General features: G+C 35.0%; 2 protein-coding genes across 2 annotated transcripts; both read left to right on the top strand.

The window, feature by feature from the left end:
• Nucleotides 1-43,487: 43,487 nt before the first annotated feature.
• On the top strand, nucleotides 43,488-47,938 carry LOC132049766 (putative serine/threonine-protein kinase). Its single transcript, XM_059440690.1, has 6 exons — nucleotides 43,488-43,597; nucleotides 44,886-45,004; nucleotides 45,138-45,348; nucleotides 45,534-45,771; nucleotides 46,059-46,209; nucleotides 46,982-47,938. Exons 1-6 carry the CDS (start codon nucleotides 43,534-43,536, stop codon nucleotides 47,342-47,344), a joined length of 1,146 nt encoding a protein of 381 aa, XP_059296673.1. The 5' UTR covers nucleotides 43,488-43,533; the 3' UTR covers nucleotides 47,345-47,938.
• A 9,612-nt stretch (nucleotides 47,939-57,550) lies between these two features.
• On the top strand, nucleotides 57,551-59,263 carry LOC132049765 (uncharacterized). Its single transcript, XM_059440689.1, has one exon. It carries the CDS (start codon nucleotides 57,805-57,807, stop codon nucleotides 59,065-59,067), a length of 1,263 nt encoding a protein of 420 aa, XP_059296672.1. The 5' UTR covers nucleotides 57,551-57,804; the 3' UTR covers nucleotides 59,068-59,263.
• The last annotated feature ends 7,408 nt before the right edge of the window (nucleotides 59,264-66,671 follow it).

Raw genomic sequence — 66,671 nt, 5'->3', positions numbered from 1 at the left:
CATATTTTTTTGATTATGATTAAGTACATTTTAAATTGTATAAAAATATAATCAAAGTATTTATAGAATTTTGAGAAAATATGTATAATAAATCTCTAATTGTTCTAGTGGGATTTAACATAAAGTTCATGCACGTAAAAAATAAATATGTATAAATTTTTTTGCAATATGTACTGAATCGTATAAATTAGATTATAAGTTGGTGTATAAGAAATAGGTAAAGTTGTATGTATATTTTGATTATGATAAAGACATATAAATTGTATAAAATCGATCAAAGTATGTATAGATTGAGAAAAGTATATATGTATAATAAGTTTTTGATTGATACAAATCGATTCATTACATTTCATACATTAATTCATATAGAATTTATTCGCATTTCATACACATTGTCGCATATATCTAAATGATATATAGCGTATTTCATACACATTCATACATATATTAGTTTTCCACGTTTTTGAAATCTACGGACTTTATATAATAAATAAAGGTTTTTAACAGCATGATGATCCTTGTAATATCTGAAACGATACAAACCAATTTTTATATACAATTAATACATCATTAATAAAAAATACTTGTAATATTGGTTTGAAAATTTATTCTAGGAGAGAAGATGAATTTTAGGTCCGGAACGATGTCTGTATAGAAGAATGTATATAGAGAAATCTTTTTAAAAAGAAGAAAGAAGTTGATTGGTAAACTCATCACTAAAATTAAATCCACATTTAAAATCGAGATTCTTTTCCTCAAAAAAGACTAAAATCATGGGATTTCATTAAACTCAAATCTGTATAATTTGTAATTTTGTTGGTATGTTTTGTAAGTAAGGAAAAAGTATCCTTATGTTTTGTAATATATAGAGTCTTAAGTAGTATTATTAGGTCATTTTCCCTTAATATAAAAGCGATAAGATTATAATCAAAAATCCTAATATTGTTTTATCTCTAGACACAATATTCAAATCTGAAAATACACAAACTACACCAAATATTTCAATACAAATGCCCAAATATTTCAATACAAATGCAAGGAATCAAAGAAATTAAAGGAGTAAGAAATTTCCATAAACTTTGCTCTAATCTTCGATCCATGATGGTTGGATGATGACTTCTTGCTCCCTAAACTTTGGAAATGGCCAAAGATGACAATAAAATCTCCCATGTGCTGCTTTTATAGTGTCAAAATTTCCCCATAAAAAATAACAAAACTAGCCTTCAGAGTTTCAAATCCGCGTTCTTAGCCGCTTTTTGCTCTTCTAGCCAATTTTCTTGTTTTCTTTAATTTGATCTCTTTTTGACTAATTTTTCATTTGCTTTCTTCCCATCACTTCTCAATCACATAAACCTGTAAAATTAAACCATAGTAAATGCACTATTTGCTCAATCAAACATAACAAAAATCTAAGCATAACGAAGAGACAAATTGATAAAATACCAGCTTTATTCAATTTTGTATAAATTTTGGGTGAAAAACTCTAACGTAGAACTATTTGATCCTTCGGCGATAATGAATTTCGATTTCTGTCTGGAGCATGGGTCTAACGGGTTGGGTTCACAATCAGATTTTGAATTTGCTTTCAATGATAGCAATTTCTCGGACCGGGTCATGAGGATTGAGATTGTAACCGACTTGCCGTAATTCAAAACTGAAGGTGAAGATTTTAGCGACATTATTGATTGAGCCCGAAAACGCAGGCATAGGAGAGAAGAGATCAAGAGAGGAATTGTTCGCTTTTCTTGAATTTTAACAAACCCTAATTTTAAAATCAGAAAAGCAAACCATTTTCTCTGTTGATTTCTTCTCTCTAGTGCGTGTGTTTCTAGGCTCAATAAAAAATGCCACTGAAACCTTCGCTGTCGATTTTGAATTCAGGCAAGTTGGTTCAATCTCAATCCGCAAGACCGGATTCGAGAAATTGCTATCATGGAAAGCAAACCTAAAATTTGATTGGAATCCATCTCGTTAGACACACACCCCGAAGAGAAATCGGAATCCATTGAATGAAGTAATAAATTTAAGAGAAACCCAATTGGGAAATGAAGGAGCAGGGGGCTTTTATAAAAATAAAAAATAAAAAAATAAAAATAAAATAAAATAAATTACAATGAAGCAATAAATTTTACAAATAGGAAGAGAACCCCAATTTGAAAACCAAATAAAAATTGAGATTACTTTCTAGATTTTGTAACGGAAAATCTTATTTAAAACAGAATAAAAATTAATTCAATTGTTTTGCTGATTTGTTTTTATCTTAATTAGTTACAATTAGTTGCCTTTGTTTTGTAATATTCAGTCGGTCTAGTTTTCATGACAATTCTTGTGAAGGAGATAATCTGATTAAAAAAGAATCATCAATATATAATATAAAGCTATATATAGACAATTCTATGTGGCACCTCTCTATGGCCTCCATTGGCATTTATCTTTTTTCTCCTTTTTTTGCCTTTCTCACCTATTTTTATTCATTTTATTATAAAAAAAAATCTGAATTATTACTCTCCAACCTTTCCCATTCCATATAATAACAAGCTTAATAAGAGATTCAACTTTTATTAGGGCTTTTATTACTACTGCAGTCCGTTAGCCTTCCCAAAAGAAGCCCAGCAAGCAAATTTTAACAAAAACACTAACGTTGGTATTCCCACTAATGCTTTGTTAATGCTAATAATTACCAGTATAGTTAATATGCAATTAAACTTTAGAAATGAAACTTCCATATATAAGGAGGTATAACTTAGGTGACATGATCCATTTTCCCTTCATTGTTTCAACTTCCCTTACGAAAGCCAAAATAACAGCAAATTTTGTAAATGCAATAAATTATTTTAGAGTATTTTTCATACCAACTATCAGCTGCCTCCATTTTAAGTTTCTAAAACTTTTCATTTACAAAGCCTCTCTTTTTTTGTACTAAATGAAAAAAATTAATAATGATCTTGCAAATTATATATATTATGATATGGTGAAGAAATGAGTATGGTGGAGCAAACAATAGTCAGTAATATGAAGAAAGGAGTTGTAGAAAGATAACAATAGCTATGAAGGGACCAGAAACAGCCAAGAATCCAGGATAAGAACCTTAACGTCCTTAATCTCTATTTTCTTGTATTCTCAATTTCTCACTTTTCCGTCTTTTTTCTATGGTTGATTTGTAACACATGTTTTTAATATTTTGTTTGTAGGTTTTATTCGAAAGAAAATAATAGCAATCTTGCAAAGTATATATATTATGATATGGTGAAGAAATGAGTATGATGGGGCAACCAATAGTCAGTGAGATGAAGAAAGGAGTTGTAGGAAGATAAAAATAGTTATGAAGGGACCAGAAGCAGCCAAGGATTCAGGATAAGAACCTTAATATCCTTAATCTCCATTATCTTGTATTCTCATTTTCTCACCTTTTCGTCTTTTTTGCTATGTTTGATTTGTAACACATATTTTTAATATTTTGTTTGTAGTTTTTATTCGAGACAAAATAATAGTAATCTTGCGAACTATATATATTATGATACGGTGAAGAAATAAGTATGATGGAGCAACCAAATAGTCAGTGATATGAAGAAAGGAGTTGCAGGAAGATAACAATAGCTATGAAGGGAGCAGAAGATCGAGGATAAGAACCTTAACGTTTTTAATCTCCATTCTCTTGTATTCTCAATTTCACACTTTTTCGTCGTTTTTGCTATGGCTGATTTGTAATATTCGAGAGAAATGAAACAATGTTTACATACTAATGCCTTGGAATGTGGTGCAAACTTGATTTTGAAATATTAACTTATTCATATTTACTACAACTTCTAAAAATCAAGGTAGTAGATCAAAACATTCTGAATTTTATCTCATGAAATAACTTTAGTTATCACAAGTGTAAGCGTTTTATGGTTTTAAGAATGATTTACATGCCAATTGTTGTTAGGGTAATTTATTTGTAATGGTGTTTTAATATTTTAATATGCATTTATTAAATTTCATTTTTATTTTCCAATTCAACTCTCTGCATACCTAAGGCCATCTAGCATTCATATTGAGTATTAATCACTTTTTTTAAAGAAACTAGAGAATTTTTTATCCCTTGAAAATAAATTGATTGTCCAATTGAATATTTGATCGACAACGAGAAAAGATCGAATTTCTATTATTTTTAATACTATAAAACTAGACATTTCTGTCAATAAGGAATATATTGTGCTCTTCGCCATAAATTTCGTCTTTAAGATAGATGAGAGAGAAATTTGAGTAAAATTTGGCTCAAGTAACAAATTAAAGTAGGTTAATTTTTACTTTTTTTTTTTTTTAAATTTCTCCTAAACGTAAAAGGAATGTATATTGAAGTCTAATTTATAATTCAAAGTGAAAAAAAAAAAAGAGAGAGAGAATAATTGAAATTAGTAAAACATTGATCAAGGTTACATGATTCTTTTTTATTTTTTCTTTCTTAAAAAAAATATCATTTAAAAAAAATTAAATGATGAAGTTTTTTATGTCTGCGCGAAGCGCGGACAACTTCACTAATAAATAAAGAAAAGGGGACTGAGAAATTAAGAAGAAGGGGGAGAACTGAGGGATTTAAAAGGAACTAAGTCACCTCAATTAGCAGTTGTATATGCCACGTGGACGAATTCTTATAGAAAAAATAAGCACCCACACACCGATTGAAGATTGTTTTCACATATTTGGCCTAGTCAATTTCAAGGCGTGTTTTAATACATAGATAGTGATAGTTCAGATAGATAAAAGGAACAGTTGATGGTTGGGGTGTGAAACTCATTAAAAAGTGATATTTTTTGTGTGTTCTTGACCATTATCTCTTTCATTTTTTGTTAGATTTTTTTTGTTTTGTTAGGAAGAAATCACGAAAATTGTTTGATTTTCAGAATTTCTGCATAGGTGAAAATATGTATCTACATGGAGTGTCACTTGACACCTTTTTTAAATAAATATGGATAGTGTACACTACGTACCATCAGCTACTCAACTAATAAGTGTATTTTTTTAATACATATATTGTGATAGTTCACATAAGAAAAGAGAATAGTTGATAACTGAAGTGTGAAATTCGTTAAAAGTGATAATTTAGGTGTGTATTTGACCATTATTTATTAAAAAAAAATAAAAAAATTAATGAAACTAACCGGCACTGTACCCGACCAGATATATTGTTGTCTGGTGACTCTTTTTAAATTTGTTACAACAAAAAGAACCAAGAAAAAAAAAGGCTTTCTACGATGTTTGAAAAACTACCTATTTGGTATTTTTCAATGGTACCAACTAGGGGTGTACAAAGTAAACCGACAAATCGCACCAAACCGATAAATCGAATCAAACCGAGAAAAAAATCCGACTAGTGGTTTGGTTTGACTTGATTTGGTGTTGAAAAAAAAAATCCGACCATAATTGGTTTGGTTTGGTTTTAGCTAAAAAAAGTCAAACCGAACCGAACCAAACCAACCCGACATTACATGTATTCAATTTTTCAAATATTTTATACATAAAAATATTTATTTGTAATGTAATTTATAAATATTTCTTAAATTTTTTCATAGTTTTTTTATCTATTATCATTTTATTCATGCTTGAACTTAGAATTTTGAATGTCAATAAGTTTTATATCCTATGGATATTAGTAACTCATATAAAGTTCAAACCAAAACCAACTCAACACTAATACTAACAAAAGAAATTCAATTTACCACTAGGAATGACAATAATGTTGGATATCTATTCTTTAGTTTTGCATAATTGGTTTAGAGAGTGAAAATACATAACTTAATTTTTTTTTTCTTGTCATATAATTAATACTTATTAGCCGTACTTATTTTAGCATGACTTAGTATTTTTAGATTATGGTCATTTTCTTTATGGTTTATTAATTAGCAATATTTGTTTTAACCGAGTTTATTATCTTTTGTTGAATATTTTAATACAATGTCATCACTCTTCTCACATTTTGTGTTATTTTCTTATGAAACACCTTAATTGTATAGTTGTATCTTAGTAGGACTAAAGAAATATTTGAACTAAATGTTATATGTTTTGTATCAAGACTATTCCGAAAAAAATCCGAAAAACCCGAAAAAACCGAATAACCCGAGAAAACCCGAGGTTGAAAAACCCAAATTTTATTGGTTTGGTTTGGTGTATAAATTTAAAAACCCGACGCAATTGGTTTGGTTTGGTGTTTCAAAATCCGAACCAACCCGATCCATGTACACCCCTAGACTACCAACCTTAGGTAAATACACTAAGTCATATAAACTTATTCACTACTAAAAATCTATTTTCCTACTAAATTTCACACTGAAAAATGTTCAGTGGGTATTTCCCACTTAATGTCGGTGGAAAATATCGAAATAGTAGTGTTTTCACACGGAAAAATTAGAAAATTTTCTAGCGTTTCAGTGGGGACCTATTTCCCACCATGCATGCGTTTTCCCCGTGATCTGATTCGGTAATCATATTTTCTAGTACAAATTTCCCACCAAATTTCAGTGGGAAAAACTTCTAATTCTAGTAGTGATCGTGTCATGCATCTATTGGTTTGATATAACCACCCCACAAGTAAATTTTACTAATTATACTACTATATCTAACAATTGCATGCAATTTCATATAAGCGAATTCATGATCTAGTTTTAATAAGTTCAAATTAGTGTGCGATTATACGTCAGTATTTTAATAATTCTATTTGCGTATGCATATAACGTTTGAAATGAAAGCAATTAGTTATTTATTGAATTTACAATATTCATCCTAAGTCGCCTTATGCAAATTCACCAATTCTTTTCTCTCTTAATTTATTTATCTCTGATAATCAACAAGGGGTTGTGCTATACTCTGACGGTAGCAATTCACCAAGCTTCTCTCATCATTTATTTTTCCTTCTCACTATTTACAGGCTTATTGTCCAATAGGAAAAAAAAAGAAGAAGAAGGGAATATTAGTCAATAAAATAATAGTAGTAGCCAGCTTTTTCAACTTAAAAGTGTCACAGAAACAGGTGAAGTTCTCCCCCGTGATGCCATCCTTACATAGTTACTCCTTTCAGTTCGAAAAAAGTGTGCACTTAGCCTTATTTTTTGATGAAAAAATAGTGTCTGCTTATCAAATAAAAAAAAAAAATTAACCTTATTTTCCAGATTTTAGCTATAAAACATAAATACAAAGTAATTAACCTTATTAGATGTCAATTGAGCAACAGTGATCACGTGACATGCCATTCATAACCTCTTGATTATTAGACTAAAAAAAGGACTCCGTTACGTTAAGGGAATCAAGGTTGACTGCTTGTCTATCTATGTGAGGATCGAACATGGTCTCTTTCTACTGCTTATGAAAGCATTCCTTCCAAATCAAATGTTTCGAAGCCCAATCGTTGGCCTGAAAACAAGACAGTCCGAAAAAAGAACCTTCTGTCTACACGCTTTTGAGAATAGAATAGACGACATAGCTGTGATTGACAAATTAGGGCGACGTGAGGCTTGACTCCTTTCACTTTGTCGTACTTGGAGGAGTTAATCCGTCTTTATTCATCGGTTAATCAAATGACCTAACTTTGGATTCATAAACATACATTTACTCAAATTTATTTGTGTACTTATTTCAAGTATTATTTACGAAAGGCATAATATATAGATAGACATTTAAACTTGGTATCTCTACTGGCAACTAAATACTCTAACTTTGAGAATATACATCTAGACACATCAACTCGTCCCCTGTAATGATTTAGGATTATATTCAACTGATAAGGGAGAAATTAAAAGATAGCAATTCTCAACTTAGGGAAAACATAGGAAATGATAGATAAAAAAAGAGAAAACAGAAAAGGGAGATTCGAGAGTGCTAAAACTTTAGCTAAGAAAAATAAGATGCAAGTTCTTTCATGCCCTATTCTAGAGTTCCTCTGTTGTTTATATAGGAGGGTCTTGATCTGATATTCCTTGACGGCCGGTGCACTATCCGCAATGGTCTTTGGCAGGGGTAGTGGTCCTTTCTTGGCCTTAGGGACCACATACTCATCCAGGTATTTTGGGGACTGTTTGTCCTTGTTACTGCGCCTCAGTGTACCCGAGTGGTCCTGCGGGTTTGTTACATTGCCGCCGCCATGAAGACGAACCTTGTCCTCAAGGTTCAAATCGGGAAAACGATGAGTGAGTGCAAGAAGGTCCTCCCAAGTGGCCTCAGTAAAAGGCAAGCCATGCCATTTGATCAAGAACTGAGTGATCTGATGTCCCCCCTTTGTGATAACGCGTTGCTCCAAAATTTCTTCAGGTGTGAGCATCAGAGAGGAGTCTTGGTCTATAAGATCAATGGGAGTAACCTGTTGATCAGGGGTCCCTAAACATTTTCGTAGAACCGAAACGTGAAAGACTGGGTGTATTTTGGAGGAAGACGGAAGGTCCAGTTTGTAGGCAACCTCACCCACACGATGGAGCACCTTAAATGGCCCAAAAAACCTTCGACTGAGTTTGGTATGGCGCTGAAGGCACATAGAGAGCTGCCTATAGGGACATAATCGAACATACACCCAATCTCCAATCTGAAAGTTTGCATCTTTGCGACCCTTGTCAGCATTCCGCTTCATACGTTCCTGGGCAGATCGCAAATTGGACTTCAAGAGGGCCAATGTTTCATCTCGGCGACAAAGGGAATCAGCCACATCTGGATTGGACGTGCTGTCCATGATGTATCTAGCTACTATTGGTGGAGGGCGACCATAAACAACCTCAAAGGGAGTAAGCTTAGAGCTATGTTGGTATGATGTGTTGTACCAAAATTCGGCCTACGGAAGTAGGCGAAACCAAGTGGCAGGTGTATCTGCAGTAAAACATCGAAGATACATTTCAAGACACTTATTAAGAGCCTCTGTTTGTCCATCCGATTGCGGATGATAAGTGGAGCTCTTAGCCAATTGGGTTCCCTGCAAGCGATTGATCTCAGCCCAAAAATCAGACAAGAAAATAGGATCACGGTCTGAAACAATTAAGGAGGGAAATCCATGTGGTCGAATGTATTCTTGGACAAACACCTCTGCGACCTTATGACTGGTGAATTTAGGGGGCAAGGCAATGAAATGGCCATATTTGGACAATCTATCCACTATTACTAGAATGACGGTGCGGCCATGAGAAAGTGGGAGACCCGTGACGAAATCCATAGAAATATCCTCAAAAATTGCAGCAGGTATAGGAAGTGGAAGGAGAAGTCCGGCAGGTTTGGAACATGTATCCTTCATTTGTTGGCATACCTGGCAATTTAGGACGAACTGCTTGACATCCTTGCTCATATCCGGCCAAAAAAATTGGAGGAGAGGCGGTGAAAAGACCTCGCAATACCAAAGATGACCTCCTATTTTAGAAGAATGAAATTCTTCTAAGAGCAAATGTTTTAGTGCCGGATCCGGGGGAATTATCAGACCCTTACGAAAGAGAAGTAGGCCATCTCGAAAGGTGAAGTGAGGCAGGGAATCAGGATCATCGTGCAATTGTTGCTGGAGTTGTAGTAAATAATCATCAGTTTTGTTCAATTGCTTGAGTTTGTCAATCAAAGCTATTTTTGTGACAGCCACAGTAAGGGCCATCAGTGCGGGCACTCGAGATAAGGCATCAGCAGCTAAATTTAATTTGCCAGGGCGATAGACAATCTCAAAGTCATAACCAATCAGCTTGCATAGCCACCTTTGTTGTTCAGGTGTTTGAATGACTTGACTCGTAAGGGACTTCAGCGGTTGTTGGTCAGTGATAATGATGAATTTATGACCCAAAAGGTATTGATGCCACTTTGGGACAGCTTCGGTTACAGCAAACATTTCCCTGGTGTAAGTGGAAGCCGCTTGCATCCTTGGTGATAACTTTTTACTAAAGAAAGCAATGGGATGCCCTTTCTGAGATAGTACCGCTCCAATGCCCGTACCAGAAGCATCAGTTTCGATAGAGAACATTTTAGAGAAGTCTGGCAAGGTAAGAACCAGAATAGAGCTAAGGGCTCGTTTGAGGTCAAAAAATGCTGTAGAGGCTCTGTCAGACCAAACAAAAGAATCCTTCTTTAGAAGGTCTGTGAGTGGTGAAGTAAGTTGGGCATATCCCTTTACAAATCATCAATAATACCCTGTTAAGCCCAAAAAACTGCGAACTTCTTTGAGAGAGGAAGGCAGCGGCCAAGATTCAATAGACTGAATTTTTTCGGGGTCAACTTGCAAGACGCATGAAGAAATAATATGGCCTAAATATGTAATAGAAGTCTATCCAAATTGGCATTTGGACCGTTTAACCACCAAGGAATTCTGCTTGAGTAGCTCAAAAATACTGCGCAAGTGAGCTAGATGATCCTGTCAGGTATGACTATAGATTAGTATATCATCGAAGAACACGAGGACAAACTGGCCAAGGAAAGGCTTGAAGATTGAGTTCATTGTCGCCTGAATGGTTGATGGGGCGTTTGAGAGGCCAAATGGCATGACAAGAAACTCAAAGTGACCGTCATGGGTCCTGAAGGCTGTTTTTTCTATATCATCTTCATGGACATGAATCTGATGGTATCCAGCCAACAAGTCCAACTTAGAGAAGAAACACGCACTGTGGAGCTCATCAAATAGTTCATCAACTGTGGGAATAGGAACCGGTCCTTAACAGTGATGGAGTTCAATGTCCTGTAGTCAATGCAAAAGCGCCAAGTGCCATCCTTTTTTTTACCAAAAGGAAGGGCGAGGAATAAGGGCTAGAGCTGTGGCGCATAATACCAGATTGAAGCATCTCAGAGACCATACGTTCGATCTCACTCTTCTGAAAATGTGGATACCTGTATGGGCGAACATTAATGCGGAGAAGAGCCGGAAAATAGTGAAATACGATGATCGTGTGGCCTTGATGGTGGCAGGGAATTTGGGGCCTAAAATACATCTTCATAGGATGATAACATGCTTTGAAGATCAGGAGGATTATTTTGTACTATAGATGTGTCCGGGGAAAGTAGCTCGAGCCGGAACAAACAGACAATAGAGTCCGTCGCCGCGAAGCGTCAAAAAGCTGAAGGTTGAACTTGCTCCAGTGAGGTTGGAGGATTTCCGAACCAAGTAACACGTTTTCCAGTGCTCTCGAACTCAAATTGGAGTTTGGAATAATCTGAAACAGTCCGGCCAAGTGTCGCGAGCCACACCACACCTAATACCAAGTTAGCACCATTGAAATCCAGAATAAAAAAATTTGTAGTAAATGAATGGCCCTGGATAGTGACCAAAAGATTGTGAATAACTCCCAAACATGGCAATCGACCGCCATTACCCACAACAACAGAGAATTTGGGTGAAGACTCTACTGTGAGTTTGAGAGCCTTAGCAACACGAGGGTGTATTAAATTATCGGTGCTGCCCCCATCAATTAAAATATGAGCCGACAAGCCCTTAATATTACATGTAAAACGAAGAGTAGTGGGGTGAGAACCACCGTTAAGGGCTTGGGAACTGATGGCGAGGAAAGATGATTTCTCGGAGGAAGCGGATAAATTGGTGTCCGGAGGAGGTGAATCAATATCCAACGGAGGGGGTTCCTCCACTGGTTCATCATCAGTGATGAGGAGAAGAAGTTGTGGAGAAGCAACACAACAATGGCCCTTTTGAAACTTCTCATTGCAGTTAAAGCACAAATTAAGGTCGCGTTTGCATTGTAGTTCTGCTGGAGAAAGTTTCTTGAATGGAATGCGGCCAATACCGGGAAGTGAAGCTGTCGGAGCAGATGTCGAAGACGTGCGGAAAGAGGTGGGGTTGATTTGTGGTGCGATGTCTGGTGGGGTGAGTAAGAGAGAGATAGATTTTTTGTGTTAGCGGTGGGCTGGGCCGGTGCTTGAGCTTGGGCCAAGAATTTTTTCTCCTGTACCAAGGCCAAACTAATATCCTCATGAATGTCTTTGGGCCTAAATGATAAAACATCACTTTTAATATCTCGAGTCAGCCCAGATACAAAAAAATGACGCATCATCTCTGGAGAAGCATCTGTAGTGCGATTTGCAAGCTGCTCAAACCGAGAGAGGTACTTAGTGACGGTGGATGTCATCTGTAACTTCCCCAAAAGTCCCTCCGGTGCTTCAATGGATTTCGAACCAAAACGAATTACCAAAGCTTTGGTAAAGTGTTCCCAGCCAACCAGTTGATGGTTCTTATACATCCATTAATACCAATCTCTAGCCATACCCTCAAGATAGAATGAGACAAGGTTTAAACGCTGTTCATCTTGGACATTATAGGCGTCAAAGTATTAGTTTGCTTGGAAAATCCAGCTTTCAGCAAACTTGCCGTCAAAACGGGCTAGATCTATGGGTGTTGGTTTATCTCTGCGAAAAGGGCCAAAAGGGTTTTTGGGAGTGGTACCTGTTGACACCCAATTTTGTCCCGCCTTCCCTAAATATTTATTTACATTTCTAGTATTTTTGACATTTAAAAATTAATTACATTTTACTATAATTATTAGCCTTTATTAATATCGGCGTTTCACTACTCCATTTTTCACCAGTTGTTATTATTATTATTATTATTATTATTATTATTATTATTATTATTATTATTATTATTATTATTATTATCATCATCATCATCATCATCATCATCATCATCATCATCATCATCATCATCATCATCATCATCATCATCATCATCATTATCATTATTACTATTATTATTATTCTGTCATTATTATTATTACCGGTATTATCGCAACCCGCATTATAATCATTTCAAAGATTTTTGCCAGTTTATGCACACGCATCGCATTTATTTTCACATAATTAAATAATAGCGTTTATTTATTTTTAAAATATTATTGCACGACTATTACAACGTCATATAATTTTATTATCTGAGCACTAATAATTACGTACTTTTATATTAAATAATATTTTGGCACCCGTTAATATATAATTAATTAAAATGGGTCTTTATTTAAATTTAAAAAAGCGCAAATTGTTTCTTGCATCAGCTAAATTATTAGTCCAAATACAAGTCCAATTCACCACCAATATTTTGGGCGAATTCATAAAATCAGCCCACATTTTTAACCCAACCCAGCCCCCTTATTTTTCTACCCGACCAGCCCACCACCCTTTTAAAAAAAAAAAAACCCGGTCCATTAAATTTTGGTCCGACCCGATCGTCTCAAAAGGAGAGGGAACCCCTAGGGTTCCCATTTTCTCTTTCACTCTCCGCCGCACTTCTCCCCTTTCTCTCTCCCTTGCCCTTCTTTCTGCTCTCTCCTCTCTCGTCACTATCTCCCCTTCGACCAAAATGGCGAGTCTGCCGATCCTTTTGCTCCTACAGGCCTTGCATGGCCAATTCGGGAACATTAATTAATGCTCTGTCAGGGGGAGGTCAGTATTGAAGAGGCGTTTCATTTTTTTCGGTTTTGTTTCGATCCGAAGCATTAATGGTTCTTTGTCCGTTGTAAGTGCGAATCTTGCTTTATCACCCCTTTTGATCTTTCGAGTACAAAACCTTTATGAATATTGTCTTTTTCTTCTGGGTTTCTGATCGATGACAGAGGAATTTTAACACTTTGCGTTTGAAAAGTTGACTGAGAATCCCGCCTAATTTTCGTTTTGAACCCTAGAAAAACCCTAGTTAAAACCCCTATAAATAGTTGCTAGTTTAGTGGATTGAGGGGGGGGGGGGGGTTTAGCGGCGGAAGTCCCCTAAAAAGATTAAGTCTTTTAACCACAGAAATCCCTTGAGATTATAGCTCTCGAATCACCAAGTTTCCTTTGAAAATACAAGTTGCTTTTTTTTAAAAATCTCTCCAGTTCCTTTGTTTAAAATATCTGCTTTTAATTTTCTCTATATCGTCACAAAATATTAAAACATGTTCTGTTCTTGTTTTGGGTGTTCGTTTGAATCCGAGCATAGCAAGTTCGAATTCCGTAGTGTTTCGAGGTAGATCGAAGACTCGAGGCCCCACATTCACAGCCTTGAAGGTAATCCTATTCCTTTCGAGTTATTTTCAGCATTTCTTGCTTATTTTCCGCCTATATGTTAAATGTTAGTATAGTCATGTTAATCACTAACTTAAGATTATTGGTTAAGCACATTTACATGAGTTCAATTCTATCTAAACATGTTCATATGAATTAGTTGTTAATCGGTCTCGATTAGTTAGGTTCGATGTCGGTATGCGGGGAGTTAGATAAGTATATGCCTGTGTTAAATCATGTTTAGTTTGTATGGGTTAACTACTGATCTCAAAATCCAGCTTAGTTACTTTTCTTGGTAACCTGGTCTCTGTTGTGTTTTTGTAATTAGCTGAAGATATTCTTGGTATTCGAAAATGTTGAATGAGGTTCAAAAATGCAATCTATACTTTCAATATTGGCTTAATGCTGCTTGATAAAGTTGAACAAATATATGTCTATGTTTTCGGTTAATTAATCTTGATGCTTGTTTATGTTCGCATTATACGAAGATCACCTTAGTATAAATCGGCATCTTGTTTATTGGCTCGTTTAATCAAATGGTATGATTAATAATCCTTAACTAACATATAGTATTTCCTAGCCTAAAACGATAACAAATATGTCCCCATGCCGATTCATAAGTTAGAAATAGCAAGTTTGGTGTTAACATAAGGTGTTTGGTTCACTTAGTCCTCAACATAATAAAAACAATGGTTTATGCGATTCTTGATTTAACCAGAATATGTATCTAAAGTTGGTTTTTTAGCAGCTTTGAATAGTTGGGATCTTGGCGGTTTGCTTCATAAACAGACCACATGAAGGCCACATCTTAATCCCTGTTTGATTGTTTGGAAATGAATTGTTGCTTGAATGTCTTGCATCCCGTACAGTGCTTTCATTTTGAGTTGAGTCCTTAACTTCTAAAATATGCAATAAAAATTCTTTACACGTTAACTAGCACATCCAATCCATGTTTCCATGTTAGTTAAATATAAAAGGATATGCTATACATAGTAGTTCAGGAGTGACATGCCAAGCCCTATAAGTGAACTTTTAAAACTCTGTGGTGATTACCTAAAAATTTGAACGTGTATTGGTGTAGTATTCTTCATCCCCTTCATGTTTGAGACGAGCAAATTCAATAGGTTAAGTGTGCATTGGTTTAGGTTCAGTAATCTGTTCTTTCAAATTTAAAATAGAAGTTCATCTTAGCTTTTAATTGAAGAGGCATATTTCAGTTCCTTTCCTCTTTTATTCTAGCATGGGATGGTTATAGTTGTGAATTCTGTGTGTGTTCCTCTCTAGCACATTATTTTTGGCGGGGTGATGTTTTGCTCTAGTCATTTTGCCTTGTTAACATAAAGAATATGAACTAAAAAATGTGAATTGAAGCACGATGATATTTTTGCTATAGCTTTTGGTATTATAAGATGCTGGCAGTGATGATATTTTGTTATAAGTATTAGTATATTGCTTTGCCAATATGGAAATGGAACTGGTCAGTATGCCTGCATACCATAAATATCCTCCATGAATTCAATAGGTGTCTTGTAATATGCCATGCTTAAGTTTGGTAGGTGTTGTAGGGAACGTACACTTAGTCTATGTTATGTGTATCTTCATATGAGTAAACAGATATTAGCAAGTCACGTGCAAAGTTCATTATCGAGTTTGGTTTGTTTTAAATTTTGTGCGTTGTTGTGAGAATATCATAGTTGAATGTATACACGGTGTATGCTCGAACATACATCGTATGTATATAAGTCATTTGGGTTGTTTCGAATTCTACATTATATATATAGTCTTATTTATTGATTATACACTAATCCTTATCTTCTTTTTTCGTGACCATCGCATACGAGTCCGAGAGACTCGTCCTTCCTTCGCATTCGGTGTTGGGCTGAAATCCCAACGCAATCTTCTCGGGTCATCCCATCAGTTAAATGTCCGCAACGGAGGAAAATAGAAAATAAATTAAGGGCCAAAGCCCAATAGACGGAAAGGTTGCGGCCCAAAAATGACCCGGGTCAAAGCCCAACATTAGCACGCCATGGCGATCCATTTAATCTTATTTCAGTCCTCATTTTATTTTGTGCATTTAATCTCATGCTGTTGACTAACATTTTATCTCATGGTCGTATTACTTAGCTAAGATGATTTATAAAGGGGATTAGTATGGGAATTAGTTTTAATAACGGGTAGTTAACCTAAGGAAAATTAACGATTAATTCCATAAGTTTTATTCTTGTCTTTTCATGTTAAAACTATTTATAAAGTCTAATATTCATTTTATTTGGAACAATTGATTTGCAAAATAGCATGACTACATGTTTTAAATAAAGGGAATCATATTTTATCATAAACATTTCAAAACGTCATTAATACGCAAGTATAAATTCAAGTATATTTTATAAAGGGAAAAGTGTTCAAAACACACTCTAACTTTGGCCGAAATTGCTATAACACACTCCAACTTTGCGGGAGTCCTATGACCCCCCTGGACTATTTTTTTGTGTATTATTGAGGGTATTATTGGTGACGTGGACTCAATAATACCCAATATTGAGGACTCACTTTTTTGTCCACGTCACCCAATAATACCCTCAATAATACACAAAAAAATAGTCCGGGGGTCATAGGACTCCCGCAAAGTTGGAGTGTGTTATAGCAATTTTGGCCAAAGTTGGAGTGTGTTTTGAATACTTCTCCCTTTTATAAATAATTCTTCAAGTTCGAATCAATCACACATATATTTAACTAAGAGTTGTTAATAAGAAATAATAAAAAGGAAAAAGAAAACTCACATTGGCTATTTTTTTATATATTCCTAAACTGAAAGATTAGTTAATATTTTATCATTTGAGTTGTTTTAAATATTTATCAAAGTATTGCTTAAATCGGCATCTTTCTCCTGCTTATATACAAACTACTATGTTTTGCAAATCTCATTTTATATAGCATTATTATCTATTCTCATTTAAAGTCTTAACAACCTTTATAAATCTTATTTTAAATAGTATTTGAAGACATCTTTTATGCAAATTATTATTTTCTGTAAGTTCTGTTTTTAAACAACATCATTACATGTTTTCTTTAAAACTTTAGCAATATTTTGTAAGTCATTTTTAGCTTTAATTAATTAACCTAAGTTTGGCCGGATAACCGTAAGTTAACGGATCCTATAGGATGCCTAACCCCTTCCCTTTAGGATAATATAGAACCCTTACCTAGAATCACACTGGTTAAGCAGACTATTAACGGAGGTTAGTTTTACCTTAAGTTAATAATTAGGTGCCCTAATTCACCTTAAAATCAATTAGGTGGCGACTCCTTAAAATCAATTAATAGGAATCACCAATATGTTATACTCTAATTCTGACTCCGGTTAAAATGGGGTATAACAGTACCCAAGAAGAACAAGGGTAAGAGGTTTGGTTCTGGTTCTAGGTCTGGGTGTTTTGATTCGGGTGGAGAGTGGAAATCTGGGAAATAATTTCTTGTAGTGTGGAGTTAATGGAGTCAAAAGCCTTACCGTGAGAATCAACTGTTTCTTGTAGCTGCTTGACGGCCTCGTCCATTGTGCGCAAACGTGTGTTGGGAGCACCATCACCCATTGGTATATGAGGGTCAATGAAAGCACCAATTGTAATGATTTGTGATTATATTCAACTGATAAGGGAGAAATTACAAGATAGCAATTCTCAACTTAGGGAAAACATAGGAAATGATAGATAAAAAAAGAGAAAAAAGAAAAGGGAGATTCCAGAGTGCTAAAACTTTAGCTAAGAAAAATAAGATGCAAGTTCTTTCATGCCCTATTCTAGAGTTCCTTTGTTGTTTATATAGGAGGGTCTTGATCTGGATATTCCTTGACAGCTGGTGCACTATCTGCAATGGTCTTTGGCAGGGGTAGTGGTCCTTTCTTGGCCTTAGGGACCACATACTCATCCAGGTATTTTGAGGATTGTTTGTCCCTGTTGCTGCGCCTCAGTGTACCCGAGTGGTCCTGCGGGTTTGTTACATCCCCACTATGTTAGTATCGGGTGTCCACTAGATACAAAACGAGTTGAGGTGTCTATATGTGCATTTTCAAAATTAGAGTGCTCAGGTTCCAGTTGAGGTAAGTTAAGGTGTGCAATTATGTATTATGCCTTTACAAAATGAATAGATAATCCGAGACATTACACAGGACACTGGGCAGTAAAATTGCTTTATGTGGCATAATGCAAACCATTACATTATACTACCATTAATGGTTTACTTACAAAGTAGGTTACACGTAACTTGACAAATATTCCATACGTCTTAGGTAGCTGACCATTTCATCAAATTTTATATCTTTCAACGCGATTGCTTATTACTAGAAGAGGCCTTGATTTTGACCTTTAACTTTTCTTCTTCAAGCCTTTGTTAGTGCCTGTCCCTTTCTCCTATAAGTCACCCCAAAAGACTTCTAATAAGCTTTTTAAGAGGGATTAGAGCATCTAATCCAATGATAATTTTTTACTAGAGAGTTCTACAGGAGGGTGGAGAATAAAAAAAATATTAACATTAATCAGAGAGTTGTGGGATTTCAGATTTAATGTATACACATAATTTTTTTTTTTTTTACTTATACATAATATAATTTTTCAAAAGATATTCAACTGATCACCCTTCGCCCTTCGGCATGTAATATTATTGAAATTTGACCTTGTAGTACGGTGCTCTAAATTTTGGAATCATAGCCATCGACCAATTCTAACTGATACTTCCACTATTTGAAGAGAATAATTTTGTCTAAATAAATAATGTGCTAAGATTGAAGGTTTTTTTTTTTCGGGGAAGAGTCAAGTAAAATCAACTTACAACTCATATTAGAATTTTGAGGCAGTTCTATGTCTTATTTATTTTCTCTTGTTGGAAAGTTACGTTGAGAAAAATTCATGTAGACAATTTACATCATTCTTTAAAAGAGTGCTGGTTGAAATTTGATTAGAGAGGTATTAGCGCGTTGCTTAGTATTTCAAACTAAAAAAAAAAAAAAAGCGACTAAGTCAAAGAGTGAATCAAAGAGTGCAACTAGCTGGAGTGTGTGACCATTTCATCTAAAAGTTTAGGGAAAAGGGCCTGATTTACCCCTTTACTATTGGAAATAGTCCACATTTACCCCCGGTTATACTTTCGGTGCAAATTTACCCCTACCATTACCTAAGTAGCAATATTTGCCCCCGTTTGGTTTGCAGTCCACCGTGGCAATTAAACTTCCACGTGGCCTGACATTTAGATGAGGTAGCATGCCACGTGACATGCCACCTCACCACCCTCTCCCCTCTCCATTTCTTTCTTCTACCTCCAATCAAAGCCACCTCCAACCACCATTGAAGCCACACAATTTTTGCAAATCAGATTCAAGTAACCACACCACCAACCACCCTCAAACACCGGAAAACCGCCGCAACCACACCACCGCCCATGACCACACCACCAAAACAACCTTAACTCCGGTGAACCCATCTCCACAACTACCACACGCCACTGCCCCGTCCTCCCTCTCTCACCTTTTTGATACACAACACCGCCACCCCCAAGACAACCAAACAACCTTTTTCCCCTTTCTCCTCCATCTCAACCCAAATGAAAAGAACCCATTACCAATCAAAATCTCTACCTTGTCATACCATTTCCCCTCTCAAACCCCAACTCAATCTTCCCACCGTCGCCCTCAAATTCATTCGAAATAACCCTCTTATTTTCAAAACTTCCAGGCATTCAATACCCAAATATTGTATTTTTACACAATGATGAAACCCTTTTTCTTAATCTTGCACATTATCGTAAAGATTTAGCAGAAAGATTAGCAATGATGTTAATGCTTACAAGAGTTAAAAGACATTCTTTTATGTTATTGAAAGATTTAAACTTTTTATCTAAAAGTATCTTCAGATTTGTCAAATGGGTTTAAAGAATTTTAATGGTTGTGAGGTTTTTGGGTTGGAGTTAGATAAATAGACAGTATCCAGGTAAAGTGATAGTAGTGGCGGTTATGGTGATTCCGGTGATATGGGTTAGTGAAAAAGAAGATATAATTGTTGGAGGAGATGGTGGTGGGGTGTGGCTTCAAGGGTGGTTGGAGGTGGCTTTGGTTGGAGGTAGAAGAAAGAAATGGAGAGGGGAGAGGGTAGTGAGGTGGCATGTCACGTGGCATGCCACCTCATCCAAATGTCAGGCCACGTGGAAGTTTAATTGCCACGGTGGACTGTCATCCAAACGGGGGGCAAATATTGCTACTTAGGTAACGGTAGGGGCAAATTTGCACCGAAAGTATAACGGGGGGTAAACGTGGATTATTTCCAATAGTAGAGGGGCAAATCAGGCCCTTTTCTCAAAAGTTTAATATGTTAACAGAGAGTATACTTTTAATTACTTATATTCTCAACACAAGTCGATATATTCCGTTGAAGAGGATTGATCCTCTCACTACCCAATGATACTAAATCAGGGAGGGGCATGAATGAGAGTTGAGTGGAGCCAGGTCCCTACATTTTAGGGCTTGGTTGCAGATATCTTGGGTCGTGAACTTTGAGCGTTCACCTAGTCATGAGGGGCTAGAGGATGTATCGAAGGCCTGATGCATTGGTGTGAAATAGCCAAAATGGTGTACGTAGAGAAGAAAGCCAAGAAAGTGTATTTTAATATTAAAATTATAATATTAAAGTGTATTATTTTAGTGGGTATAAATTAATAAGAAAGCGGTCGGTCATTATTTTTTGGTGTAACTCATGTAACCTCTAATGTCATAATCTTCCACTAATTATCCGCTAAAGTTTAAATTTTATAACCACAAACTCATGTTCCACAATATTATTATCCCACTACCTTGTTAATTAATGAAAGAATTTATACACCTATAAATAGTCGCGTTTTCATCCTTGTGTTGGTGACTGATAAATGTGGCAAATTACGTAGTGTGTATGAAAAAGTGAGGTTGGTATAGTGAAAAAGAAAGTTGAGAGAAGAGAAAAAATCTAAGCCTCCAATTTATTCACTACAAAAGTGAAATTTATTTGTTGACGGAAAATGCTCCTTATAAGTTGTTTTTGCTTAATAAAATGGCCCCGACTTTGGATTGATAACATATTTACTCAAATGTATTTGTGTAATTAATTCAAGTATTATTTGCAAAATGAATAGATAATCCGATACATTATACAGGAGACTTGGCAATAAGTGATTGCTTTATGTGGCAAAATGCAAATCATTATATTATATTTACCTTAACGTTTACTTACAGAGTAGAGTTACACGTAACTTGACAAATATTCCATACTTCTTAGGTAGCTGACCATTTCATCAAACAACTGAGTTGAGTTCTATAACAGAGTCAATTTTATATCTTTCAACGCGATTGCTTTTATTATTAGACGAAGAGGCCCTGATTTTGACCTTTTTACATCTTCAAGCCTTTGTTAGTGCCTGTCCCTTTCTCCTATAAGTCATCCCAAAAGACTTCTCATAAGCTTTTTAAGAAGAAAACAAAAGAGGGATTACAACATCTAGTCCAATGATAATGTTTTACTAGAGAGTTCTAAACGAGGGTGGAGGATAAAAAATATTAACATTGATCAGAGGTTGCGGAATGGAAATTAGCTAAAAATATTCAAGATTTAATGTATATGCATTGAAAAGTACTATTTGACTTATATACACAATATAATTTTCAGGTGAAAGATGTTCAGCTGGATACCCTTCACATTTAATGAAATTGAAATTACTTTTTTTATTATTGAAATTTGAACTCGTAATACTATGCTCTAAATTTTGGAATCTTGGCCATCGACCTTTGTAACTGATACTTCCACTATTTGAAGAGACAAATTTTGTTTAAATAACTAATGTGCTCGATTAAAGTTTTTTTTTTTTTTTTTTTTTTTGGGGGGGGGGGGGGGGGGGGTGTGTGGTGGTGGAGGTGGATAAGAGTCAAGAAATATCAACTTACAACTTATTTTAGGAATTTTGAGGCAGTTTTATGTCTTAATTCTTTTTTCTTGTTGGAAAGTTAGGTTGAGAAAAATTCATGTAGAGTATTTACATAATTCTTTAAAAGACGCGCTGGTTGAAATTTGATTAGAGAGGTATCAGCGCGTTGCTTAGTATTTTCATTTAAAAAAAAAAGTGAGTGAGTCAAATTTCTCCATGTAGAAAATAAAGAGAGTCTAGTTATTATTATTACTAGTATAATAAGTGTAATATAATTTTCCTTTATAGAAACGGAATTAAACGGGCGTTCATTCTTTGCCTTGTTCCTAATTAGTTTATTTGTTTAATTAATCTTCCTCAATTTGGTATGTTCTGAATTATTTAATTTCATGAGTCTTGTGGCTTGCTTTGCGTTGAATGCTTTTACTTTGTTGTTTCTTTATTAAATTCAATTGGCACACGTTGAAAAATGTTAAACTAGCCACTATAATAAGTCATAAAAAAAGGTAGAAATTCAATGAATGAGATAATCATATGGTATCTGCTCAACTAATCTCCCCACCAAACTCCAGGATAAAAAATAAAAAAAAAAAAAAAAAAAAACGGAAATCCTCAGGAGTGAGATTGAATATGTCTCCAAATCGACAGCCAAATAATTAAAATGTTGGGTTTAGACTATTGTATCACTAGTTTGAATTTTAGTGATTAATTTCACGGTCTGTTGCTTGCTCTCTCATTAGAGTTTTATGAAAAGACTAGCAATATTTTGTGAGGTTTGAATTCTTTTGTACCTTGAAGACTAAAGTAAAAGGTTGTCTTTTTGGGGCAAAATTCATGTGTCCAATAATAAAGGGATTTAAGTGCCAACACGATTGGATAAATACTATTTATTGAGAAAAAAGCTTTTAGAACAACGATCATAAAAAGAAAACAACTTTGTATGTACTTTTATTCTCTGCTAAGAGAGAGAGAGAGAGAGAGATTATTCATTGTATAGGTTAAATAATTCATTTAAAAAAAATAAAGTTTGTGTATTTATGTTCTACATATGAAGAATTATAAGACACAAGTTTCAAATTACTTAAAAAAGATACATAAGAAATAATAATCAAATAAAAATATTTGATTTTTAAATAGTAATAGTATCATAAAATGTTCAAGATGATGTTATAGAATTGGTACACCCTCATTCCATTTATGTGATATACTTTCCATTCAAGATTGTGTCAAAAAGAATGTCATATTTCTTTATTTAAAAATAATTCAGCTTAAATTTTCTCAATTGATCTTAAATAAAGTGATCTATAACCAACAAAAACATATGACGCGAGTAAAATCATACCATATTGGGATAATACATAAAGACTAAATTAAAAACTTCTACAAGAACAGTTAAAAATATGCGGGATTTTGTGATTACTTATAATAGTTCGAAGTAGTATAATTACTTCTTTTTATAACTATCTCTATTGCTAACATTTTGCAAGTAGACATTCAATGTACTGAAGGAGATTATGAGGAAAATGTTTTAACACATTTCTCATTATGAAAAGAAAAAGATAGACTGAAACTAATACCACTGTAAGTGTTGTAGGCCAATTATGGTCCCATTTTTCCGAAACTATAAGGTGAAACTGTTTTTTTTTTTTTTTTTAAAAAGTTGGTAATTTGAAAACTTCAATATATATTTTTGTTCAAGTTTTGAGAGTTGTGTGCTCAATACGTATAGACGTATAATGGTACTATTGTATTAGTTTTCAACCAGAGACTATGAAAATCAGTCAATCACTAAACCATAGTCCATAGGTCCCCTTTTTTCCGAAAATAAGGTGAAATTTTTGGCCAAACGTGTTTGTCTAATAATTTTTACAACAACAAAAAAAAAAAAAAAAAAAAAGAGAAAAGGTTATTTCAAGACTTTGAACTTTTGACCTTTTGGCAAAAACTATCAGACAAACACAATCAAACTTGAACAAAAAAAATTAGCCAAAAATATTCTGCACCTTTTATTGGAAACAAACGCCACGACTCAAACCGAGCTTTACCCTTATGACATACTCCCTCCAGTCCTTTTTAGTTGAATTTTTGCTTTTTTAGTTTTTTGCACACCTATTAAAAAAAACAATTTTTGAACATTAATTGAAAATGTTATCGATTATATTGACCTTTATATTTCTCAAGTTTACTCATAGAAAATTTTATTAGATCATTTATTAGGAAGGGTAACCTTGAAAAAAAGTTAATACATTCCTCCTTTTTTTTAAAAACACCACTTATTAAGTAAAAAGTGTGTTTAGCTTGGGCACACCCTTAAAAAACTATTCACTTTAGAAAGTAAGGAGTATTTTTACTAACTTACCTTAATCAAATGCCTTGAGAAAGAAATATATCTTTAATGGTTTTTTGGGTATGTAGAACTTCATTTATTTAAATAAGGGAAAAACTAAAACAGAAAAAAAAAAAAAAAAAAAAAAAAAACCAAAACTTTCTTAATTTTGTGAAATACCACTTATTTTGAACCAAAATGAAAAAGTAAAAACACCATTTATTATGATTTATGAACCAAAGGGATTAAATTAATATCAACATCGAATACGTATCAATTTTTATCGAAAAACCTTAAAATATTTGGTCTTGTTTACCCCGAATTTAGGTAAAAATTGAATTTATAAGTGAGGTATAGGATATGTGGATAACTTTAATCTATTTTGGGTTTATGAGAAGTATTTATGGATTTGCGTGCTATAATATGTATATATGAATATATATCAATGCCTTGAATATGTTGCTATAAATGATTAAGCTAATGGTGTTAGAAGAATAAGCAAAAACCACAAAGATCCACTGATTCGGACTAAAGAGAGAGAGAGAGATAATGCTTTAATATATATATTTGCTATTACAATGTTCTAGATCTCAAAAAGCCAACCCCTAAAAGTAGGGAAATGTCCTCTATTTATAGTTTTGCCTCATGGGCCTTTCATACTACACAAAGCCCTTTTGGAATAAAGAAACCCTAAAAGGATAAGATAGGACCGTACGGTCTGACACCCGTACGGTTGTCAGTACAAAATGGCAGAACGGTCTTGACGCGTGGGCCGTTCAAAGTAATGGTAAACCGGACTAACGACCACGTTCAATCCGGACACAGAGAAACCGGGCTAATGGCCACGAGAACTTGACTTGGCGAAACCGGGCTAACGGCAACGCAGAGTTTGGTCCGGAGACACCGGACCAACAGATTTACTTCTCTTTTCTCGGATCAGCCACATCTGGTACAATCCCCGGTTTGAAGAAAAGATTGATCATACTCGTGCTCATTTGATCTTACTCCCGGCCCTGGTGTCACAGGTCTTGCGCATATCCGGTTTTTACCGTATACAGATAGTCCCCATACTTTCCGGACCGTAGTTTTACCGGAGTAACGGGAAGTGGATAAGTCACAAAATTGGCGGTTTCACAAGGTCGCTCTTATCTTTAAATTTTGGCGGGAATAGTTATATCACGTCCCTCTGCCATCAGCCACGTGTCTCATCCCGAATGGCCGATTTCGATAACCGCCGTAACGCACGTCTCTTCAAATCATGTCTCATTAATTGTGGGACACGTGGCACCCCCGGTTGGCTGACCTCTGTAACCGTTATAGTCCCCCATGCATAGATAAGGCTTTTAACCCTCTCATTTTACCACTTTCACTTCTTCACCTTCTTACTTCCACTTCTGATCGTTTTCCTCTCTCATTTTCTTGTTTCAATCGTGATCATCTCCTTTTCTTACTTGTTTTGATCGTAAAAATAGACCAACTTTGCCAACTTCTCCATTGCTGTTCTTTGACTGAAAGTGTTGTTGTATTTCTTCTTTCATCTCGTCATTTTGAACTTTTTTTTCAACTGCCTCTTCAATCCTTCTTACACTTTCAACTTGTTTCGTATCCTACTTCGAATTCATCAATCTCCTTTTCCATATCTTCTAAATGTCTGCCAACACCGAAACTACCTCCCAGGATGTTCCCTAGGTTTCTTCTCAAGGAGCCGAGCCAACCTCACAACCCAAGGGAAAAGCCTTCATTGAATTTACCGCTTCGGACATAGTACCGTCCAAACCCAACTACAACAAAGAATTTGAAGCCGAGAAGCCTTCTCTGGTTGCAGATAGAGTGTTCGATGTAAGGCGATATCCTTCGTCTATTACCGAGGACAAACTTGATCAGGTCCGGGCTTATTGCGGATGGGATAACCATCTGGTGCAAGTGTTCGCCCCCGAGCCCGACGAATCTATCACCGATCATAGGGAAGGCTTCTTGTATGTTTACACCTATCCCTTCACACTCAAGCTCAACCCTTCGATTGACCTGGTTATTTTGGATATGTGCCGGACATACAACGTGACCTTAGCCAAAATTGGTCCGATAATCTGCAGGACTATGGCTTGCCTCCGGCTGTTGGCCAACAATGTAAAAAGTGAATTTACGATGACACATTTCATCCGTTTATATTCCCCGAGGCTATTCCGGGGGGGCGTGATAAAGCTCGCCAAGTGAGGTCGGAACCCGATCTTTTCGAAGATGGATGAAGACAGAGACCGAGTTGGTTAGAGCGCTACATCCGGGTGAGGACCACGAACATTATTCCGGCTGATTATATGCCCTTTCCGGAGAGGTGGAACGATAATCGTAAGTTTCTCAATTCTCCCTTCAATAATTAATCTTGAATGCTTTGTCACACTTGCTCCCTTGTATTCACACGATTTATCCCCTTCTCTCTTTATATCAGCCGTGGCATGGATACCTCCGGCTGTCTGGAATATGAATGAATGGGTTGGAGCACTCCTCGATCAACACACCCATGAACAATGGACATGGGGGAACCTGTCGTGTGGCCGATGGGTCGCTCAAAATCACGGTAATATTCAGCTTGAATTTGAATACATTGTATCTTCTACTTTTTCCTTTTCTTTTATAATCTCTTCGGTATTCAGGTTTACCCAAAGGCTAGGTGGAGCCAAGACCGGAGCCAGCAGCCGAGCTTGTTACGCCGATACCTAAATTTGATTCAACAGGGACATCTCGTCTTATTGCTACTGCCAATAAAAGGCGGAGAAAACCCTCGGACCAAGGGCAGAAACCGAAGAAGAGGGCAAGGAGCATTGTTCGGACTCTAAGGGATGAAATCGAGCCCGGTTTCATTATTCGAAGAGTCGGTGTGGCCTCCTCTATTGCCTCTGTTCCGGAGGAGGAAGACACCATTCCGTCATTTCCTTCAGTCGAGGAAGGACCTTCAGCTCCGGCTTTGCACACAGGTGGGGAAGAAGTTCTTTAGCCGACTCCTCTAAGGTCAATTGAATACGTTGACATTTCAGGTGATGCTTCATCTAAGGAGACTCCCCTGCAAAGGACTAGAAGATCCGGGCTTGCTTCGACTGCTGAAGCCGAACAAAGAGCTGAGTCGGTCCCTGATACCGAGGCTCCAATGGATACCGGCCCACTGCCCGGTAGTGACCCAGCTGCAACATCCGAGGCACCTGCCTCCGCTGGGGCTGCTCCAACTTCTCCTGCGCCGAGGTTGGATAACCTCGATGACATGTTCTCGGATACACCGCCTGCAACCGGGGAAGTAGCCAGTTTCGGACATCTCCCTATCCCACGGGTCACGAGGGCAGCTAGCCTGTCCAACGAAATTGGTTCAACAGAAATCCTAGTATGTGTCTTCCCGGCCCCGAGCGTGGAATCGAGGAGGACAAGGTCGGCCGTGGTTACCGTCCCCGAGGATTGCAGTTTCTTGTCCCATCCTGTGGGAATTGCAAGCTATCTGAGGCCCCTCATCTCAGATTTAGATAAACGGAAGATGGCCGAAGTCCCCTGGCAGAGTCTCATTAACGAAGGCATGCACGCGGGCAACCGGGTAAGCTTATCACCCAATCCTTCCATAATTCAATGTGAACTTTGGCTTCGGTTTTATCTAAGTTTAACTTCTCGTTTCTTTTACAGAGTGTGGTGCTCGTCAATGAGGCCTTTATCCGTGCTCAGCAAGAGGTTGACGACCTTAAGGGCCAGCTGGATGCCCAGGGTTGGGAAACGGAGAAGTTCCAGCACCTTCTGCAAGTAAAGGAGGATCAATTGAACCGGGCAGCTGCCTTTTCCAACCTTCAACCCGAATTCGAAGCGGCGAATGCCGAAAATCTTAGTTTAAAAGCTAAGTTAGCCGGAGTAGTTGAAAAGAACCGGCTCCTGGAAGCGGATAAGGTCGGCCTCAGCCAAGATAATGCCCGTTTTTTCGAGGCTCGGTGAACTCGAGGCCACCATCTCCCAACTCCGACGTGAGCTTGATCCGGTCAAGACTGATGCCGTGAAGTTAGACGAGAGGCATAGGCTGCTTGAATCTGAGAATACCGGGTACAAGGACAAGTTGAGGGTTTTTTAACAGAAAGCCGAGGATAGGGCCCGGATATGCGGCGAGCTCAAAACCAAATTTGAGGGGACGGCCGAGGCCAATGACATTCTAAAGGCCAAGCTTAAGTCGACAACTCAATTTTAAAGAATCCTCGATGAAGAGAGGTCGAAATTAGTGGCTAAATTGGCCCAAGCTGAGGCCAACTTAGCTGAGTCTCTTAAGAATGTGGAGGCTGCCGAGGCTCATACCACGATTGCGGTTGAGTATGAATGGTGGAAGTCCCGGAGGCCTCCCTTGAGCAAGCCCAACAAGGATTTAGGGACCTCCCGGCCCTGATACTCGAAGCCAGAACGATCGAGGAGGAAGCCAAAAGATCCCTCGATACCGATTCTGAGAGAACAGTATCCGAGCACTCCGGCTCCAGTCGCACTGGGTAGACCAGGGCCTGCACTGGCCTTTATTTTGCCTTTTTTGGCTCGTTTTTATTTTTTAACTTTGTAGAAATTTTGGATGTAAAAAACCTTCATCTATGGAATGTGCATTTTTCTTTCCGATTCTCTTCATTCTTTTATCTAAATGCTTGTTATGACTTTTGCCCTAATCGTCAATCCCGTTAAAGAACAAACAAAGGCTCGGAGTTATTTTTCCAGACTGTGCCTAAATATTGGCTTTTTTCTTCGTCCGATATATTTCGTCCGGAGATTTGATCGAGTGGTTTGCCCGTGGAACTTATTTATGCTCTGTGAATTCAGACGTCTTCGAATCACGTTAGGCATTTTAGGGCCGATATTTTTCGACAGTTCACTTATCATAGATTAGGTTCGGACACCTGAATCCCTGCCTTACCAATTTTTGATATAGCAGTCCCCATTCGAGGGTGTTAAAAGATTTTGGCTCGGTTCAATGCGACGTTATTACCTTTGTCGAATTTCGACTATAGTCCCTGGTGTAAGGTGTTTAGATAAAACGATGCCGAATTTTGGCGGTAATCACCGGTGTAGGGTGTTTAACAAGAAGACACATCCAACATGAAATTTTAATGATCTTTATATTGTAAGTATGCACGTACATGATATGAAGACTTCGTCCGTTTTCTTTTATTTTTGCTGTAGCAAATACTAAGTGGACACGATTTGTTCTGATCGTTTGGTCCTTATATCGAAACCTACTACGGAAGGTCCGGTTTTGGACAAAGGTGAGATATGAAATTTCGAGGACTTCTCCGGAGTAGCACCTAACAGCATTCACTTGCTTTGTTGAGCTGCTTCGTTTTCTATTAACCGAGCTAAGCCTCGATGTGGGTATAGTAGTCCCCTAGTGTTTATCCGAGCTGCATGACGGGTAAGCACTATCAAGTCCTCACTCGTAGGGTATAGCCCCGAGTTTCTGGGCACTTGTCCTCGTTTTTATCAAGCAACACGTTGTACTTGTTGCCTCATTAAAAACCTTGTCGGAAAACGCATTTTGGGACAAAATCGTACTAAGGAAAAGAGTGCAACACGTGTTTTCAGACCTAACACCTAACTTCATGCAGTACTCGACTTCCTGCAAAAAAGAAAGATTAACAAAAAATAAACACAAGGATAGGTGTCCATACCTTAGCAGTAGTATCTCTTCAAATGAGCCACATTCCAGTTATTGCGCAACCGTTGTCCGTCCATGGATTCTAGCTGATACGACCCTTTACCCGTTATTCCGGTTATCTTGTACGGCCCTTCCCAGTTCGGACCCAATTTTCCATCGTTGGGATTCTTGGTGTTCAAAGTAACTTTCCGAAGCACCAAGTCCCCAACTTGAAAATGTCAAAAATTGGCCCTCCGGTTGTAGTACCTTTCCATTCTCTGTTTCTGAGCTGCAATACGGACCAACGCATTTTCACGAAGTTCATCCATAAGGTCGAGTTTTATAGCCATGGCCTCCTCGTTTGACTCACCGGTAGTGTATCTGAATCGGAGACTCGGTTCACCAACTTCTACGGGGATAAGGGCTTCGGCCCCGTAGACCAACGAGAAAGGCGTTTCTCCCGTGCTTGATTTTGATGTGGTTCTGTAAGCCCACAACACCTCCTTTAGCACTTCCCTCCAGTGATGCTTCGATGTTTCAAGTCTTTTCCTTAGATTTTAAATTATTGTTTTATTCGTGGATTCTGCCTGTCCGTTTGCACTTGGGTGATATGGAGTTGATACAATTTTCTTGATCTTCAACCCTTTGAGGAAATCATTGACTTTGCTGCCAATGAACTGAGGACCGTTATCACAAGTTATCTCGGTCGGGATGCCGAAACGACAAATAATGTGGTCCCATATGAAGTCAATAACGTCCTTTTCTCTAATCTTTTCGAAGGCTTATGCTTCAACCCATTTGGAGAAATAGTCAGTCATAAACAAAATAAAACGGGCCTTGCCTGGTGCCCATGGCAGAGGACCAACAATGTCCATTCCCCACTTCATGAAGGGCCAAGGTGATATCGCCGAATGTAGCAAATCCCCGGGCTGATGAATCATCAGGGCATGTCTTTGACACCCATCACATTTCTGGACAAAATTCTTTGAATCCTCCTCCATCCGGTTCCAATAATAATCGGCTCTGATAATTTTTCGAACTAAGGCTTCTGCACCGGAGTGATTACCGCAGGTCCCCTCGTGGACCTCTCTCATCACATAATCGGTTTCTCCGGGACCCAAACACTTGGCCAGGGGCCCGAAGAAAGACCGTCGATACAATTGGTCGTCTATTAAGCAGAACCGTGCTGCTTTTGTCCTTAGTGACCGTGATTCTTTTGGGTCACTCGGGAGCTTTCCATCTTGCAAGTAGTCAATGTATTTGTTGCTCCAATCCCAAGTTAGACCCATCGTGTTTATTTCAGCATGCCCATTTTCTACCGCCGAATTCATCAACTGCACTATAGTGCTGGAGTTGATTTTTTCCCCTTTGACTGAAGAGCCGAAATTGGCCAATGCGTCAGCTTCGCTGTTCTGCTCCCTAGGTTCATGCTGCACGGTCCACTCTTTAAAACAGTGTAGTATCACTTGGATTTTCTCCAGATACCTTTGCATTCGTTCATTCTTAACCTCGAAGACGTCGTTTACTTGGTTAACGACCAAGAGAGAGTCGCATTTTGCCTCGATTATTTCGGCCCCCATACTCCGAGCTAATTTCAAACCTACAATCATAGCCTCATACTTGGCTTCATTGTTAGTCAATTTAATAGTTCTAATCGACTGTCTAATGGTATCCCCAGTGGGGGTTTTAAGGACGATGCCTAGCTCGGAACCTTTTAAGGTTCGAGGCCCCGTCCGTGTGTAAAGACCAAATACCCGAAGCCTTTCCCGAGGTTAGCAGAAGTTCTTTCTCAACCTCGGGGATCATAGCCGGGGTAAAATCTGCCACAAAATCGGTTAAGATTTGGGACTTAATGGCCGTCCGGGGTTTATATTCGATATCATATCCGCTAATCTCTACGGCCCATTTGGTCAGTCTACCCGACAATTCCGGTTTATGCATGATGTTCTTTAGAGGATAAGTAGTTACTACGCATATCAGATGGCATTGAAAGTAAGGTTTGAGCTTTCTTGAAGCACTTACCAATGCCAGAGCCAACTTTTCAAGGTGGGATAACGGGTCTCCGCATCCCCTAAAGTTCTACTCACATAATATATAGAGAATTGCGTACCTGATTCTTCTCGGACCAAAACACCACTTATCGCTACCTCAGATACGACAAGGTAGAGAAACAACTGCTCATTCTCCTTCGGTGTGTACAGCAGAGGCGGGCTAGACAAGTACCTTTTTAATTCCTGCAAGGCTCTTTGGCATTCCGGTGTCCAAACGAAGTCATTCTTCTTCCTTAATAAGGAGAAGAAACGATGACTTTTATTCGAAGATCTCGATATGAACTGACTCAGCGCTGCTATCCTTCCGGTAAGCCTCTGCACTCCTTTGATGTTATTTACCACCTCAATATCCTCGATGGCTTTGATCTTTTTTGGGTTAATTTCAATTCCCCGGTTGGACACCATGAAACCCAAGAACTTGCCCGATCGGACATTGAAGGCATATTTCTCTGGGTTAAGCTTCATGTTGTATTTACGGAGTACATCGAAAGTTTCCTGCAAATGTTTCAAATGGTCCTCTGTTTCCAGGGACTTGACTACCATGTCATCAATATAAACTTCCATTGTTTTCCGTATCTGTTCTTTGAACATCCCATTAACTAGGCGTTGGTAAGTTGCACCGGCATTTTTTAATCCGAAGGGCATGACATTGTAACAGTAAGTCCCGTACCGAGTATAAAGAATGTTTTCTCTTGGTCCTCCGGGTGCATCCGAATTTGGTTGTACCCGGAGTAAGCATCGAGAAAACTCCGTCGCATTGATCATTCTATCGATGTGAGGCATCGGAAATGAATCCTTCGGGCATGCTTTGTTTAAATCCTTATAATCAACGCACATTCTAAATTTATACCTTTTTTCGGCACCACCACTACGTTAGCTAGCCAGTATAGGTATTTTATCTCCCGGATAGAGCCTATATTCAAAAGCTTTGTTACCTCATCCTTTACGAAGGTGTGTTTTGGCTTTGCCATGGGCCTCATCTTCTGCTTCACCGGGGGAAATCTCCCGTCAAGACTGAGCTTGTGAGTCGTCACTTCCGGTGGCACACCTGTCATATCTATATGGGACTATGCGAAACAATCGGCATTAGCTTAAAGAAACTTAATTAACTTGTTCCTGAGCTCCGAGGTTAACCCGGTGCGCAGGTATACCTTTCTATCCGGTAGATATTCGAACAAGTTGACTTGCTCCAGCTCCTCTACTGTAGACTTGGTTGCATCCGAGTCATCCGGCAAGACGAATGATCTGGGTACACCGAAATCATCCTCTTCATACCCCGAGTCCGACCCCTTCTGCTCCGCTGTCGAACCCGTACACTTTAGTTGCTATTTAGAGTCCTTGCCACCGACTGACCCATCATCTTTTGGATCCGATTTTTTGGGAAAGAATAGCGCTTCCTCGACCGCGAACATCTCCCTTACAGCGGGCTGTTCACCTCAGATGGTTTTTATCCCCTCCGGTGTTGGGAATTTTAACAGCTGATGTAATGTCGATGGCACAGCCCTCATGCTATGTATCCACAGTCTGCCAAGCAAAGCATTATACTTCATATCCCCTTCGATGACATAGAACACCGTCTACTGAATGGTGCCGTCAATGTTGACCGGCAAAGAAATCTCCCCCTTCGTGGTTTCACTCGCCATATTGAACCCACTAAACACTCGGGCTACCGGTACAATCTGATCGAGTAGCCTTAGCTATTCTACCACTCTACACAGGATGATATTGGCCGAGCAACCTAGGTCAATCAAAATACGTTTAACTTGTGATTTAAAAATAAGAATAGAAATTACCAACACATCATTGTGTGGTTGCATGATGCCTTCTGCATCTTTGTTGCTGAAGGAGATGGAACCCTCGGGCACGTAATCCCGGCTGCGCTTCTCACGTACAACGATAACCTTTGTCTGTTTCATTATCCGTCCTCGAGGAGCGTCTGTACCTCCGATTATCATGTTGATTATATGCTGAGGTTCCACCGGTTCGGCCTGTTTGTGGGACTCCCTTTCCTTATAGTGGCTTTTAGCTCGTTCACTCAGGAATTCTCGAAGGTGACCATTTTTCAGTAACCGAGCCACCTCTTCCCTTAATTGGCGACAATCTTCAGTTCTGTGCCCATGAGTTTCGTGGCACTCACACATCACGTTCGGATCCTGTTGACCCGGATCTGATCTCAGTGGTCTCGGCCATCTTGCTTCTGCGATACGGCCAATGGCCGAGATGAGATCCGAGGTATTGATGCTGAAGTTGTACTCCGATATCCTCGGTAGGTCTTTGTTGCTAGCCGAACTCCCGGCATCACTTTTAAATGATAGACCTCGACTGTTCGACAGGCGCTCAATCAGTTTATCATCCCAACCGGAGAATTGACTGGGGCCAACCCTTGATTTTTCCGACCTGAAGCTTGGCTTTTCCGAATGAGAGTATGGCCGATACCTTTCCCTCGATGGTCTTGACTCCGGCTCGTAATTTTTCCTCGATCTCTCAGAGCTTTTGCTCAAATTTATGGGCCCCGGGGAAAGTTTGAGTTGGTCATCCTCTACCGGAATCTTCGATTCGTATTTGTTATGGGCATCCACCCAGGTCACAGCCTCGTATTCCAGCAAGTTTTCTTTTAGTTTAAACGAGGCCGTCGAGCTTCGAGGATTAAGCCCTTTGGTAAAAGCTTGTGTAGCCCATTCCTCCAGAACCGGAGGGAGCTCCATCCACTCCCTTTGGAACCGGTTGACAAATTCATGCAACAACTCATCGTCCCTTTGGGCTACACAGAAAATATCCGCCTTCCGAGCCTGCACCTTTTTAGCTCCAGCATGGGCTTTTATGAACGCATCCGCGAGCATTTCGAAAGAAGTGATTGAATGCTCGGGTAGATGGTCGTACCAAGTCAATGCTCCCTTCGATAGGGTTTCCCCAAACTTTTTCAACAACACGGACTCAATTTCATCCTCTTCGACGTCATTTCCTTTTATGGCACAGGTGTATGAAGTCACATGCTCCTGTGGGTCCGTTGTGCCGTCATATTTCTGGATATCCGGTATTTTAAACCTCTTCGGGATCAATTTCAGAGTCGTCCTTGGAGCAAAAGGCCTTTGAATGTACCTGTTTGAATCCGGTCCTTTTAGAATAGGCGGAGCCCCCGGGATCTGATCCACCCGAGAGTTATATGTTTCCACCCCTTCTCAGTTGAGTCTACCCGCTTTACCAATGTTTCGAGTATTCTCAGAACTTCGGTGGATGAACTGGCTCCCGATCTATTGCTCTCGACTATCCGTGTTTCGTCCCTTCTCGGTTCGGCGACGCCTTTCGACCTCTCCGGGGTAGCTTTATCATTTTTACTTTGTAGCTGAGCTATTGCGATTCCTTGTTCGGCGATGGCGGTTCTCTGTTCCTGCAACATTTCAAAAATTAAACGTAAGTTAACCTCATCCGGGTATCCGTACTTTCCGCCTTGTGCCGGGATAAAGTAATTAAATTATGAGTATTTAAGGGATCGATGCCGGCCGGGGGTGGCATTCTCCTGGTTCACGGTGTTCTGCCGGTTAAGGCTTTCCCTCGAATCAACAGAATTTGGGTCGATGGGATCTGTTGGTAGGTCCCGTAGCCCACTGTTCTCGTTTTCGGCCACAATCTCGTTGTTGTTGATATGACCAGATCACCCACTGCTTGCCATTTGGTCCGTTTTCATAGAGATCAAAGAAAAGATTTCTTAATCCAACGGGTAGAAAATAGAAGCCAAGATTAAAAAACCACTATTATCCTTGCCTCACGGTGAGCGCCAAACTGTTTACCCCGAATTTAGATAAAAATTGAATTTATAAGTGAGGTATATGATATGTGGATAACTTTAATATATTTTGGGTTTATGAGAAGTATTTATGGATTTGCGTGCTATAATATGTATATATAAATATATATCAATGCCTTGAATATGTTGCTATAAATGATTAAGCTAATGGTGTTAGAAGAATAAGCAAAAACCACAAAGATCCACCGATTCGGACTAACGAGAGAGAGAGAGAGAGAGAGAGAGAGAGAGAGATGCTTTAATATATATATATTTGCTATTACAATGTTCTAGATCTCAAAAAGTCAACCCCTAAAAGTAGGGAAATGTCCCTTATTTATAGTTTTGCCTCATGGTCCTTTCATACTACACAAAGCCCTTTTGGAATAAAGAAACCCTAAAAGGATAAGATAGGACCGTACGGTCTGACACCCGTACGGTTGTCAGTACAAAATGACAAAACGGTCTTGACGCGTGGCTGTTCTGCAGCTGGTAAACCGGACTAACGGCTACGTTCAATACGGACACAGAGAAACTGGGCTAACGGCCACGAGAACTTGACTTGGCGAAACCGGGCTAACGCAACGCGAGTTTGGTCCGGAGACACCGGACCAACATTTACTTCTCTTTTCTCGGATCGCCACATACGGTGCAATCCCCGGTCTGAAGAAAAGACTGATCATACTCGTGCTCATTTGATCTTACTCCCGGCCCTGATGTCACCGGTCTTGCGCATATCCGATTTTTACCATATACAGGTTTCTTTTCTTACAATTTATAGGTAACCGATTTCGTGAAGGATTCTTCTAAAGATGATGGAGGGACGGAAGGTTCGTCCCAGCACTAATCTAGTCTTAGAGTTAACTACTCCTTTAAGGAGTTTATAATGGTTTCTTTTAAATTTCAAATTGATAACAAAATGAGTAAATAAACATTTATGCAGTTTGTTAATTACTATAAGAAGCTTATTGCTGAATATCCCGCCACGTAATTAAGCTTCCCATGTTTGCTGATTAAGTGTTTCTTATTTGTTTACTTTCGTTGACATAAAATGAAAAAATAGAGATAATGGTCAAAAAAACACATATGAACTATCATTTTTTCACGAGTTTCACACTCTAACTATCAGTTGTTCTCTTACCTACCTAAATTATCATTATCTTTGTATTAAAATACACCAAAGCTGACTAGGCCAAATATTTGAGAATAATCGCCAGCAGACGCGTGAAAGCTCATTTTGTCCATTAAAATTTGTCACATGGCATATGTAACTGCTAATTGAGCTTACTAGTTAATTTTTTTTTTCTATTTTCCACTTAAATCTTTTAAATCCCTCTCCTCTCCCCTTCTTTTTCTCAGCCCCTTTTCTTCATAATTTCTCCTTCTTTAATCAGCTTTGCACCTTCACAAGAATTGTCACAAAACCAGATCAACTGAACGTTGATTTTGTCTAAATTTGGGTGAAAAACTCTAACGTAGAACTATTTGATCCCCTGGTGATAATGGATTCCGATTTCGCTCCAGAGAGTGGGTCTAAAGGGTCAGGTTCACAAACAGATTTTGGATTTGCTTTCAATGATAGCAATTTCTTGGATCGAGTCATGAGGATTGAGATTGTATCTAACCTACATAATTCAAAATTTCACTTTTAGTGACATTGTTGATTGAGCCCCAAAAGCGCAAGCGTAGAAGAGAAGAAATCAAGAGAGGAAATGGTTTGCTTTTCAGAATTTTAACAAACCCTAATTTTAAAATCAGAAAAGCAAACCAATTTTCTCTATTTGATTTCTTCTCTCCCATGCTTGTGTTTCTGGGCTCAATAAAAGATGCCACCAAAGCCTTCATCATTAATTTTGAATTCAGGAAAGTCGGGTACAATTTCAATCCTCATAACTTGATTTGAGAAATTGTTATCATGGAAAGCAAACCTAAAATCTGATTGTAAACTCGGCCCGTTAGACCCACACCCGGAGAAATAGGAATCCATTGAATGTAGTAATAAATTTAAGAGAAACTCAATTGGGAAATGAAGGAACAGCGGGTTCTTATGCAAAAAAATTGAAATCTTGTTTCACATCTTAATTCAGTTGTTTTGCTGATTTGTTTTTATCTTAAATTAGTTACAAGTAGTTGCCTTTATTTTGTAATATTCAGTGTTCTAATTTTCATGACAATTTTTGTGAAGGAGAAAATCTGATTAAAAAGGAATAAATGAAGAAAAGGTGACTAAGAAATGAAAAAGAAAGGGGAGAAGTGAGGGATTTAAAAGGAATTAAGTGAAAATAGAAAAAAAAAATTAAACTATCAGCTCAATTAGTAGTTGTATATGCCACGTGGATGATTTTTTATGGATAAAATAAGCACCCGCACACCTGTTGAAGATTGTTGTCAAATATTTGGCCTAGTCAACTTCGAGGTGTGTTTTAATGCATAGATAGTGATAGTTCAGGTAGATAAAGGGAATAGTTGATGATTGGGGTATGAAACTCACTAAAAAGTGATAGTCCAGGTGTGTTTTTGACCATTATCTCTTTTGCTTTTTGTTAGATTTTTTGTGTTGTTAGAAAAGAAATTACGAAAATTGTTTGATTTTCTGAATTTTTGCATCGGTGAAAATATTTATCCTCGTGGAGTGTCACTTGGCACCCTTTTTAAATAAATATAAAGAGCGTACACTACGCACCATCAGCTACTCAACTAAGTGTGTTTTTCTAATACGTAGATTGTGATAGTTTAGGTAGGAAAAGATATCATAGGTGATAGTTGATGTGTGAAATTCACGAAAAAGTGATAGTTCAGGTGTGTTTTAGGCCATTATCAAAAAAAAAAAAAAAAAAAGTACCTGACCAGATATAATGTTGTTTGATGACTCTTTTTAAACGGTTGCAACAAAAAGAACACGAAAAAAAGGACTTTATACGTTATTTGAAAAACTACCTATTTGGTATTTTTCAATGGTGTCTTCATTAGGTAAATGCACTAAATCATATAAACTTATCGTGTCATGCATTTATTGATTTAATATAAGCATCCCGTACAAGTAAATTTGAAGATATAATACTATATCTGACAATTGAGTGCACTTTCATATAAGCGAATTCATGATCTAGTAATTAATGAGTTCAGATTAGTGTGCAATTATACGTAAATATTTTAATAATTCTATTGTATATGCATATAGTGTTTGAAATGAAAACAATTAGTTATGAACTTACAAAATTCATCCTAATTAAGTCGCCTTATGCAAATTCACCAATTCTTATCTCTCTTAATTTATTTATCTCTGATAATCAACAAGGGGTCTTGCCGGTAGCAATTCACCAAGCTTCTCGCATTATTCATTTTTCCTTCTTATTATTTGCAGGCTTATTGTCCAAAAGGGAATATTAGTCAATAAAATAATTATCGTACCCATCTTTTTCAAGTTAAAGTGTCACAAAATACAGGTTAAGTTCTCCAGCTGATGATATCATTCTTAAATAGATATTAGTTTGACGCCTTTGTAAGACACATTGACTGCAATTTGAATGGTACTTTGGTCCAGTCTTATGTTCACTTTGCCTTCTCACTAGGTCACTTATCCTTTCCCAATAATTCAAAATACGATGAAGGGTGAAATAAATGAGAGTTTTGGAGCAGTTGTTGTCTGAGGCGGATCTATATCTAATTTATAAACGTGAACTCAATAAATTTTGCTCAAATTTTATATGTATTAAAAAATTATAAATATTTATTTTGAAACTAATTATTCTTGTTGTATACTCCTTCCATCCCATATTTGTTGTCATGTTTCACTTATTCAGAGTTGAACTGACTAATTTTTAAAGCTAAATTGAATTGGATTAATCAAATATTTTAAAATTAAAATTTAGATATTCAGAAACTACAACAAAAATACTTTAAGTTACAGTTTTTCTCATATCAATATGGTGAAAAAATATAGTTTAAAATGTTGATCAAAATCAATTTAGTTTGAATCCAGAAAAATGAAGCACGCCAAGTATTTTATGAGACAGAGGGAGTAATTTTAACTTGCAGCAAAAACTCACAAACTGTAAATACAGAATATGCTCTCGGATTCAATATTGATTAGACTCATTTCTAGAAAACTTCTACAACTTCTTGGCCTAACTAGAGTTAGCTAATGCATGCACCGACACATGTCATCAACTAACATTTCACATTTCATTCCCACATATTTTCTGATGATAAATCCTGGTATGTTTTCTTTCTCTTTAATGAGTCAAACGTCAAGCAAAAGGAGGTTCATGAACCGGCCATTTTACTACGTACTTTCTGTTTTTATTTTCAACTTGTAAGATTTACGATATATGTGATTCAAATTGAGGCGCTGAGTCATGTCAGATAATGTACATATAAGCTGGTTCAACAAGCTTTACATATATATACACACATATATGGTAAAGTGATAAGTATTCCTTTATTCTTAATTAGAGATGTTAGTTGAAGAATAAAATTATCTTTGGGTAATAAACGGTTTACCCCTAAAGTGGAATATTTTGATGTGAATCTGGATTAGCCGGCCCCTAAAGCAAATATCACACACTTAAAGGGAAACCGAAAAAAATAATAATTTATGTATGATTTTAAGAATGAGTAACTTATATGGTCACCCAACTATAACAAATTATCTACTAAAGTCACTTATGATTTTAATTAACATAACCCTTAGTAGGGAGAGTTTTACCCCTAAAGTAAAACTTTCAGACACCAATTCGAATCAGTCGATTCTCAAAACGAATGCAAAATCGAGTGTGCAAACCAAAAAAATATTAGCAATCCCATTTTATAGGCTCTTCCGGATTTCCTTCCCACCAAACTATAATTAATTATAGTTCGGAGGCACAGGAAGCTCGTGGTCCTCAAAGTAAATGATCGACTAATTAAGCTTTAAGAATAATGCTAGTCACAATTTAAAGATTCTATATTCGAATCTCAATTGTAACATTCAGTATGGCTCATATGTTTCAAAACAATACTTACCCATAAATCGTCACAAATTGTCATGAATACATCACAAAAGTTAGAGTCCACGACTTAAGTGACATACACAAAAAAAAAAAAAAAAAAATTGAAACCAAAGTAATACAATTTTTTTTTACAAAAACAGGTTTCACGCACAGAATCTTGCGTGAAAGCGGCAACCCCCCGCCCCTTTTTTTAAGCTATCAAAATCACGTTTTTTCAATACTTTGGGCAAAGATTAGTCATGTTTCAAAACCCCGAAATATCAATATTTTATATAGAACTTAATATCTTTTTTTTTTCGTACAATAACGTCGGCACATTACATCAAGTATACCTAAATATTTGGATCGTCGTTTTAGGGGTGTAAAGTGCCCCGAAGTAAGTTTTGTTTGTTTGGAAACTTGTCATCTTTAGATCTAAGTGTCATATTTTATAGGGTTTTGATATAAGTGTTTTATTATTTAGTCAAGTCGAATGTACAAATAAAAATATTATATTCTCATTCAATGCTCTCACCAAGGTTCCATACCATGTTGTTGGCATAAAAAGGAAGTAAAAAGGAGAGGCTAAACCACCAACCCAAATTGGTGAAAGCAACAAAGTAGACACTTTTTATTTTTTATAATGTTCACTAATGCTATCTAACTCGTTTTTATAAATTGAATTTCGAACCTCAAAATAGATTTTTTATCATTAGATTTTTACTAAAGATGAATGAAATTTTTGCACAAATTTGGGACAAAATTCAAATTGAATGGGATAATAGGTGTTTTTTTTAAAAACCAGCTCTGCCAAACCGCCTCGCGACAGTTTATCCGGTTAGATCTCGAAAAAATAACCTGAGTAAATAAAAAAATCGCTTAAATCGGACATCCGAGCGCAAAGTTATGACCATTTAAAGTTTCAACAATTTACAACTAGTTTTCTACCTATGCTCCTGTCCTTATTTTTTATTTACGTCAAATCTTCTATGATGATACATAAATTAATTAAGGTCATGCCACAATGTTTAGGGTTTGGAGCTACTCAAATTTAACACTCAACATGGGCACATATCAATTTTTTTCATCTCACTGTAAACACAACTCAACATTTGTTTCCATTAGCAATCATAAAAATGCAAATTTGTCTCCCTCTATTTGGATAATTTTCAATGTATATACCTCATATGTATGGGTAACACGTTTTTTGGCCTCTCATTTTTTGGCATCTCGTAAGGCTGTGGTGGTGCAAGCACGTCTCGTGGTGGCAGAACATCTCGGAGTAAAAGAGTCTCTCGTACTTGAAGTTTTATTTTGAATATTTTGTTATTGTAAAAAATGATGTATTACTTAATGCAATGAATTATTTTGAACCTCTCGTATTGGATGAATTATTTCTTAATATAATATTTTTATTTTTACATTCAACTTGACTAAATAATAAAACACTTATATCAAAACCCTATAAAATATGACACTTAGATCTAAAAATACACATTTCCAAACAAACAAAACTTACTTTGGGGCACTTTACAACCCCTAAAATGACAATCCAAACATTTAGGTATACTTGATATAATGAGCCGACGTTATAGGTATACTTGATATAATGAGCCGACGTTATTAGACACAAAAAAAGATATTACGTTCTATATAAAATATTGATATTTCGGAATTTTAAAACATGACTAATCTTTACCGAAAGTATGAAAAAAAATGTGATTTTGATAGCTTAAAAAAAAAAAAAAAAGTTGCCTCTTTCACGTACAGAAACCTACTTTTTTAACTTCTTCTTTTTTTGTGTTATTTTGGTTCCAAATTATTTTTGTATGTCACTTAAATTGCGGACTCCAAAAGTTACAAGCTGATTCAGATGTTAGAAAATGAAAAAGAAATAAACAGAGATAATGACCTTCTGCGTTGACCAATTCATTAATGTGTGTCCCCTAATTGATGTGTTGTCTCTAGGACACTGTAGGGCCTATCATTAGCATCGATTATTCAAAAAAAAAAAAAAAAAAAAAAAAAAAACTGTAGAAAAAATCAAGAGGAATGTGTCAATTGTCATCACAGATGGATGATACAAACTGAACATCCATTAGTTATATCCCATCGACGAACACCTGTGGTCGTTCGTTATTGACTGAGCGACAAAGTGGCGCATTCCATTTAGACAACCAGGTGGGTCGTTCCATTCTATTCCACCATAACACTTTTGCTTGTTTATCGGAGCAAAACCAACACCGAGTGCGTCTCCTACGTGAATTAAGTGGCCAATTAAATTGTGTCGACTCATTTAAATTGTGCCAACTCAATTAAATTGTGTCAATTCATTTTAATTGTAAATTCACTAGTTTGTAAATTCGTGGAGTTTTGACCATTAAAAATTGGGGCTTTTGGGGTAGTTGGATGTGCAATGAGGTGGCGCCTTTGGTGTTGGTTTTGCTCAGATAACGGTACAAAAAGTGTCTAAGTGGAATAGGAATAACCCACCTAAAGTGTCTAAATGGAAGAAGGGTCACTTTAGGTGCTCAAGTGAAAGAAGTGGACGACCACAGGTGTCTGTCGATGGGTTTGGCCTTATAAATATCATTCGTGGTCGTATTCAATTCATTATATTGCATACAATATACACCACAGTACCCGGCAATATTTCTCATTTCTGATCTCCAATTATAGTGAATTCGTATATACACCTTACTTATATGTATTCCACAATGCTTTTCTTTTCACGCTGAACTCAATATATTGGAGCTTTCCAAGTTCTATTATTTTTCTTTTTCTATACAGTTGATCCCACTTGAATTACAAGTTAATTCTTGTGTTTTCTTCTTTTTTAAATTTGGGTTTTAGTGTTAGAAAATTCGAATATTTCAATAATGGCTTTTAGCTGTTTTGGTTCATTTCTACCGTGCAAGGACGACAGAGGAACTCAAGTACAAGGTAAGATCATCCTTCTCTGTATATTTTCTGTTTGTTTTCAAGATTTTTTTTTAATGTCAGACTATACAATTAACTAGCATGATGACTTCTTTTGTCTTTTCCAGATCGGAACTAAAGATACTTATGCTTAAATTTATATCAGAATTTAGTATTTGTTGTAGCTTCAATTATTTTCTTATGTTCATCTTTGTCTTCCATGTTAAAAAAGAAAAAAAAAAATCTGTGAGATAATGCTCCAAAGCCCTTCACCCCTGTCAAATTCTTATTAAACAATGGAGATTGATGTTATTTGAACCTCTGGATTTGTAACAGAGCTTGAAAGTTGAAATCAAGTTGTTCATCATTAAGAGTGACAAGTTATATCCTTTTTTGTAAGTTGGACTGAACAATCCAGCTTTGCCTAGTACAAAATCTTGGCCTCAATAATCTACTAATATCTAGCCTATTTTGTTGTATAAACGAACCATGTCAATCACAAACTATCAGCTATCACAGATTAAGCACTCCCTATGCAGCGCTTTCCTCAAAGAGCTTGTTTAGGTTGATCTTTGAATAACAACATGGGCATTAGTAGATTGAGGAATATGTAGAATACTAGCAAAGACACCAAATGTGGTGATCTTCTTCTGGTCTTAATTTCATAGTGATTTTCCCTTAATTTGATCCAATCTCAGACACGGATGCCAATGCCATTCTCATGTCTAAGCTATAATTGGCTTATTTCTTCTACCTGGAGGCCGATGTTAAATATTTAGATGTTTGAATACTTTAACTAGAATATATATAGAAAACTAAAAATAAGGCCTTTTTCTATACCAGTTTGTGAAACCTAAAATTTTTGTATGGTGTGAACTGTAAGGGAGTTAATTTGTTTGAGTACAATAACAACACCCAGTGTAATCCCACAAGTGGGGTCTGGGGAGGGTAAGATATACACAGACCTTACACCTACCTTTTGTGAGGTAGAAAGGTTGTTTCTGATAAACTCTCGACTCAAAAGAAATGTAATCAAAGCAGGATATAAAAGAAAATTATGACAGCAAATATAGCAAGATAAACAAAGCACTCGAAGTAACAGGTAGTAGTAAAAATGAAGAATAAGGTACTATGTGAATACTAGGCAAGACTACTAAATAAAGAGAAGACGAGAAGAGGAGACTAGCTCCTGCCTCTCCCTCATAATTTGTTTGAGTACTTGCTCAAAATTCTTTAGATGTCTTCTCCCGTTCTTTTCTCATCCAATTTCATCTTCCAAGTTCCAAGTCTTACACGTTCTTTCACTCTGAAGGATTAGAGCTTGCAACCAACAATGTGAGGCTATTTACTTTTAACTCGTTGAGATCAGCAACGGCGAATTTCCATCCATCAAACAAAATAGGAGGAGGTGGTTTTGGAGTTGTGTATAAGGTGAGACTTGTATCAATCTCCTAATGTCCATAGTGCAAATATAGAGACAAAAATGAGTTAAGTTGGTTTGATGCATCTATGAAATCCTAGTTAGTGTACTAACTATTTAAGCAACTTGATTGTTTGATCGCAGGGGGTTTTGAGGGATGGAAAGTCTGTAGCTATCAAATGTCTTTCTGCTGAATCAAAACAAGGGACCAGTGAATTGTTGACAGAGATTAATATCATTTCAAATACGCGACATCCAAATCTTGTTCAGTTGATTGGTTGTTGTGTCGAGGCTGGCAATAGAATATTGGTGTACGAATACTTGGAGAATAACAGCCTTGCCAGTGCTTTACTTGGTACTTTCCACAAAGTTAAATACTTATTTGAACCAAATAAACATATATAGACAATAGCAAATGAGTCTGAGTAGTCTGCATTAGCCAATGAGCATGAATAATTCGATAATAAAAGGCCCAAGATGCTTATTTTCTTTCTTTCATCCAAGTGCATCATTAATCACCATATACAATTACCATTGCAGGTTCTAAAGGGAAACATGTTCCATTAAATTGGCCTAAGAGAGCTGCCATATGTTTGGGTACAGCATCTGGTCTAGCGTTTCTTCACGAGGATGCAGAACCACCAATAGTTCATCGAGATATTAAGGCTAGTAATGTCCTTATTGATGAAAATCTCCATCCTAAAATTGGAGATTTTGGACTCGCGAAGCTTTTCCCTGATAATATCACTCATGTTAGTACTCGAGTGGCTGGAACAATGTGAGTGTAAATTTAAAGTTTTAAAGAGAAAGTACAAGCAATTTTGCACTGCTTCCATTCTTTTTTTCCACATAACATAGTACTCCCTTTCTATATTTTGAAACAATTTAACTTTGTGAGATGATTTACAGCCACACAGATATCTAAGGCTTATTTTGAAGCACAAATTGCAAAAGTCTTCCTTTCTTTATTAAACTTCGTGCCAAGTCAAACACCTTCATATAAAATGGGACAGAGGGAATACTACTTTTCTATTCTTACTATCGGTTATCTACTTGTTGTGGCAGAGGATATCTTGCTCCCGAGTATGCCTTGTTAGGACAGCTCACGAAAAAGGCTGATGTCTATAGTTTCGGAGTTCTTGTTCTCGAAATTGTAAGTGGCAGAAGCAGTAGCAATGAAGCATTTGGAGAAGATCTCTTGGTACTAGTAGAATGGGTAGGTTTCATCAGGAACAATGACTTTTTAGATGCAAATCACATAAATTGCTAGTTATCGTCATATAATGACTCTCCTCTACTTAAACATGGTTCAAGTAGACATAATTCCTAACTTTATTGTAACATGTTGGATAAACTTCGAGTCATCTGTTGATTTCATGTTTGAAAGGAAGTAGCTTGTCTAATGCATTTAACTGAAAAATAAAGAAGAAAGTTAAAAATGGCTGAGTTTGTTTCTTTGAGAGATGGTTTTTTAAAGGTCTTGCGTTTGCTGGACCTCAGAACAAGTTCCTTGGATCTTATAGGACAATATATTAGACGCTTACACCTCAATGCCAAACTAGTTGTAGTCGGCTGTACAAATATCTGTATCCATTAGTGGGCTTACCTTCAATAGCTCAACATTCAAAGGATTGATCATACTTAAAACTATTCAGCCGGCCATCAACCTACCGCAACTCGAATCCTCTATCCAGCCCTAGAAGCAGGGGCGGAGCTAGAATACGGATTACGGGTTCGGCCTAATATAGTAGCTTTGGTCCATACCCTGTAATTGTCTCAAGAAATCCCTTGAATATATACGATTTATTAATTCAGAATCCAATAACTTAAAAGGACTAGAATCCTGAACCTATAAGCTTCAAATTTTGGCTCCACCTCTGCTTGGAAGTTGTCCTATAGGCAAAGTTTGTATCTTAATGGGACGTGAAAAGTATTAATTCCTCACATTGGTTTGCATACTGATTTTTTGAAGGTTTAAAATGTTGCAGGCATGGAAACTTAGAGAAGAAGGGAGGCTTCTAGATCTTGTTGATCCAGAGCTTACTGAGTATCCAAAAGCCGAAGTGCTTCGCTTCATCAAAGTTGCTCTCTTTTGTATTCAATCTGCTTATAACCAAAGACCTAACATGAAACAAGTGATTCAAATGTTGTCTAAAGAGGTCAAGCTAAATGAGAAGTTGTTAACTGAGCCAGGAGTCTATAGACCACATAGCTCCAAACAATCGAGCTATGGTAGCGGCTCCCTGACCTCGTCCTCCCAGGGAAAGAAAAAAGGCATAAAATCCACAGACCATTTTGCAACAACGGAGTTCCAGAGTTTTCATAGTGTATCCGAGATGATACCAAGATAAGCGCAACGATGTGCTATCCCATTGTAATGTTTCTAGGTTCTCATATTCTTTAGTATTTGTAAATTTCTCCTCAGCTAACCTGGGAAATGCAAGGAATGCATGTATTGGCCCTCATTAGACCTTAGAGTAGCCACTTATTAAGTTTCTCATGTAAAATAGAGCTACGAGTAGCTTGGAAGGAAGGATATTAGTAGTTCGATTTTTACTACCGAGAGTACTTCCAACTAGATACATTCAATATGTTTGGTGACTAAGAATAGTTTTACTCCATGTAGCAGATTAGGTTTCTGGTGCTGCGGTATCTTAAGCCTTGAGGTCTTATGGACGCAGTAGATAGCCACATGATTTTCCTTCCGCCTCTCTCATTTCTGCCCCTTGGAAACATGGTACTCCATACAACATTGTCAAAAGCTTACTTGAGGCGTGCTTAAGCCCTCAAGCTAGGTGAGTAACAGGGGTGCGCTTTGCCTTGCTAAAGCAGCACGTCACTGGATATCCAGTCTATTTTGGTCATAGGTACTTTTTTATTTAAAATTGTTACAGAACATAGATGCTAAATTGATAATAGAAAGTTAACATGTAATAATATTCAGAAACTGTGTTTCTCTATGCCTGTTTAGTAGCAAGTAACAGCAATTGGAAGTTGGAAAATACCTACCATACTTCTTTTCATCATAGGTTAATCCTTTCCTGTTTCCTCTTCTGTAGAAGGGGCACTAAGCAACTATTAGGAGGAAACTAGCTAGGCTATTAATGAGTTCACCAGAAAACACACTACTGGTTAAAAGTAATGCAACAACTTGGCAACAAAGAAAACACCAAAATTAGCTATTCTATGTGAAAGTTAATCAGTTAAATAGATTCCAACCAAGCAAAACGCCTCATAATATGTATGTAATATAATTATGTGTCTAAAAATATTACCAAAACGATATCATCAGGGACACTGATATGACGCTAACCTAGATGTAAATTGAAAATATTGATATTTGAAAACGCATGATATATGTGCTGATCAACTTCAAGTTCAAGATTTTTATGAAGGAAGCTTCAGATTGCTTAATAAACAAAATCTTGTTACAGTGGTATCAAGGAACATTAGTAGCACACTGACATATTAGTTAAAGACCTATCATCGAAAACGCGAGAAAAGTCCCAAAATAGTCCCTTATCTTTGGGTTTAAACTCAAAATCATCCTTCCTTTTAACTTGGAGCACCAACAGTCCATATTGTTTGCCAAATTAGTGCACTTTTAATCCCTCTCCAAATGAACCGGTAGATTTTAATGGAGCTATTACTACCAACAAAGTTAAATATTTTATTTTCGATAGAAGAACAAAGAACGATGGACATGACTAGCAAGTCCATTCTGAGCTGTTTCTAGATCTGTTGCATCATCCAACATGAATTTGGTAGAACAATGTAGTCTACTGTTTCCATATTCACAACTTCCAAATGCAGGTCAATGCAGAATCCTCAAAAGTTGCTTTAAGAGTTAGAATACACTACTCATTTTCCCTTGTTACCTACCTTTGCTAGTGTTAAAGGCATTTGATATGCAATGTGAATAGAAAAGGATGAGTTTTTTTTTTTTTTTTTTGAGAGAATCTAAAGAGAGACCCCAAGTATTTAGAATCTAAAGAATCTTTGGAGAAACAGCAAAAGGCAAATGATTTTACTATTCAAGCATAAATTATAGACCCTCCTGATCATTTATGATAAGGACATTGGAGGGTCTATAAATTATGCCTGAATACTCCCTCCGTCCTAAAGAAAGTGTTGCCTCAGCAAAAATCACGTCCATTAAGAAATAAATAAATATAATGTATTTAATGTAAAATTTATTAAACTACCCTTATTAGATTGTTTTTTAGAATCGAGCAATACTATTAAAGAAGAGTACTTTAATCTTAAGGCCATAGTTGAAAACACTTATCAATTTTTGTCTTGAATTTCTAAAGTGACATTTATTTTAGGACAAATATTTTTTGCTAAAGTGATACATATTTTGGAATGGAGGAAGTAGTAAAATCATTTAAAATGTTTGTTCCCTTTAGACCCTCCGACATCATCTCAAATGTGTCTTTTAAACACAAAAAAACGAATTAGGAATCAAATGAAGAGCGTGAGCTTCACTCGTGTGACATGGAAAAATAACCAATAAATAAAGGGAAAAGGTGCAAATATACCCCTCAACTTTGTGATTTAGAGAAAATATATCTCTCATTAAAAAGTGGTGCATATATACCCCTGCCGTTATACAAATGGTGCAAATATACCCTTTTCGCTGACATAATTTTTTTTTAAAAAAAAAAAATTGCTTAGCTTGTTTTTTAATTAAAAAAATGTCATGTTTCTTTAAATAATAAGTCTACCTATTTTTTCAGTAGACTTATTTTTTTAAAGATATGCGGTAATATTTTTCTGGTGGTCGGGCCTGGTTTATTTAAAAGAATGGGTAGACTTATTTCTTTTTTAAAGCTAAGGAAATATTTTTTTTTAAACGAATAAGACAAGCCACTAGAAAAACAAATTGCTTCGTTGCTTTAAAAAAAAAATAAGTCTACTAAAAAAAGGGGTAGATTTTTTATTTTTTTTAAAGTCACGTAACATTTTTTTTAATTAAAAGATAAGCTAAATGGTTTTTAAAAAAAAAATCCTGGCAGCGAAAAGGATATATTTGCATCACTTGTGTAACGACAGAGGTATATTTGCACCATTTTTGTAACGGTAGGGTATATATACACCACTACTCTAAAATTCATTGGCCAAGGCATCATCTTTTAGGTACATCATCTTTCATTGTTTCGTCCTTTGTAAAAGAAATCAGCAGATTCTTGAAACATCAAAAGAAATCAATAATTTCGACATCGAACGGTGGAGAACACTGGCCAGAAAAATACTAAGGAATTGTTTTAATCACTCGAGATTGCATTTTAATTCGCTTGCGAAGCTTTTCCCCTTAATTTTCTGGATACCCAATTCTAAAATCTTGCTCGTTATGTCCTATACAACACAATTAATCTAAACTCATCTTACACAAATTCAAATTTTCAAGGTTGAACAAGTATCAGAATCGACTCATTCCTAAATTCTATCAAATTCGTAAGCTTCCTTTCATAAGCTCGCCAGAAAACTAATCCTGCCGGAGGCTTTAATTTTGTGGTGACAATGAAATTGTGGCAATGTGAGTTTTAAGAAGAAAAAGAAAAGGTAAAATTATAATTTGAGAGCAACTCCAGAGCATAAGTAGAGACATTTTTTTGTCACGTCAGAGTTTTGTGTTTAAAAGACATGGTTGAGATAATGTTGAAAGGTCTAAGGAGCTATTTGGACATGATTTGAAATTATGATGATTTGAAATCATGATAATTTGAAGTTGAAGTTTTGTTTAGATATGTAATTTGAATTTTTTAAGTTATATTTTTTTTTATACGCATAAAAACCTTACAAGTTGTGGAAACTATCAAAAATTTTTCAATTCTTATACAATCTTACCAAATGAGGAAGTCATAGTTCATAACAAAATTAATACGCTACACAAGGATTAAACCTGGGAAAATTAAAAAAAAAAAAATAATAATAAGCTACTAAAAAGGCTTTCTAAAAAAATACAACATCAGTTGATCAAACTTTAGTTCAATAAAATGAAAAATTGAACATGAGTTGTAGTGTAACTAATTTTTAATATAATCCTCACACACGGTTGGTAACAATGAATTAGTTATAAATATACTACCAACTTGTAGATCTTTTAGGGCTTGTTTGGAAAGCCACCCAGGTAATTGGAATTGGGTGTAATTACACAATTTGATCTGTTTAATTGACCAAGTAATTACACAGTTAGGTAAGAATTGGGTGTAATTACACCTTGTAATTACAGGGTTATTTTTTAGTTTGTTTCTTTTTTGTTTATTTTAATTTCTTTTTATTATTTATTTTTTATTTCTATTATTTTAATTTCATTTGATTTTTAATTTATTTTGTATTTCTATTATTTTATTTTTTTTAACCTTTTAATTATTTTTATTTTGTAAAATGTATTTTTTCTTTTTATATTATTTATTTTTCATTTCATTTCTTCTCATTCCCAACCTTTACTTCTTGTGATTCCATGTAATTATTCGTATTTTTAATTTTTTTTAATTTTATTCATTTAGCATAACCGTGTTACAATTCTAATTTTTGAAATTACACCTCTTAATATTGGAAAGAATGAGTCATTAACAAATTTGGCATATAACGAATGACATTATTAAAATAGAATTTCATTGTGAATGAGATTATAGACTTATATTTTTTCTTTCTTTTGAATTATTTACTTAAGTTACGTTGAAATTTACTTATGTAATGGTGAAATTTGACATAAGAGTTTTATGTTAAACTTTTTCTTTTGGATTTTGAATTTAGGTTATATTTTCAATTTTAAGTTATTTGCTTTCACAGTGCATGTTGTTTATTTTTCACTTACATTTGACGGATATTTTGTGTCAAACATTTGAATAATGTTATGACATTATATTTATAAATATTATTTTTTTGTCAAACATCCAATCCATGATGTTCTCACAAAAAAAAAGTCTTCTTTTAATTTTTATAATTAATTAAAATTAAATATTATTAATTTAAAAATATATATCAATTATTTTTTTCAATATTAGTTATAAATATATGATTATTAATTAATATATTTTTCAAGAAAAAATGTGTTATTAAATAACTAATTTAATATCATTTATAAAGGCAAATATATTTAAAATATTAATTTTAAATTTTTTATAATTAAATTTTATTTTTAAATTAAACTAACTGTGTAATTACACTTTTGCAACCAAACAGCACACTTGTATTTACACTGTAATTGCGTTATGGTAAACAAATAGGTCGTTGTAATTACACTACTGTGTAATTACTAGGTTGTGTAATTAAACCAATTCCAATTACTAGGTGGCTTTCCAAACAAGCCCTTAATATTTGATATAAATGGTTGGTAAACATGATTCGGTAAATATATCTACCAACTTATGGATTTGTTTTTACAAAACATAAACTTATGGGTCAACTTTTACATTTAAAAAATTTGAAATCCCAAATCATGTCTTTTTCGATGATTTGGGGTTTTATCTCATGAGATAAAATCGCATGTCCAAACGCCTACTAAATGGAGCAAGCATAAGTTAAAGTTAAAGTGCCAAGATAAATTTGGACCAAGTTTAAGGATCTGTCTATGTAATTAGCCATCAAATATTTCAACAACACTTAATGAAAAAGTAACTATACCCACCATCAAGGGGTATGGTAGAATGGATGAGATACCATAACTCTTACCAATAGATTTCGTATTCGAGCCCCAAAAATGTAAAAAAATTCCTAGTAGAGAGTGTTTTCCCATTAGATAAGCCCTACGTGTTGCTGATTTAGATGGTTATACTAAAAAAATAATGGATCACCCATACAGGGGTGTCAATGGTTTGCTTCGGCGGATTATCTTATAAAATATCATACTAATATTTAGACTACTTTATTTTGTATAATTAAAATTAAACTTTTCGAAATGATTTCAATTAGACTTAGTGCCAGTGCGGAGTTAGGTAGGCTCCGAGGATTCATCCGAACCTCCTCTGCGAAAAATTACAGTATATATATAAGATTAAAATTATTTTTTATGTATATATAGTAGATGTTGAACCCCCTCGATCTCTTTGTGTATTTATTTCTTTATATTTTTCCCCGTAGGTAAAAATTTTGGTTCCGCCACTAATGCCAGAGCTTTGGGACTGTGATTTGTCCACGATGCTAAGGTTTCAACCTTGCTCCGTCACCAGCGATAGTGATGGCTGGCGACTAAGAGAAAAGCCAGAAAGGCATAAAACCAAATCAAATAAAGGATAATCATGCTTAAGAAGTGAAGCGCTAAGAAATGCTCAGGATAATGACATTTATAATACTATATTTATACAATAATGCGACACTGTAAGATGTCAGAAGAATATCTTTGCTTATAAAGGGTAAAGCAATCATACAAAGATATTAATATATGCATGTATTCACGTTACCAATTTTAAACTCTTTTGTTTCCATGCTGCACCACTGTCATTCCAATTTTGCGAGTGTCAGTTTTTTATTTTCTTGATTCCGCAAAATCATTTACCTAATTAGAATGGAAAGAAAAATTAATACTGCATTAAACAAACACGACAGGGTTGATCAAATAATATGGCTACTTTATTAGTACTATAAGATAGATTAATTATGGAAAATATTAGATGGTACATTTAAAAATAGGACTGGGCAAACTAAAAGCTCTTTTTTTTTTTGGTCAAATCCTAAAGGCTCAATTAATGCCCGTCTTTTCCTTACTTACATTTTTTTAAAGAAATTAATTACACGAGTGGACAACTCCTCAAGCACTTTGCTTAATAAGAACATATATTTATGGCAAATAAATGATAATTAAGACACTCAGTAATGATTGACTTTCTTTGTGCTCGTTCCCAACTAACTAGCAGAATAAGTCACTATTTCGCTTTTTAAATTAACAAGAACTTTTTTTAAAGACTATTACACAAAATCAGTTGAATTTTTTCTGATATAATTATTCATGTTCGAATTTCATGAGCTCAATTAATTTGAATTTACACTGATTTCGAACTCGAGACTCTAGTTAAGTATATAGAAATCTCAATTGTTCCATTATATTCCTCGATACTACATATACAAATTGATTTATGATTATGTGTGAGAAATTTCTTGAATTATTGAAAATAATAACTCCTTAGAAAAGGACTCCTTGAAAAAAATCCAGGGTGTTCGAAAATGCCAGGAATTAGTATAAATCCGTATGGCTAGAGTTTTCTGATGATGAAATGTTTAACAATCATAGACTTTTCTTTTCTATTTTATTTTTCCTTTTTATGCCAAGAATTATTGTTAATACTTTATTTTATAAAATATTTGTCACTTGTCGCTTTTAAAAATTGAAACAAAGTGAATGTTGATAATTCCAGAAAGGTTTTATATTTTTATATATCATGTTAATCTTTTAAAAGCATAAATTAGCACGATAAGTTTTTCTCTCCAACTAGGAATACCAAAATATTCCCACAAGTATGGATCAATAATTGTGATGCTTTATACTTCCCCAATCACTTTAAATATTGGCTATTAGCAAAAAAATTAAGAATGTCAACTCCTTTTCTCTTCTAGAGAAATTGAAATGATTGTTAATGATGCTTTAGGACAAGTGACTATAACTATTAACCTAGAAGGTAAGACGTTTCAGAAGAATGACTCAATTTGATATTTGACATTTGCTCTGCCAGACATGTGGCTTAGCTGTATGATATCATTATCTTTTTTTTTTTTTTTAATTTGAACGGAAATTATATTTAGATAAAAGCACGTTCAGTTCTTATTTTAATTTTATGATCAACCCGATTAGAAAGTTTCTGAAGACAAAATCTCTTCTTATCCTTCCAAATCACTATATAATTCTTAGATATCGCGTTCTATATTGCCAACAATTCAAGTAGCCTCTAAAGGTGTGTTTGGTACGAAGAAAAATGCTTTTCATGAAAAATATTTTATTAAAAAATAATTACTCTATTTATTTTCGTGTTTGATAAATAAAACATATATAGTTTTTTTTATATATAATTTAAATAAATATTATATGGATCAAGGGAGGAGAGGGGTGGGGGTGAGGGAGTGGGTGTTGGGGGTGCTTGTATCGGGAGTGGGTTGCGAGGGCCGGGGTTAGTGGTAGCGGGTTTGTTGCGAGCGTTGGGATGGGAGTGAGCTGGGATGGAGTGTTGCAGGGATGGATCAACATAAAATATCACTTATGAATTTGTTTTTTCTACTTCCGTTAGATTCATTTTTAAGAAAATTTGTTTTACTAAATAAAAATATTTTGATAACCAGTCAAATATTATAAAGAAAATATTTTTTCCATACCAAACATACCCTAACTGTTACTTGCAATGGAACTATGAACATACTTAGACCGTATTGTAAAATTTCGGGCTAGTAGGGATCTAGTAGCTCAATTTGTTAGCTACCTGAACTTTCACCTTGTTATTGAGGGTCCGAATCCCTACGTTGTAATCCCCTCCCACATTTTCCCATCCTAAAAAAAATGGGGCTAGCTAAGTAGCTATGAGTTCACAAAAATAGGGAGGCAGAGTATTCCAGTGCCCACCTTAATTATGAGGCAAAATATAATAGTTTCGAGTAACCACCAAACTCTATCATCCAACATATTTTCCTAAATTTTGATATCTAAATAAGAATTTACGCAATAGGCGTGGATTAAAATTGATTGTGCGATTACTGACTTGCAAAAAATTACTAACAATTTTTAGGTTCTATCATCTCTGCACTGAGTGGGAGTATTGAAAAAAGTCGAAAATCATATTATATAAAAATTAAATCAAACCAACTTGATAAATCAATTGATGTTTTGATTTGTTGGTTTAGTAAATTAAAAGATTATAAAAAGTTAGTAATAATTAATTTGGTTTGGTTCTAAACAAATAAAAATAGTTGAGTGCAAAAATTAGTTGCACAATAAGGTCATCTATAAAATAATTGCAGGTAAATCTCTATGATAAGCATTAATTGGTTATATGATAAAATGGTAACCATTAACCAACTTGCTATAGGTGGTTAAAATTTATCGACATGTAAAAGAATAATTAAGTAATCAACGTATACAACTAAAATCTTTTACAAATAATTTTCTTAAAACATATGTAAAGGAGGAACTTCAAAAATAATTAAGTAGTCAAAATTATGTTTTTCGCAGAACTATATATATTTGTTCTTTATTGCTTTTCAAAGTAGTTTGTTTTTTCTATTTATGATATGGTGCTTTTTATATTTGTATTTTTCAAGTTGTTTATTGTCATTTTTCTCTCTTTCATTTTCTTCTTTATTTGTTCGGAAAAGGATCAAATAAACCCTGTAACTATCAAAAAAGCCAAATATATCCCTCGTTATATTTTGGGGTCAAATATACTCCTAACGTTATAATATTTATTTAAATATACTCCTCCACCGTAAAGTTGATCAAAATGGATTGTGGCATGCCAGCTCACTAATCAAACCCAATTTACGCCCCTCCTTTCATATCATCTTTCACCATTAGCACCTCCCTCTCCACCACTGCTACTGTGCAACACCATTATGCCCCCACTGAAGTTATCAGCAAGATACTACTTTTAATATCAGCATTCATTTGGGTATTCAAAAGCTTCCTTCAACCCTCATTTTTTAGAGCCAACATTCTCAAACAACATATACTGAAATATAACTGCATATGATTTGTTACAATGAAACAGTATATCATAATGTACCTTCACTACAATTGACATAATTTAGTTTAAAACATCAACAGCAACACATAGTTTCCTTTGTGTTATAGGAGTATTTCATTTACTAGTCCTTCGCAAAGCAATGGTTTTAATTCAGGAAACCTGGTACAAGTATCATGGAAGAAAAGCAAAAAAATTTGGCATTCAAAATTCTTTATGACTTTAGTGTTAAATGAATTTTATATAAAAAGGGAAATACAATCTCCCAAATTAACAAAACCTAAAACTACAAATTTGTATTACGTTTGATCTTGTTTAGTTTAAATATTTAAAAAAATCGACTTAACTATTTTAGTTTTTTGTAACAAAAAATCAATCATATTGAACCATGAACACCCTTAGGATTGTGGGTATAATATTTGCACAATCACGTCATTTATAAGGTAATCAAAAACAAATTTCTATAATAAGTATTAATTGATTATATGATAAACTGGTAATTAACCTACTATCAATTGTTAAATTTATTGACATGCACAAAAGATCTTTGTGCAATCAGTGAATATAATTTAAACTTTTTACAAAAAAATTAGCCATATATAGAAGACAACTTTTCTAAAAAAAACTTCGGTAATCAAAAGGTCAATTATGGACGCATTTAAACATTACTACATTTATAGAACTTTCTTTACGTGCAGTTATCGACCCAAATTAAAGAGTCAGCTTCTATTATTAACTTGTCCATACAAGGTAGTATTGCAACAAATTACCTTTTCAAATTTCCTTCTTATTCCTTGTATCAGTGTATGTATATATAAAAGAAAAGAAATCATAATTCTTTAACAAAAAAAAAAAAAAAAAACTGTTTTTTCAACAAGTCAACATTGTCTCCTTTTCTTCCTTGTACGTCCTCTTCCAAGTAGCAGCCATAAGTCTTCTCTAAGCCAATTATTCTATGATCTTTACCAAAATAAACTTTGAAGTGTTCAAATTTGGACTATTATAAACTTCCTTGCAGAAATTCAAAACATTCATCCTTCTCTCTACCTTTAATTATTTTCCATCTTATTCTCCATGAAAAAGCTGCAAATAATATGTTACATAACCTTTTTATAGTAACATAGAAAAGTACTAGCACTATTCCAATGGTGAAGATGTTTGATTACTACAGAATTAGTAGAACAAATTTCCATCTTTTCTCTGTACTCTCTTTTGCTTTGATCCTTTCTATTTTCATATTTATTTCTGATCTTTCATCATCCCATTCAGTTTCTTTTGTCTCAAAAACTAGTTCCCATCAGCCACTAAAGTCAACTTTTGTTCAAAGACCATCTTTTTCAAAGAAGGAAAAAATAAACCATGAAGCATATATAATCAAAGAAGAACAAGAAGTTGAAGATCATGTGAATTTGGTGCCTCCTTTTAATCTCACAGTGGAACAAAGAATTTCTTGGTTCAAGAAAAATTTGCCTGAATTTAGCATATTGAAGTCAACCAGATTGTCAAGACAATTCAATAGCAGAGTAAACAAATTCCTTAGTACAAAAAGTTGCAAAGTTCAGTTCTTCATGACATGGATTTCCCCTGCTAGTTCTTTTGGGAGAAGGGAATTTTTCGCATTGGAGACTTTATTCAAATCTCATCCGAAAGGGTGTTTGATAATTTTGTCGCGAACTTTGGATACACCTCGTGGGGTTCGAATTTTGAGGCCTTTGACTCAATTGGGCTATAAAGTTCTTGCTGTGAGCCCAGAGTTATCTTTTCTGTTCAACAGCACGCCAGTTGAATCTTGGTTTGATGACCTAAAGAATGGTATAAAGGACCCTGGTGAAATCCCATTGGCTCAAAATTTGTCCAATTTGATTAGGCTAGCGGTTCTGTACAAGTATGGTGGTGTTTATCTGGATACAGATTTCATCATCCTGAAGGATTTTTCAAGATTGAGGAATTCAATTGGCGCGCAAAGCGTATCTGCAAATGGGAATTGGACAAGATTGAATAATGCAGTGCTGATTTTTGATAAAAAGCATCCCCTTCTTTACAAGTTTATGGAGGAATTTGCTTCATCTTTTGATGGAAATAAGTGGGGACAAAATGGACCATACTTAGTTTCAAGAGTGGTGGAGAGATTGACCTCCAAAGAAAAAAATCAGTTCAACTTTACTGTGTTGAAACCAATAGCATTTTATCCGGTTGATTGGATTCGAATTACCGGGTTTTTTATGAAGGTAAATACAAGAACTCATTCAAGATGGATAGAAGCAAAATTGCTTCAACTAAGTGGTGAAACTTATGGAGTGCACCTATGGAACAAGCAGAGTAGTAGTATGAAAATTGAACAAGGAAGTATCATAGGGAGATTGATTTCTGATCATTGTTTATTATGTAAAGATATTTACAGTTCTTAACAGGAATCCCACTTGTGAATTCTTTAATTTCAGATTTGTAAAAAGTCAGGACACTCTTATTTATACACTCAAAACAAGTTCTTGATCATAAGCTTGAATAAGCTCAAGCAAGAAGAACTTCTTTTCTTGTTTTTTCCTTTTTGGTCACTGTTCTGATCAACTTTTGATTTCAATAATATCAGATTGTTTCTTTCTCTGTCTTTTCATGTTAAAAGAATCCTAAATATTCCATGTGGCTTCCTACTTGTATTTTTCGGACAAGTTTTCGCAATTGTCAGCTTATTTTAGTTTATGTCATATGTAAGTATCCTTGAGTAATTTTTTCGTTACAAAAATTAGTTTTATGATTTTGATGCAATGAAGTGAAAGTCAGATGATCGTCGGTAAATTACCCTCTTTGCATACTGCATGCTGACAAAATCTTGTCGTAAGTAGCTGCCAATAGAAGCAATCCATCTTTGACCTATGACTTGTGGAATCATCCATATTGGTGGCTTTATGAATTGCTTGTTTTTTTATTGGACGTCCAAGGATCATCATGAGTTACATTCTGATATAAAGTCACAGCCCCACAAATTTTTTTTTCAAAAAAAAAAAAAGAGCTTAATGATGAGTGATTGTATACTGTTTTTTTGCGCGGATTGTCCTTCATTTGGCGTAGTCTTTAATTTTTGTCTTTCAAATTGGTGGTCTTTAAGTCTTACCCCTCACATAACACTCTGAAGTTGTGGGTTCGAATCCCAACTCAGAAAAAAAAAAATCGCAGTAATTTGCACTGGCCAGAATTTGTCATAATGTAAAATTCACCTTTGAAAGACAAAAAATTTAAAAACCACCATTTTGAGGGGTAAAAATTAAAGACCACCTCCAGCGAAGGGCAATCCTGCAAATTGCCTGATTGTATTCACCGTAATGTTGAAGATTAATTGTTTGCAAATATAACCACTTTGAAACTAACTTCATGTATATGCGATTGAAGCTGTAAAAATTCGTGTTCACAGTTTCACAGCAAATTTATGACATTTTTGGCTGAAGCCAAACTTTAGATATGTGTGTCTGAAAGTTCATGCATATGAGCTTGAATTTGAAAGTTGTTTTTTCGAAATTTGGACTACCAATCTTCAATTCATGCCAATGTTTTCAAGTTTTTCGAACACTACCACTTGATTTAAATTCAATTTTCATGTTCGAAATTCAAGATCCACTTTTTCAAGCTCACCACAATGGTAATTTAATGCTGAAACCCCTTAATGGCTACATATGCAAAAAAAATAAAAAGTTAACTTCGTTTTAAATGGCGCTGTACAAATAGGCAACAGCAGGGTGAAAATTACTCCAATGAAGAAGAAGAAGAAGAAGAAGAAGAAGAAGAAGAAGAATTCTTCAGTAATTTTGATGCCCTTTTTCTTCTCAGTAATTTTTTTTTTTCTTGACATTCTGTTGAAATCAGCTTTAACTCCTGAAATACAATAAAAGGTAACAAACAATGATAACGGAAGTACGTAAAATCAAAGCTTTAAAATATTGAAAGCCGACTATAGGGGAATGAATGCTTGTAGTTGAAGTTGTTTTTAAGGAATGTTAAACTCTGTAAGCTATAAAATACAAGGTGATTGCTTCATTTAATGTAGTTAATTGGGTATTTGCTCCTTAATACTACTTGATGTTCCGCTAATCAAGTAGTAAGTACCAGGTTACTCATCATGTCTATTTTCACGTTTCAGTCCTAAAAAGGGAGAATATTTAATTAGAGACCTGAAAAGAGTTGCTCCTTCATTTATCAAAAGTTTCTTTAGTAGTAAGCAAGGGTGAAAGAATAAACATAATTACGCTATTGAAAAGTTGAATTCATATCCATAGACAAACTTCATATAAATGTTACAATAACAAAAAGAAATCACTTGTAAAAGTCCCAATTGTGACGTAGGTAGTGTAGATAGGAAGTATTAACAAATTATGAAGTTGTATATTTCATAGTTTAGATATAATTACAAAGCTATAGTCTGTTATTTCACTTGTTGATTCATTGTTCAAGTCCAAATTAGGAAAGAATTTAAGCATTCAACCCAAAAACTTAAAGGTAATGAGGGAAGTGACTTAAGACATTATAAACTTTTTCAAAAACTCTTAATGAGGGACAAATGTATATTCTAAGATGGACAAGAATAATAACATCGATCTCAAAGGAGGGAAGAATGATTCTAGATGCTTCAACCATTTTGCTCAGAGGTAGATATGCCCTTCGGCTATGGTTCATGTGAACTTAAACTTTTGAAATGGAGTATATCTATATGTATAAAAATCTATTAAATTTTGTAACAAACATTATATCTTAATTTATAATTTAAATTGTATCATGAATTCAATATAAAATTAAACTCATTAAATTTAAATCTTAAATCCCCCGATTTTGGTGATGAATAATATATTAAAGATAAGATGCACCAAAATATAACTCCTCAAACTTATAATTGCGTGGTTTCTTTATATTAAGACTTCGGAATATCTGTATTAGTCTATTCCTTGTATTAAAGTAGATTTTTGTAATGGCAACACAATATCCTTTATGTGGGGTTTCAAATCTTACCAAAGGCAGGACCCCTTTTATCTACTATCTTCTTGTTTTCATTATTCACGTGCCGCTCCACCAACTCTTAAATATTAAAGAAAGGAACCAAAACAAAAAACAAAAAAAAAAAAAAAAAAAAAAAAAGTCGAGGTTATCAGTTTTCACACCTTGAAGTGAATCATAAAGGCTCTATTCCAATTAATACCTTTATCAAGATATGGAGACTACCATTTCTTATGGAAGAAATTGCACAATTTGTCCGCAAATGGGCCGGCCTTTAATTTTTGCCCTTCAAATGGACCGGTCTTTAAGTTTTGTTCTTCGGGGCATAAGTTATTTAAAAACGCGGGACATAACTTGTGAAATATTATGATACAAAAATATAAACTTATGTTCCGCGAAAAAGTTATTTGCCTCGAGGTGCAAAAAGTAAAGACCAGTAAAAAAATAGGGGCAAAGTGCAAAAGAATCCAAGGTTCCCATTACAATTTCGGATTAATTACCTGGAGATACCATTCGGGTATCCAGTCAACTAGTTTTAGCCTAATTATCATTTCATTACCCAATCTAGCCCTTCGCTTATCTAGTTTCTCCCATATGTATCATTCGGGTGCTGGATTACCTTCTAATACTTATACTCTTAATCTTTTGGTTCTGAAGAAAGATGATATACTACTCCTAGTTTTTTGCCTCTATCCAGGTAATTGGCTAGGCAAACATATGATAAAAAGCAAATGTTATATATAGCACAATCCATAAAATCAATCAATCACCCAACTCGAGTCGGAAGAATTCATAATAAACTATCTAACATGGGGTGTTTTTATAGGAAGTTTTGACGAAATATACACTAATATTGGACCCGCACACATCAAATATAATTGTGCAAATTTTAAGGAAAAGTTTTTTATTTTTTTAAAGTTCTTTTGTTTGTTTTCAACTCTTTAGATTGTAATTTCTTAGAATTTTGAGTATTAAGATAGATTGAGCAACCTATATATAGCTATATAAAACAAATATATTATTTATACATCGTAATTTGAGTTGGTATTGTGTTTATACATTATATACACAAAGTATATGTAATGATTACATATAGTTGTACATAACAGATACATTATATATGCACTGCAATTTGAGTTGGTTTCATGTGTTAATCCATAATTATTCAAAGTATACACATTAAATTATATATAGAGAGTATATGTAATGTTTATATAGCTATATAGAACGGATACATTATATATACACTGCAATTTGAGTTGGTTTCATGTGTTAATCCATAATTATTCAAAGTATACACATTAAATTATATATAGAGAGTATATGTAACGTTTATATAGCTATATAGAACAGATACATTAGCTATACACCAATGATACAACCTAGATGCGTAGGTTGTGTAGCTATACAAAACATATACATTACCTATACACCAAAGAAACAATGGGCTATATTAGTCAAAAAATACAACTTTTTCAAATGGTAATTAAAAAGATTACAACTACTTTCAAAAAATTACTTATCTACAACTTATTCAGAATTTTAACTTCTTAATTACAAAAATACAATTTTTTACATTCCTAAAATATCAATAATACTTAATTTTAGGAGTTACTACCACCAATGCATATTCACATTTACTTTCTCTTTCTTTCAAAATCATTAGAATGTAATTTTCCAAATAAACACAACAAAATCAACTTCAAATCCCATATTCCATCTACTGTTTTAAAAAGACTTTTTTTTTCTTTCGTTTTCTCCTTGTTCTTCTTTTTATTCTTCTTTTTTTAAATTCACTTGATAATGATTCAATTATTTATTTGTGACTAAAAGAAATTATTTGAATATATTAATATTAAGAAAAGTACATGAAAAGATATGGTATATGGAAATATGGTATAAGAAATGTACATGAAAATATACCTTAAAAAGTATATGGTATATTCAAATTGGCATATTTAACTGAAAAGATAATAACAAAATATTTGTGAATATAACAGTAGAAATTAGTATATTTAAATTTTTATATTATATATAGTACATAATATAATAATATTATTTGTGTATATAGTATATAATATTATGATATACCTAATATATGAATGTATTACTCTATGTGACAACCAATTGTACTCTACAATAACATATAAAGTATACAATGTACAATATGTAGATAGAATAATATAATAACTTATGGATTACCACTAAAATAGGATCTTAATTCTCCATCCCATTAAACTTGACTTCCTTTCTGCCATCACATATTTGCTATTCAATTTTTTCTCTCTCTCTTCATGAAGTAGAAAAATTAACTCAATTAAATTTATATTTGTATATATTTAATATAATAAACAATATATGCCTAGTATATACGATAATGTATGTGGTCAAAGATTATATATGTATATACTTATTGTTTAATATACATAAGAAATCATTTAATATATAGTATATACCAGCTAATATACATAAAAAATAATATTATATATAGTTTATAATAGTGAAATATACGTAATATATAAGCACAAGAATATATATACTTGTTCAAGGAATTGTATAATATATTATATAAACATTAATATACTATTTTATGGATTAAAATGCTAGTTGAGTATATTGGGATGTTTAGAAAAGTAATTAATGTGTTTTGATATGTATTTAATTTGGTTATCACTAATATAGGAAACTCCTTATTATTAGTCTTTTATTCATAGCAACATTTTTTTATTTATGGTATAAAATTATACATATACCCTAAATATAGAATATATATTGTAGATTATGTAATTTAATTAATAGTTGTAGATTATGAAATATTTTACTTATTTACTTGTATTTAAAACAATGGGCTATATAGGCCCTACAATTTTTGCAATTTTAGGGCCTAGAGTAGAAGCCCAACCTAGAAAAGGCACTGTCCAGTGAGTGATTCAACACAGAAGGTCCAAAGTAATGCAATATTTTGTGGGCAATTCGCAGTATGCGCTTATTTTGGGGTGGTTTTGAATTTTTGTCCATTAAATTGGTGGTCTTTAATTTTTGCCATTCGCTAGAACTCCTTGGTTTCGGGTTCAAACTCCCGCTTAGTCAAAAATTAAAAAAAAAAAAAATCGCAAGATAGAGTTTGGATTTGCAAGGCAGAGATTTGCCTGCAAAACTCTGCCTTGAGGCCTAACTTTACTATAAAATTCTGCCTTGCGATTTTTTATTTTTTTATTGAGCCGGGATTCGAACCCCAAACTTTATGGTATTAGGAGAAAGGGCAAAAAATTAAAAACCACCAATTTGAAGGGCCAAAATTAAAGACCATTGCATTTGAAGGCTACTCCGCACAAAAAATTGATATTTTGTTGGGTCTTTAGAAATGGCAAAATGTTTGGGCTTCATGTCATGATTGGGAGAAATGATATGGGCTTTTTAACACATTTGATCGCTTAACAAAAATAATTATTTTTGTCATGATTGGGAGAAATTATTTTTGTTAGCTAAATCTATAAAAGGGAAAAAAACATAACTAGGAAATAGTTAAAAAAATAATTCCATGATGGTAGCGCATTAGTTAATTTTCATTTCATAGCAAGTAAATATTAACTTCTCAAAAAGAATCCCTAGAATTATGCATGAGGATTAGTCCCAAAAGAAGCTGTTCCTTTTTTTTTTTTTTTTGGACAAATTATTTATCTTACATAAATAAAACGATCACTCAATTTTTTTTTCGTTCTTTCCTTTCCTAAGATGTATATGGTATTTTCACAAGAAATAGATTTATACCATAAATATACATGGCATTTTTTCAACTGAAAATTATTTTTTCATGTAACATATTTATCTCATAAATACGCATGGTATTTTCATAGAAATATATTTATCCCATAAATATGCAAGATATTTTCGCAAAATATATAATTATACCATATATATACAGTATAATAAACATATACATGGTATGTTCTAGATATAAAATGTTTGTACCATACATATATTACCACATATATATATATATAATTTTTACCATATAAACTACCTCTGAAATAACAAATTTATACCATGAATATATTCCTATAAGTTCATACCAAATATATAACAATAACTTGTTTGTACCCTGTTTCAATATCTTTTCTAGGTTTAATGCCCCACATAAACATGTAATCACTTGACAACTTTTTGAAGTAATAATAACTTGCTCATCCTGATTTAATTCTTCGTCCCCAAATAAAAGAAAATATAAAAGGAAAAAAATGTTAGTATCTAACATGAAAGAAAAAGGAATGGAAATAGATAATTTTCTATTTTGCTCAATCTAAAACTACGATCAATGGGGTCTATTGATTAAAGAAGAGAAAATGAATTGAAAAGTACAATTAAAATAAAATATTAAGAGATAATTGTGGATCCCTGATTTAATGGAATAAATTTCGTAATTTTCTCTTATTTAATGGAGTAAATCACTGTAAGTAAATATACCCAAAAGTAATAAAAGTTGCTCTAAGAGTCGTGCTAGTTATGTTTATAACTTTTAGAGCGTGACAAGCCGTGTAAATTTCTTATTTCTCTATATAAAAACTATCAACTAACACATTTTTTTAACCTCTCCCCCATCCATATAAAAAAAATTGAGCATTGGCATTATTATATATTTTTGTTGGTGATGCAAGGGCAAAGCTTTATTTTGAGCATTTTTTGTATACAAATTTTTTCGTTATGCGATTAACTGAGTTTCCTTCATATTGTTGAGTTGAAATTTGGCAAATGCACGTTGTTGCGGCATCCCGTTCAGCTTGGTTCGGCTATACATGTGAATGTGTTCGTGATACGTGTGTGGTTGGTGTGACACACCTTTATAGCCTGATTTTATTTTTTCTCACCATTAATTTTTTATCATAATTTCAGCATTTTGTAACTGCTCAAGAAATTAATCTTTTCCTGCGATCAAATCTGTAATAACACTTTTAAACTGTGTAACAGCTATTCGATTTCTGTAACTCCGTATTAATTTCTTTTTGTAATAGCTCCAGCAGTTTGCATATAAAGA

The sequence above is a fragment of the Lycium ferocissimum genome, chromosome 3 (genome assembly GCF_029784015.1).
Source record: "Lycium ferocissimum isolate CSIRO_LF1 chromosome 3, AGI_CSIRO_Lferr_CH_V1, whole genome shotgun sequence".
Lineage (NCBI taxonomy): Eukaryota > Viridiplantae > Streptophyta > Magnoliopsida > Solanales > Solanaceae > Lycium > Lycium ferocissimum.
Note: the sequence above shows the minus strand (reverse complement) of the source record. Positions and strands in the feature narration are given on the sequence as shown.

What these genes read in the sequence shown, in the direction of transcription:
- LOC132049765 (XM_059440689.1), top strand. Translation starts at nt 57,805, where the DNA reads ATGGTGAAGATGTTTGATTACTACAGAATTAGTAGAACAAATTTCCAT.
- LOC132049766 (XM_059440690.1), top strand. Translation starts at nt 43,534, where the DNA reads ATGGCTTTTAGCTGTTTTGGTTCATTTCTACCGTGCAAGGACGACAGA. An exon ending in CCTTGCCAGTGCTTTACTTG is followed by an intron (nt 45,349 to 45,533) that starts GTACTTTCCACA and finishes TTACCATTGCAG; the next exon opens with GTTCTAAAGGGAAACATGTT. An exon ending in TCTTGGTACTAGTAGAATGG is followed by an intron (nt 46,210 to 46,981) that starts GTAGGTTTCATC and finishes AAAATGTTGCAG; the next exon opens with GCATGGAAACTTAGAGAAGA.